Source organism: Scomber japonicus, chromosome 18, assembly GCF_027409825.1.
Source record: "Scomber japonicus isolate fScoJap1 chromosome 18, fScoJap1.pri, whole genome shotgun sequence".
Classification (NCBI taxonomy): Eukaryota; Metazoa; Chordata; class Actinopteri; order Scombriformes; family Scombridae; genus Scomber; species Scomber japonicus.
Window position 1 is genome coordinate 2,599,230 of NC_070595.1, and position 72,089 is coordinate 2,671,318.

At 42.3% G+C, this 72,089-nt stretch overlaps 2 protein-coding genes across 3 annotated transcripts in view; both read right to left on the reverse strand.

Moving 5' to 3' along the window:
* Nucleotides 1–25,919: 25,919 nt before the first annotated feature.
* On the reverse strand, nucleotides 25,920–52,712 carry LOC128379611 (ras-related C3 botulinum toxin substrate 3-like). The gene is made up of 6 exons (XM_053339304.1): nucleotides 52,678–52,712; nucleotides 47,873–47,944; nucleotides 44,402–44,519; nucleotides 42,395–42,457; nucleotides 41,497–41,656; nucleotides 25,920–26,196 (listed from the first exon to the last, which is right to left on the reverse strand). The coding sequence occupies exons 1-6, from the start codon at nucleotides 52,710–52,712 to the stop codon at nucleotides 26,066–26,068; spliced, it is 579 nt and encodes a 192-aa protein (XP_053195279.1). The 3' UTR covers nucleotides 25,920–26,065.
* Nucleotides 52,713–67,835: 15,123 nt separating this feature from the next.
* LOC128378466 (cAMP-dependent protein kinase type I-alpha regulatory subunit-like) overlaps nucleotides 67,836–72,089 on the reverse strand; it is a 6,559-nt gene continuing 2,305 nt past the window's right edge. For both annotated transcript variants that reach the window (XM_053337994.1, XM_053337995.1), the window contains exons 4-11: nucleotides 71,615–71,706; nucleotides 71,467–71,528; nucleotides 71,280–71,326; nucleotides 70,985–71,143; nucleotides 70,815–70,875; nucleotides 70,572–70,693; nucleotides 69,331–69,412; nucleotides 67,836–69,186 (exon numbers count right to left, since the gene is read on the reverse strand). In XM_053337994.1, coding sequence (XP_053193969.1) covers nucleotides 69,014–69,186; nucleotides 69,331–69,412; nucleotides 70,572–70,693; nucleotides 70,815–70,875; nucleotides 70,985–71,143; nucleotides 71,280–71,326; nucleotides 71,467–71,528; nucleotides 71,615–71,706 — 798 coding nt within the window. In that variant the 3' untranslated portion in view covers nucleotides 67,836–69,013. The remainder of the gene's footprint in view (nucleotides 69,187–69,330; nucleotides 69,413–70,571; nucleotides 70,694–70,814; nucleotides 70,876–70,984; nucleotides 71,144–71,279; nucleotides 71,327–71,466; nucleotides 71,529–71,614; nucleotides 71,707–72,089) is intronic.

The window sequence follows — 72,089 nt, forward strand, 5'->3', positions numbered from 1 at the left end:
AAGTTCTTAAATAACAAATAGCTGTTAGTATCAAAGAGGTTTGTGACCTCTGATCTAAAAGTTGCTGAGCACCTATATGTGTCATTTTAAAGTTTCCCTCTAAGTGATCCGGACAGGCTGGACAAGTGGGTTGTCAGCATGAGGAGACAGAACTGGACCCTGCTCTCCAGCCCCAATCCTGCCCTGTGCTTTCAATAAAATCTGTATTGAGAGTGAACTCAGCGTCTGCCTGCCACCTGTAGTCACAGATACTCAGAAATGTTCTTTTTTCTGACTTTCTTAAAACTAGATGTATAACATGTATCTTGACCTTATTAAAATCAGTTAATCATGTGGAGAGATTTCTCATGCAAGTAGATAATTATCTACATATTAGAGTTCTACCGTTAGTAAAGGTAAGACAGACATATGATTTAGCACATTTGAAAAAAAAATGTACTGGTAAAGACTTTCTAAGGTTCCATGGGCACCCTGGAAAGGTCAGAAAACAGAAACACTGTTGTGAGAATTTTTACATTTTTAGTAAAACTTGAGTTTTAATGTTTAATTTGTGTTTAAGTTGATATTCCTTTAACTGACTAGGACATTTAACATTTTCAATAAGTGTAGAAGACAAAAGGAGTGCAATTATGAAAATAATTTGAACATGAGGTTCTCTTTAAATGAACAGACAATGAACAAAACAAATCAGTATAAATAATCTTAAAATAAAATAAAAAATAGGGGCAGTGTTTGGCTCGGTTGGTGGAGCGCCCGCCCCATGTGATACTGTAGTCCTTGCTGCAGGCGGCCCAGGCGTGGAAGCTGGCTGGGGCCTGGTCTGGGCAACTGGCAGAGGCTGGCCGGGGCCTGGTCTGGGCGACAGGCAGAGGCCTGGGTGGGGCAGCTTTCTTTTCCATTTTCTAAATATAAAGAAAGACAAACATCTTGTAACCAGTGGTGTACAAAGTATTGAAATGCCTTACTTCAGTAAAAGTAGCCTACTAATACCACACTGTGAAAATACTCTGCTACAAAGACCTGCATTCAAAACCTCACTTTTGTGAAAGTGTTAACATTAAGTTTTATCTGCAAAATGCAATTAAGTATAAAAGTAACAAGTAAAAACCTGTTTTACTATTATAGAATGTTTGGATTGATCAATGCATATGATGCATTTCATTGCTGAGGCTGTTTAAGTTTAGCACAATTTAACAATTAAATATACTATCGAGTCAAATATTTTTTTTAAAGTAAGATACATGGTTCTCACATGACAGGGATATAGATAAATTAAGTGTATAGAATGCTTAACAAACTTTATTTACATTATTCTACATAGTAATTTCATAGAGTAGTAACGTTTAACCCTCAGATCCTGTTGCCACATTTTATGAACCATCAGATTTTTCATTTGGCTGTCATTTTGGCTGTGATCATGCTATAATGTTCATAGGTTGCTGTAACGGGTATGGAGTGAACCCAATAGAACCAGGAACTTGTATGAAACAGTCTTTATTCAGCAGAATAAGCACAGCAGGTCAGAGGATGGCAGCAGAGAACCAGGTCCAAGTGAGCATGGCAGGTAAGGGGGGAAACTCACTGCTAATGGAAGTCCCGCTGGAGAAGTGAAGCTGATCAGGTGGGTTTCTTGATGAGCAGAAACCGGCCAAGTGCCAACCAGCCACAGGCAGACGAGGAGCAGAAAACAGACAGGCAATACTCGAGGTCAGGGACAGAAAGCTGGTGGGTTTACCGAGACTGAGACGAGAGGCGGTGGTCGGTGGCAAGTCGGGTCGATAACAGGTAAGCAATCCGGGAGTAAGTGCTGGAAAGTCAGGCATGGAAGCAAAGACAATCTGGCAAAGAGTGAGTGGAGTGAGGCTGCTCATATACTGGCTTGATTGGAGATGGTGAGCAGGTGAGAGCAGCAGGTGAAGGCTGTTAGACTGATGAGGGGTGTGGCTGAGCAGCAGAGCAGGGGAGGAGCAGAGCAGACTGTGACAGTTGCAGAGAGGTGGCTTTTGCAAGGTACATCATGCTCCTAAAAGATCTGTCTGCATCATGGTCTGCACCTTATAATTCTCTGTTTATCGCGGCTCCTGGGGTATCTAAAGCGACTCGCGCTGCCCCCAGGGGACTCAACGCCCCCGGAGCCGCAACTGGGGCGCTGGGGGGATCGAGCTGAGGGATTTCATCGGGCTGATGATACTGGAAGTGATTTTGTCTCTGATTTTCACCAGATTTAACATTTTATCAAAATTTGCCGTAAAAAAAAACAAACTGTAAAACGAGAACCAGTCCCAGAAGCTCCAGCTCTGGAGAACCAGATAGCGGACACTCCCAGAGCGCTCCCCGAGAATGGTGCGTTGCCACCCGGGTAAAATACGTGAGGGAGACGGCTGCGAGATTTGGCGCTTTTTTCAAAACTCCGATCTAAAATATCAGATTATACCACATCGACTTTTGGTCGATTGAGGTCTAGTAAAAATTATGATGGTCTTTTAACTCTTCTCTAGCCATATGTGTATTATGATGTCATGTTTTTGACACAGAAAGTCATATGATCATGCCTCTTTGCCGACATGTCACAAAAAGCTACGGTACATGGCCATATAAAAAATTTAAAAAATGCTCCAGCGAACTATAAACAAACAAATCAATGTTGGCCCTGTTCAAAGGCAGACATATGAGTGTTCTCATAATAGTTGGAGGAAACAATTTTTTTTTTAATTGCTATTTTTCAACATTTTTATGACGGATATTAGCGGTCCCTCACTGAAACAGGCCATGAAAGGGTTAAATTATAAAAAATATTGCTAAAATTACACATCATTCATTAGAAGACACCTAACCCTAAGCAACAAAAATATATATATTGTAATACCCTATTGTTTGAAAACAACAGGAGGACGTTAGTCATTTCTAACAGGATCTGAGGGTTAAGATGAGTTTTGGTCCCCAGCGGATTTATTTAACTTTATTTCTTATGTAGTATAATCTCATTAAAACATTAATCATTATTTCAAGTGCTGCAGCGTTATATTTGTTTTTTGTAAGGAACTTAACGTTACCTGCGGTCGAGTCGGTTGCTGTCAGGTCGCTGTGCTGGAGGCTGGACTGCCGTGTAGCTGCTGCCAGTAGCTGCTTGTTAGCCTAGCCTAGCTGATTAGCCTTAGGCTAGCTCAGTTCGGTGCGGTTAATTCGAGTTCAGTGGGTGGGATCTCGGCCGGCTGACCCCGGCTGACCCGTGGAGTTATCGCCTCTCCTCCAAATATGGAAAGTACACGCCCACTAAAATCCAAGTTGGCGCAGTCCTAATGCCCATAGTAGACACTCCCCCAAACCAATGGGTGACGTCACGGGTGCTACGTCCATTCTTTTTACAGTCTATGGTTTCACTCGAAACATTTAAATGTAACATTTAGATTTAGATTTAATATTTAAATGTAACATTTAGATTCAGATTTAACATTGAGATTTATATTTAGATTTAGATTTAACATTTAGATTTAGATTTACATTTAACATTTAGATTTAGCATTTAAATTTAACATTTAACACTTGGATTTAAATATTTAAAATATCTCTAAGTTGACAAATATTGTTGTAAATGTGCAAAAAAGTGACTCTCAAAAATTCACACCAGTTTTTTAAACATTGTTTGAAGCTAAATGTGACAAAATGTTGCTGTTATTTTCAGCGTGAGCCGCTTTAAAAACGGCACCCCATACAGACCTGCTTCCTAAACACCAATAACAGTCAACAAAATAATTAATCAAGCAAAAGACAACTATTTAAGACATTGAACAAACCAAATGACCAACCAAAGTAGAATGAATTCCTGTGACCCTAAAAAGAGAATATGAATTAGTAGAGTACCTCATCTCTGTCAGAGATATGAAGCAGAGGCAAATCCTGGCCAAGTACAGGCTCAGTGGGACAAACTAGCTGTGGAAACAGGCAGACACAGGAAAACCTGGCTGCCCACAGAACAAACAATATGTGCTCACTGTGAGACAGAGAAGGTTGAGACAGAGGAGCACACAAGAACAAATACATTCTGACAATGACTGATTTGTTGAGCAAGTTTGTTGTTGCTGAACCGCTACAGTCAAAGTCAGCTGTGGAGATTTCAGCTGCAATAACTGCAAAGTTTTACATGTTTGGCATGATCAGCAAAGTTATAACTGACCAGAGGGGGGAGTTTGTGAATGAGGTATGATAAATACAATATTAGATAAACTGTGATCATCTTCATAACTTCAGATCATTCATGTATTGTTGTTTTTCTATTCAGTCGATGCTTATACAGACTTTATACAGCTCTTGTATACATAGTAACAACTCAACAAAGAGATCTTCACACTGCTAAACATAAAACATGCAGTATCAAGTGCCTACCATCCACAAACCAATGGGCAAGTAAATGTGGATACATGTTTTTTAATGGATGTTACGTAGACATTACATAATGTGCGTAATATGTACATAAATCTGCAATTCACATTGTCAATGTACAGGATGAGAGGACAAACCAAAATATAAAACGTGTACTCAGGCGCTACTGAGCACCACAAGGACTGGGACATTCACCTGCACCTTGATGATTGTCACGTTGTTATTTACTGTGAACTTTTATGAGTAGAGTTCCATGAAGAACACCACCTCCTTCCTGAGGTTCTCAACGCCTGTCTAATGGGAGACCAGAGGATGGCCTGGAAGCGAGGATGAGGACAATAACAGACCTCAATGAAAAGGTCGATAGGTTCTTGGCAACATAGAAAAAGCCCAGGAGAAGCAAAAGAACTGTTATGCAGCATGCAAAGGGAAACGCTGCAAAGCGGCAGAAATTAACACAGGTGATGAAATTCTCTTGTATACATATACGTATACATCAAGGCCCCTACAAAGTCCTTAACATGTCAGAGAAAGGAGTGGCCATCATACAAAAGCACAGTGGGCCCTTGCAGAAGGTGAACATCAATGGCCTGAGGCTGTTGAATACGAAGAATGACTGTATTTTTGGCATTCATAATATCTGTAATGATCCATATTTATGTTGTCAGATACACCAACTGAGAGGAGGAGTTGTGAGCACAGCGAGCATCCATACGCTCTTTCTGGTCCCCAGTGGGAGCATCCATATGCAGTTTCGGGTCCAAAGTGGGCCCTCTTCAGGATGAGCTTGTAAGTATTGTAATTTAACTCATGATAATGTTGATGTCAAACCATCAGGGAAAAGATGTTCACATTGTGGACCTCTATGTTGTTCCCACGTGGAAAAATACAGACACAGACACACTGTCTTTGCCAGTGAGTTGTCTGCCCATTGTCTGTGTACGTGTACAAAATGCGTAGCTGGCATCATGTCTTACTAAACCAATATTTTACAATACTACTATGACAACTTGGACAGTAAAGATGTCATCCTATTCCTTGCTTGGAGTAGGCAGCAAGTTGCAGCAGACCACTATCTACTCTGTGTTGAGTGTCATTTACCACAGATTCCAAAGAAGCCAGTTTCCTTGGCTACCAGTTCCACAATTAGCCTTGTTGTCAGGCTAAAGTAGTGATCATTAAATTTAGATATGTAATGTTAGTACTCTGTGTTTTTCCCTTGAATTGCCAGGCAAATCGCCAACCGCATTGATGTGAGTCCATGGACAGAGAGGACAGGAGTAGACCTTGAGGTAAGTCAGTACACAGTTGTATTAAAAGTATTTTACATTTTGATTTCAACAGAATTTCCCAATGCAAACCACTGGGAATTCCTGTGGTATTTTCATGCTGTTGATAAGCCATGTTATATTACCCAACGAGGAATTCAATATTCTTCAGGGTTCCAAAATCCTCTGGCAAACCACAGCCCGATACGTATGCTGTGATTGACAGGGAAACCACAGAATTTGTCACAGACACAATAATATCTGAAGTTAAATACAATTTATTTTTTGTCATTTCAGTTACATCAAGACTTCCCTGAGGTGCACAAGGTGGGTAACTACAAGATCATTGTGAAAAAGAAACAGTGGCTGTAAAAATAATATTAATTAATATTGAATAATTCCAAATTGTTTGTATTTAATTTTTCCATTACTCAGGGACTACTGGATGACATAATGGCTGCAGCTACCTGGCTATGTGTCAATATACAAGGTTGTTGAGCCAAGTATCCTATCAGAGGATAACTAGTTGGCTTGTGCAAACATGAGCAGCTGAAAACATGTTTAGTTCCCAGTGTGCTCATATGAGCTGTCTGGTTGCACAAACACGTGTGGTCATCTGTGAGGTTGGTTTCTTATTTTAAACGTGATCTGAAGAAAATAGTCATGCATCAGGATTTGATTTTCTTATATTTGTATTAAATACAATAGACTAAAAAGTTTCTAAATATAAGATATTACTTTATGATACATTAATCATTTAAGATTTAAGTTCTGTGATTTTATAGTTGTTTAGCTGCAGTTGTTATATCATGCATTGTACCATTTTACATGAGCCGTTTTAGGTTGAATGGATGTGACTTACCTTATACTGTACACCATGTTTGTGTGCAAACACAAAAATAATTAAAGCTGCAAGCAGTGATGAACGGGCCCTCGCGCCCCCATGCACCGCCCCGTATGTGCATGTTGGTGCATGCTGCAGTCACATGGCAGACACAGCGGGCACGTAGACTACTTGGCACCTGGGCTTTTAATGAGCATTTTGTGATGGGGCTAAGTCACATTGCGTGTGTCCACTAGGTGGCGCTAGAGATCACCCACCAATTATATGTTATGTTGCAGTGTATGATGTGGAGAACACATCGTGTAAATTTCATATAAATCGGATAATGTTTGTCATATGAGGCTGACTTCCTGTGTCCAGTAGTTGGCGCTGTGTATTTGACACAGTATTGATGCATAGATGTGTTCAGGGCGGGACCCTCTACATGTATGATGAATTTGGTGTAGACAGGACAATGTGTAAGGACTTCATGCCTCATGGCGAAGAATCGAAATTGTCCGCACAGCCACGCCCAACAGGAAGAAGTCATAAAAAAGATTTTGATAACTGTTGTTATGTCTTAGCTGAGTCAATTTCAGGTGTAAATACTTAAGATGACGGGAGTACTTATTGAAAGAATGAAGCAAGTGACTTCCTGTTGCCAGTAGGTGGCGCTATGACTGTCACTAAATATGAGACTGTACATGTGTTCAGACCAGGACGCTGAACAAGCATATTAAATTTGGAAAAGCTCAGACCATGTCGAGTCAAGTTATGAGGGTTTGAAATTTCATGGCGAGACATCGAAATTCGCCATGTCACCATGGCAACCAGGAATGACGGGCGTAAAAGCTTTTGATAACTTGTCATCTCCAATGTCACAAGATGATTCTCTCTGAATTTGAAGAGGATGGGATGAAATCCCTAGGAGTAGTTAGTTCAAATATGAGACCTGGAAATGATCAAAAAATGCACCAAAATTGAGCATTTTTCCCAAGATGGCCGACTTCCTGTTGGACTTAGGGTATGGGTCCAAATGGCGTTTTTGTGCGTCTGGAGATGATACATAAACCTACCGAATTTCATTCTTCTGTGTCAATCGGGAAGGCTGAGGTTCAATTTTGAAATATTCAAGGGGGCGCTATTGAGCCATTTAGTCACGCCCATCCCATTGAAGTATATAGGATGTTAAATGACCCCACTCCAGACGTGTGTGTTGAGTTTCGATACCGTGGAGGCATCCTTTGCACCTGAAAACTGTAATCGTATTTTCATGGCGTTGAATGGGTTGTCATGACAACGGGATTTGATGATGAGTCATGAGTTGCAGAATGTAGCATCACCAAGGTCTTATGTCTCAGCTGTGTCAATTTCAGGTGTAAACACTTAAGATTATGGGAGTAATTAATGAAAATATTACGCAAGTGACTTCCTGTTGCCAGTAGGTGGCGCTATGACTGTCAGTAAATATGAGACTGTACATGTGTTCAGACCAGGATGCTGAACAAGCATCTGAAATTTGGAAAGGCTCAGACCATGTGGAGTCAAGTTATGAGGGTTTGAAATTTCATGGCGAAGCATCGAAATTCGCCGCGTCACCACGGCAACCAGGAATGACGGGGGAAAAAGCTTTTGATAACTTTTCATCTCCAATGTCTCAAGATGACTGTGTGAATTTGAAGTGGATGGGATGAAATCTCTAGGACTAGTTTGCTCAAATATGATGCCAGATTCAGCATTAAAATCAATATTTTGATTCAAAATGGCCGACTTCCTGTTGGTGTTAGGGTATGTGTCCAAGAGACTTTTTGGTGCGTCTTGACATGTTGAACATGTGTACCAAGTTTCGTTTCTCTATGTCAATCTGTCACGAGGGGCTCGCTTTTATTGATTTTGTAGGGGGCGCTAGAGAGCCATTTTTCCACGCCCATTTCTGCAAACCATAAAATATCAAAATTTTCGCCGGGTCTGGCTTGCGTGCAAACTTTGGTGAGTTTTAAGGCACGTTCAGGGGGGCAAAAAGGCTGTCGTTGTGCAAGAAGAAAAAGATGAAGAAGAATAATAATCCGGACAGATACAGTAGGGCTTCGCGCTGCTGGTCAGCGCTCGGGCCCTAATTAAAACTGCAAGCAGTGATGAACGGGCACTCGCGCCCCCACGCATGTCGGGCTGTGTCTCAGTCGGAGAATGTAGCATCACCAAGGTCTTATGTCTCAGCTTTGTCAATTTCAGGTGTAAATACTTACACCGCGTTCCAAATTATTATGCAAATTATATTTTTCTCAGATTTTCCTAAATAGTCAATGAGAATGAGAGTCAGTCTAATTTTCAAGTCATCAACCGTTAGAGTATAATTCAAATTTTATTGAACAAATGTCCCAATGATAACAGTATTTTTTTCAAAAATAAAAAACTCAAAATGCACTGTTCCAAATTATTATGCACAACACAGTTTCAAAACATTTTATAGGTTGTAAAGAACTGAAAATGGTCATTTGTTGAATTTGCAGCATTAGGAGGTCATAATTACTGAAATCAAAATCTATTTCAATAAAAAAAGCATCTTAACAGGCCAAGTTACATGTTAACATAGGACCCCTTCTGTGATATCACCTTCACAATTCTTGCATCCATTGAACTTGTGAGTTTCTGGACAGTTTGTCGCACATATTGTTCAAAATGGCCGACTTCCTGTTGGAGTGACATCATGGGTCCAAGAGACTTTTTTGTGCGTCTTTACAAGATACATATGTGTACCAAATTTCGTTTGTCTATGTCAATCTGACTTGAGGGGCTCAATTTTTTTTCAATTTTCAAGGGGGCGCTATTGTATCCAGTAGGTGGCGCTATGGAGCTGACACAGTATTGATGCATATACGTGTTCAGGGCGGGACCCTCTACATGCGTGATTAATTTGGTGTAGATCGGACGATGTCTGTAGGAGTTATAAGGACTTCCTGTTTAATGGCTAAAGGATCGAATGGTGAAGGAAATTGTCGGCGCCGCCACGGCCAAACCGGATCCCTAATTAGAAAGTTTTTAGGAACTTTTCATCTCCAATGTCTCAAGATGTTTCTGAGTGAATTTGAAGTCGGTCGGATTAAATCCCTAGGACAAGTTTGTTAAAGTACGAGGTATGGAAAACGCCAAAATTGCACATATTTTTCAAAATGGCCGACTTCCTGTTGGAGTGACGTCATGGGTCCCACTGACTTTTTTGTGCGTCTGGACATGATACATATATATACCAAATTTCGTTCATGTATGTCAATCTCTCACATTTTTATATTCAATAGGGGGCGCTATTGAGCCATTTTGGCGGACCTTAAAATATCAAATTTTTCGCCGGGTCTGATGTACGTGCAAATTTTGGTGACTTTTGGGGCACGTTTAGGCTTTCAAAAAGGCGTTTGTTTTGTATAATAATAATTTCTACAGATACAATAGGGCCTTCGCACTTTATAGTGCTTGGGCCCTAATAATAATCTTGACAGATACAATAGGGCTTCGCGCTGGTCAGCGCTCGGGCCCTAATAATCATGGCAAAAACAATAGGGCTTTTAGGGCCCTAATAATAATAAAATATTTTTAATAATCCAGCATGTAAGTAGTGAACTGGAGGTCATTTTATATGTTCATACCTTGATAGTCAAAGAATATTAGATTCAAATATAAAATATGTTATGTCATTATTGAAATATATTACAAAACAACCAAAATATTTTTGGTTTTGAAAGATGAATGATGAAAAAGCATACTGGGGGGAAAGGCCCCAGTATTGTGAGGTATTCTTCAAAGTAGAAAAAAATCAAAGAGAATATCCACATATGTATATATTTTTTTTTATTTTGTATTATTGGTTAGGGTTATGGTTAGATTATTATATTAATTTGTTAATTGTTTTAACTATTATATATTATATATTACATTATTATATTACGTATTAAAATATACTATCTTTACATTATATTACACATTATACACAGGGGACCCCACACTATTCACATTTGTCTGGAGAGCTGCTAAACAAATGTGCTGTTCGGGTTAGGGTTTCAGATGGGTGGGAGATGAGGGAGAGTAGAAGACACTCTCGAAACCCTCTGGAATATTCTGGAATTGCTTGGCTTGGCAGTTCTTGGAGGGATTGGTGGGAGGGGGGCTGATCCCAGGCTGACATCTTCTATTTCCCTGTAACTCAGCTGTAATTTGTTCCTTTCCTGGCATAGCTTCACAAGTTTAGTTTGCGCAGTACTCAGTTTGGGTAAAGCCTCACCGTTGCAGGCTGTAATACAGTTAGGTACCTCTCTGCGTGCTGTCTTCACTGGTGGAAGGATGGATGTGCTCTTCAGCTTGAGCATTTCTCTTTCAGTGTATTCCTGATGACGTTTCTCCGTCTCAGCAATCAATTCACTGTTACGTACTGCAGCTTCATATTCGTCCTGTTTCAGCCGATGCAGTCGGACTTGTTTTTCAGCTGCAAACTGGACATTGACTTTGTCCACTTTAACTCTTGCCTCTCTGGCCTTCTGTTTTTTAAATTTTTCTTCTATTATCTGCAGCCTGTCAGCCTCTTTGTTAATCTGAAGCCAGGCCTGACTGCTTTTCACCTCTGCACACTTCTGCTGTTCTCTCTCCATTATTATCTGCTCACGGTGAGCAGAAATAAACTTTAGTGCAGCAACTTTCTTTTCCTCTTCAGCTTTCTGCCGATTTACTCTTTTTTCTTCCTGAGCAGCCACACCTGATCTCAGGAATTGTTCCTCCCTAATAAAAAGAGATTGTTCCTGTTTTTTCTTCATTTCTGCCAGATTGTCCCCAACTACATCTTTAGGGATCTGGAGCTTCCTTAATTTCACTGACTGCTCTGATTTTATTTGCTGCAACCTAGTATGAATTTCTATTTTTTGCCTTTCAGCATTACGTTCTGCCTTCTCCTCTTGCATCTTTGCTCTCCTACTGAGCAACCTTTTCTCATTAATCTGTTTTTGCTGTTCATGTGCAAACAACAGATTTCTTTCTCGTCGTAGCAGGACTTTGTCCTGCTCCTTACGCTGGGCCTCTTCAGTTTTAGCCCTTGTGTCTTTGAAATATTGTTTTTCAATCTCTTTAATTTGTTTCTGTTTTCGTTGTTTTAAATCTATAAGAGACTCATTATCCCAAACCATATGTTTCCTGAGGACAGCATTGTCTGGCTGCTGCCTCACCTGCCTCTTTAGTGCCGCCTCATCTGCAGCAAGTGTATTGAGATAAATCTCTTTTGCTTGCTGCATTTCTTTTTCAGCTGACATCTCATAAAAGTTTTGTTGCTTGCTCAGAGCTTTAATTACAGCTAGAGTCCTCATTTTAACAATCTAAAAAACTGGTTTATGGAGCTTCCTAAAACTCTCTCACTGATTTTCACTGCTGTAGCCTATAGCTTTTGGTAGCCTGCCTCTCCGTATAGGCCCCTATATCAAGAATTGGCTAGTTTTCTACCAGTGTTGTGCTTTGTAGTTCAAACATCAAAGCAACACTAAAGCAACATCAAAGCCGTGATGACATCACATTATGACATCATCACATTCTATTATCACATTCTGACATCATTGCATTCCAATTACACATTCTGCAATCATTCCATTCTGACATCATCAACACAGATTTACAATGTGACATCATAGCTTGGAAAAAGAGTTCAAGATTCAAGGTGCCTGCACAGCAAAGTGCATGTGCAGTTCACTCATTTAGTACATTTATAATACATTTATTTGGCTTAAATGAAAAAAAAACAAGGTTGAAACTTAAAAAGGACGTGCAAGGGCTGTGAAATATAATGTAGAGTCACCTGCTGCTTTATATAAGTAAGATTTATAAAGTTAGGGTGCATTATATTGACTGGTGTTCCTAATATTAGTATTCCACACCCAGCCAGCATGTCCAGCCAGCATGTGGGCCCCACATGGGTTAAATGCGGGCTACATGGGTACTCAGCGGGCATGGGCACAAACAGGGCAACTTGTATGGGCCCAATATTGTTTCAGAAACATGGTCCCCACATGTGTAACTTACGCAGTTGGGCCCCACCTGAAACCCAGTCAGAACCTACTTGAAGCCCATTTGGGCAAACACTTTGTTGATGAAACGACTGTGATTACTCTCCCAGTCAGCATGTCCATGTGGGCCCCATAAGGGTGAAATTTAGGCTGCAAATATTTGTCCCAAGTGGGTTTGTCAGTTTCCATGGTGAGGCCCAACTGGGTGAGTTACATGAGACCCATGTAAGCCCCATATGTTTGCCCATATGGGGTCTAAGTGGGTTCAGAATTGACATTAAATGGGGCCCATTTAGCCAACCCACATGGGTTTCACATGTGCGGCCCAAGTTTCTGAAACAATATGGCGCCCATACAATTTGCCCTGTTTATACCCATGCCCGCTTAGCCCACTTACACCCCTTATGGGGCTCATACAGTCAGCCCATATGGTCTTCACATATTGGACCCATGTTACTGAAACCATGTTTTCATTACACAGACGCTTACAGTGTTTAAGTAAAAAACTATCAAAAAATGCAGAGGTAAAATCATACATTTGTGACATTCAAGTTGTAATTTTGTGGGAAAAGTTGCAATATTAAGATGCGTGGCAGTTTTGCAACCTAAATATTTCACAATAATAATTCAAATAATATATGGTCTCTTTAACTTGTGCCAGACTTTTTAAATGTTCAGCTTCATTCTATTGTATTATTCACATCATTTCATTCATATAAAATTAAGACTTCATTTAATCTCAAATTATTCTCAAAAAAGCATGATGTTCTTTTTCCTTGAAATTACACCTGCACTTTCTTAACATCTCCACTTTTTTCTCAACTTAGTATGACATCATTACATTGTACTGCAGATACTCAAATTAATGTTATGTATCAGGTTACCACAAGCACACGACACAACAGGAAGTGTCTTTTTTTTTTAAAACATGTCTTTATTAGAGTTTTGCATTAAGACACATCATTATAACAACCATGTAGACATATAACAACATCCACTCAACAAAACATATGAACTTCCCCATACAAACAGGCAGCATAACTCATTGGACATTTACTTTTATCCCCATATTGTATCAAACTAACACATCACTCCACCTCACATATACACTCTCATTTACAAAGCATCATCAATATCTCCATGTTTGACAAAATTCAAAAATATTTCCCAAATGACATTAAATCCAGATGTCTTCCTCTTGATAATATAGGTGAGTCTTTCCAGAGCCAGACTTGATGTTAGATTTCTCAGCCAAAGGCAGAGGGTAGGACCTTTAACATTCTTCCAGCACATAGCAATTGAACGTATGGCCTGAAGAAGACACAAATCTACCATCTTAAACTCCCTGCTAGTCAAAATGCAATTAACAGAATATACACCCAAAACACACAATTTGGGGTTCAGAGGGATCAAAGTAGAGGTAATCTGTGAGATATAATGTATCACCCGTCTCCAAAATATCTGAATTTCGTCACATTCCCATAAACAATGGAACAATGTACCTTGATATTCACTGCACTTGAAACAAAGATCTGGAATCTGAGGGTTAAATCTGTTCAATTTTACAGGGGTAGTGTATAGTCTCAGTATCCATTTGTATTGGATCAGGTGCAATCGGGTATTGATGGTCTGTGATTGGGCCTCGGAGCATATAGTGCCCCATTCTTCCTGTGATATTTCTTCGTTTAAATCTTGTTACCAGTCCTGTCTCCTTCTCTCTGAATTATCTTTATTGTTATTTACCAAAATTTTATATATTTGGGCAACCCGCCCCTTACCGAAACAGTTCTGCATAGAAAATGATTCTAGTGTGGAAAATTGAGGTTGTTGCACTGAGTGATTTAGGCGAGACAAAATAAAACTCCTAAGCTGCAAGTACTTAAAGAAGTGTTTGTTTGGGAAATTGAACTTTGCCTTTAGATCGTCAAATGATGACAAAGTATTGTCTTTATAAAGGTCCAAAAGCTTAGTTACACCCTTATTTAGCCAACTTTTAAATCCCAAATCATTTTTGGCATGGCTAAAAAGGTCATTGCCCCAGATCGGAGAAAAACAAGATAACACTGGCAAGTCATCTAGATATTTGTGTACCTCATGTGTTTTTCACAAAGGGATTGACTGTTTTTTTTAACAGGGTCTTTAAGGGGGCAGAGTATAAAAAGCTGAGGCCAAAAGTTCAATATGTAGCCAGGGCAAATCTATTTCCTCTGAAAACCAGAACATGGTGGCCCTCAGTTGGGCCGCCCAGTAATACCATTGGAAATTAGGCAATTGTAATCCACCCCTGTCATACGGCAAATATAAATAATAATAATAATAATAAGATAATCTAAGTCTCTGCTTCCTGTTACTCCAAATAAAAATTGACATCAGCTTCCTGATTTTAGAAAAGAATGAGGGTGGCGGAGCTAAAGGGATTGATTGGAACAAATATAAAAACTTAGGCAACATTTTTATCACATTAATCCTACCCGGTAGAAAGAGAGGTAAGGTCATCCATCTTGTAAAGCTTTCTGAAACTGAGGCTAACATGGGTTCATAATTTGTTGAACTAATGTTAACTATCTTTGGGGTTATTTTGATACCCAAATAATTAAAATAGTCTACTGCATTAATGAAAGGGTGAGGTATCAAAGGATTCTTTCTCTCTTTTTCATTTAAGAACATAATTGAAGATTTATCTTTGTTGACCTTAAACCCAGAGAAGACACCAAATTCACTCAACAGCTCCAAAAGGGATGGTATTGATTTTCTCAAATCCGAAAGAAATACTATAGTGTCATCTGCAAACAATGCAATTCGATGTTCCAGGCCTCCAGTGTTGATACCACATATCATGGGATGAGTTCGGATTGCTATCGCCAATGGCTCCAACGCTATCACAAAAAGCAGTGGTGAAAGCGGAGAGCCCTGTCTTGTGCCACGAGACAATCCGAATGGATGTGAGGTTATGTAATTAGTGCAAACTTCTGCAGTAGAATCAGAAAACAGAATGTCCACCCATTTACAAAAATAGTCACCAAATCCAAAACGTCTAAGTACTTCTAGCAGATATGGCCACTCGACTCTGTCGAATGCCTTTTCAGCGTCGAGTGAAAGAATGGCCATATCTGCGGACCCTTCATGAGCATGAATTATATTAAGCACTCTCCTCACATTATGAAAACCCTGACGGTTCTTCACAAAACCATTTTGGTCAGCATGTGTAATGAAAGGTAGGACTCTCTCAAGTCTCATAGACAGAGCCTTTGCTACAATTTTCGCATCAGAGTTCATCAAAGAAATTGGTCGATGAGATCCACATTCAGTCGGCGGATTGCCTGGTTTAAAAATTAGAGTAATCAGTGCATTTTGTAGTGACTGAGGGTGACCACCTTCAAAGGCTTCTGTATACATTTCTAACAAAGGGGCTATTAGTTTGTCTTTAAATATTTTGTATATGTCGATTGGCAGTCCGTCCGGCCCTGCAGCTTTTCCACCTTTCATATTACAAATGGCAGCATTAATATCTGTAGCATCCAATTTTTTGTCTAATTCCAGTTTTGTCTCTTCCGAAATAGAAGGAATTTCTAGGTTATCCAGAAAGATATTTTGGTTTATAGAATTTGCTGGATATTCCGATATAATTTGTTGTAAAACGAAACAAAAGTTTGATTTATTTCCCGTGGAATATTTGTAATGTCACCTTTCTCATTTGTAATTGCATTTATAGTTTTCTCTGTATCAAGTTTTTTTATTTGCCATGCAAGCAGCCTACTGGGTTTTTCCCCTTGTTCATAAAAGGTTTGTTTAAGTCTTAATAGACTACCTTCTGCTTTTTGTGTGGAGAGTACTTCATATTCAGCCTTAAGGGCTAGTAATTTCTGTTTAGTTGCCGCTGAATTGTCTAGATCCACCTCCCTCTCCAATTTCCTAATTTCTGAGTCCAATTCTGCCATTTTTTGTTTAAACTTATTAAATTTTGAGCAGGTGAAACTAATCATCTGACCTCGGATATATGTTTTAAAGGCCTCCCATCTGATGATCGCTGAAGTCTGATTTGTATTAACAGTAAAATATACATCTATGTGTTCACCCCATAGACTGTAAAAAGAATGGACGTAGCACCCGGTTTGGGGGAGTGTGTTTTGTGCCTCTACTATGGACATTAGGACTGTGCCATCTTGGATTTTAGTGGGCGTGTACTTTCCATATTTGGAGGAGAGGCGATAACTCTACGGGTCAGCCGGCCGAGATCCCGCCCACTGAACTCAGATTAACCGCACCGAACTGAGCTAGCATAAGGCTAATCAGCTAGGCTAGGCTAACAAGCAGCTACTGGCAGCAACTACACGGCAGTCCAGCCTCCAGCACAGCGAAAAAATATATAACGCTGCATCTCTTGAAATAATGATTAATGTTTTATTGAGGTTATACTGCATAAGAAATAAAGTTAAATAAGTCCGCTGGGGACCAAAACATCATAATACATATATGCCTAGAGGAGAGTTAAAATACCATCATACTTTTTACTGGACCTCAATCGACCAAGGGAAAGTGGTATAATCTGATATTTTAGATCAGAGTTTTGAAAAAAGCGCCAAATCTCGCAGCCGTCTCCCTCACGTATTTTACCCGGGTAGCGACGCACCATTCTCGGGGAGCGCTCTGGGAGTGCTCTGGGAGTGTCCGCTATCTGTTTCTCCAGAGCTGGAGCTTCTGGCTTATCGTTTTACAGTTTTTTTAACGGCAAATTTTGATACAATTTTAAATCTGGTGAAAATCAGAGACAACATCACTTCCAGTATCATCAGTTGCGGCTCCGGGGGCGTTGAGTCCCCTGGGGGCAGCGCGAGTAGCTTTAGCTACCCCGGGAGCCTCGACAAACAGAGAATTATAAGGTGCAGACCATGGTGCAGACAGGAGATCTTTTAGGAGCATGATCAGTGGTGATTCTAGACCAAAATTACCAGGGGGGCCAGAGAGGGGCCAACATGTTTTGAGGGGGGGCCCATGTACCTTATATTCTTCGACCTACTTTTGCCAAATATCGGCCTTTTTCTAAACCCAGTGTTGCCTAAAATACCTGCAAAAACACCTGCTTCAGCATCTGAAGCACATACAAAGCATGTAATAAAAGCTGAAAACCTCATCTTGCATTAGAACATATTCATTAAGCTCATTCATTGGCTGCTCGGCACAGGGGCCATGGGGGGGGCCAGGACCAATTCTACAGGGGCCCTGGCCCACCCTGGCCCCTGTCTAAAATCGCCCATGAGCATGATGTACCTTCAGTGGTGCACTATATGCAGCGCATAGGGGCGCTACAATTGAGGGGGCGCCAAAGCGATGGGGGTAAAATTATTTCGAGTCCGCATTTTCTGTATTGTTTGTGCATGTGTAGTAAATTATATGATCAATAACAGAGGCACGTCACTGATTAGGCGCCCCTCCGCCTCCCTCCCCTGCCCCTCCGATAATCGCCTCCCCTCCGGGGAGAGAGGTGAAAGTACCGGAGCACCTCTCCACACTATAGGCGCGCCGGTGCGCGCCCCCTCGAGCACGCGCTAGAGCAGGAGTGTTTTCATTTGAATCGTGTTGTCATTTGATGACAGGGACCTCATGACATGGAGAGACAGAAAATAAAGCTCTCGGGGGCACAAAACAGAAAACGGAAGAGGGAGAAAGAGAAAGATTTTGCAGGGATGAAAAAAAGCTTTTCAAAGTGGTTGAAAGACAGTAGGTAAGTTATGTCAGTGTATCAAGAGGAGGCTTGTAAACATTCAGGTTAGCTAAAGCTACTAGTAAAACAACAGGTTACTGTTGTCTGATCAGTATTTACAATATAACAGATCATGACAAGAAAAATAAAGGAACTGGTTTGTGGTTATTTTGTTGTTCAGACAGTTATATATTTTTTTTAACTAGATGGTGAATCATAAAACAGATAAATTATAGAACTTGGGATACACTTGGGTTTAATGTCTTCACTCTGATATAACACTACAGTGCTGTTGTGATGTATCTGATAAGTCAGATCAGATGCAGCGTCCAATCAGTAACTGATATCCAATAAGGATATCAGTTACAATTAAAATTTCATGTTTTTTATATGTGGTTTGACTGCTTGCTGTATTTTTGAAACCTCCTTAACACAAAGTTCATGTCATTCAGGTGTGAGGATGGAGAGAAAGAATCAGGACACACATCTGAGCTTGCGACGCTCACTAGGGGCACTATTGTAAATCTCATGACTGTCTTAAAACTGTCATAATGTGATGTCGTCTTAACCCTTAAAGGGGCATTTCACTCAAATCATACAAATAATACAAACACAAATAATACTAATACAATAACATAAAGTGACTGAAATTACAGCTGGGTTACATAACCATTAAAAAAAATTCAGGCGGGGGTGCCGGGTGCGGGGGGAGCCTACAATGTATCTGCATACCCCTCAGAAAGTAGGTAGTTGCGCCCCTGTGTACCTTGCAAAAGCCACCTCTCTGCAGCCTAGGAAAATTATAGCATGATCACAGCCAAATGAAAAATCTGATGGTCCATAAAATGTGGCAACAGGATCTGAGGGTTAAACGTTCCTACTCTGTGAAATTACTATGTAGAATAATGTAAAGACAGTTTGTTAAGCATTTTATACACTTAAATATTTTTTTAAAAGAAGTGAGATACAGGGTTCTCACATGACAGGGATAGATAGATAAATCGACTCAATAGTATATTTAATTGTTAAATTGTGCTAAACTTAAACAGCCTCAGCAATAAAATGCTTCATATGCATTGATTCATTAGTGATATCAATCCACAAACATTCTATAACAGTAAAACAGAGAGGGACCATTTACTGCACAAAGACTGTTTTTACTTTTATACCTAATTGCATTTTGCATATAAAACTTAATGTTAACACTTTCACAAAAGTGAGGTTTTGAATGCAGGTCTTTGTAGTGTATAGTAGTAGTGTAGTGTCTTTGTAGTGGAGTATTTTCACAGTGTGGTATTAGTAGGCTACTTTTACTGAAGTAAGGCATTTCAATACTTTGTACACCACTGGTTACAAGATGTTTGTCTTTCTTTGTATTTAGAAAATGGAAAAGAAAGCTGCCCAGGCCCCAGCTGGCCGGCCAGGCACCCAGGCCCCGTCCAGCCTCTGCTGGTTGCCCAGACCAGGCCCTGGCCAGCTTCCACGCCCGGACCACCCCCCGCAGCAAGGACTACAGCCTCACATGGGGCGGGCGCTCCACCAACCGAGCCAAACACTGCCCCTATTTTTTATTTTATTTTAAAAGTTTATTTATTATTTGTTATATATACTGATTGTTTTGTTTGTTCATTTAAAGAGTACCTCATGTTCAAATAAATTATTTTCATAATTGCACTCCTTTTGTCTTCTACACTTATTGAAAATGTTAAAAATGTCGTAGTCAGTTAAAAGGAATATCAACTTAAACACAAATATTAAGCATTAAAGCTCAAGTTTTTACTGACCAATTGCAAAGTTTTACTAAAACTTGGGAAAATTCTCACAACAGTGTTTCTGTTTTCTGATCTTTCCAGGGTGCCCATGGAACATTAGAAAGTCTTTACCAGTAACTGTTTTTTTCAAATGTGCTAAATCATATGTCTATGTCTTACCTTTACTAACAGTAGAACTCTAATATGTAGATAATTACTACTTACATGAGAAATCTCTCCACATGATTAACTGATTTTAATAAGGTTCAAGATGCATGTTATACATCTAGTTTTAAGAAACTCAGAAAAAAGAACATTTCTGAGTATCTGTGACAACAGGTGGCAGGCAGACGCTGAGTTGATGCTCAATACAGATTTTATTGAAAGCACAGGGGAGGATTGGGGCTGGAGAGCAGGGTCCAGTTCTGTCTCCTCATGCTGACGACCCACTTGTCCAGCCTGTCCGGATCACCTAGAGGGAAACTTTAAAATGACACATAGCAACTTCAGCAACTTATAGATCAGAGGGCACAAACCTTTTTGATACTAAGAGCTATTTGAGAATATGGAGTAATAAAAAGGGCTTTGCTTAATAAAAATTTCTTAAATAACAAAGTTACACAGTTCACCTTTAATAATAATACCAACAATGAATATGATAAGAAATATATATTGTATTTATTTATGGGTGCTCTGATCTTGTTTTTGAACATTTCTGAAATCAGTATCACCAATACAATACATATCACACATTCTCTGAATTAGAAGCTTGCTTTTTGTATTGTGGCATTAATAAGGCTATTAATTTATTCATTTAAGTTACTCTTGACACTGTATATAAGTATAATTAAACGAAAGATAATAATAATATTAAATGAAAGATAATACAGAACAGCATGTATATTCTATATTATATCCCGCATTAAACGGACTGAAAGCACAAAACACACCACAACAGCAGCTAACATTAGCTGCTCTGGTCATCTGTCATAAAGTCATTATACGGTGCCAAAATCCAGGTAAAATATATTTTATACAGTCTGAGTAAAATAGTACTACGGTTTACTCACCGAAAAAACTGCAACACAGAATCCTTTGTCGGTCGGTTAGTACAATCAACAGCACAACACGCCATATTGCCAGCTAAAAACTACCTGAAAATAGGCAAACAAACACGGACACCGCAGCGCCTGTCTGCTGGATGTAGCCGCGGACCTCTGGGTGTAGCCTAGCCTAGCCTGGCTAGCCTGGCCCAGCCGATGCTTTAGCATAGAGCTAACTGCTGGCAACTGTCTGTGAACCTGTGACTCAACGTAACCACGCCCTAATTTATGCCAGAATTTTAAGCCTAAATGACACTTAAACGGTTGTGGTACAAAAAAATTCACCCCCCCCCCCCCAGAGTGTTCACTGAGATGGAAACTATCGGTAAAGGCCAAAAAAATAATATGTACCAGGCTTTAAATATGTTTTTTTAAGCTGTAAAGTCGGCTATTTTAACATGGGGCTCAATGGGAAAGGGTTAGGGTTAGGGTTAGCCCCCAGAGGCCGCGGGGGGGACTGCAGCTTTTTGAACACGGAAGTGGTCCTCACTCGGAGAACCCACAACTCCCCCTTTAGTTCACCCACATATTGAATAAACTCTGAGTTCTGTAACCACCTAGGGTGCAAGCGCCACCTGGTGGCCCTTCTGGGTAGCTGGGCACCACTGTAAAATAATGACGTGGGAGAATGGTCTGACAGAGCAGCGCTATCATACTGACAACCTGAAATATTGGGTAGTAGGGATCTGGAAACTAAAAAATAATCTATACGAGATTGGGTTTTAAATGATGATGAAAAACATGAAAATTCCCTTTTTGTTGGGTTTAGCACTCTCCAAGGGTCACAGAGATTCAGTTTGTTTATAAAATATTGTAGTTTCTTCCTACTGTGAGGGTGTGAAGTATCCACCCCAGAGGAGCGATCGAGTTTTGGGTCTATTGTGCAATTAAAATCCCCTGCTATCAACGATGTACCTGAGAGGGTGGCAGTTAACAGAAATAAATTTTCAAAAAATGAGGGATTGTCGTCGTTGGGGCCATGGACATTAATTAAGTTAATATTATCACCCAACAGCTTGCCCTGTACCACCAAATATCTACCTGCATTGTCTGAAATTGTATTGTCAACTTGGAATGGCACCGATTTGTGGATCAACACCAGAACCCCCCTAGAGTGTGATGAAAAACATGAAGAGAATACCTGGCCTGGCCATCTCCTACGTACTTTAAGAATTTCGTAATCGAGCAAATGGGTCTCTTGAACAAAGGCAATTGAGGAATCTAATTGTTTAAGCCTAGTGATAACTTGTTTCAGCTTGATTAGTTTAGCCATCCCCCTTACATTCCAAGATGTGCATTATAAATCCTTAACTGAGGTCATCCTGTATATATTTTAGATTGATGTATACAACTCAACATCGATCCTCTGATAAATGAAGACATCTGGTGCCTTATGGTTACATATACCATGCATGGAGGGTGTGATAAAACATGTGTCATGGGGGATACAAGAGGATACAAAAAGAACAGACAAAATAATAACATGCTGCCAAGAACAAGACCCTTTCACTGTTGTCCCGAACACTACAGCTACTTGAACCCCCCCACCCCCCTCCCGCTCAAATATGAATACGGCCATACGCTGGAACGGATCCAGTGCAACGCAAGGGAACAGGAAGTGTCTTTTAGTACATTCAAACATGTTTAATGCATTTTTATTATTTTATTATTGTGTTTTTTGGCAACATTATAACAGGTACTCAAAACAAATCATCCCCTTTAGGTGTTTAATGCATATCAGTTGGCATTGGTTAAAAATATTTTTCATTCCTAAATCAAGTACACAATAACAACAACAAAAAGAATATGGAAAAAGTAAAAATAAACAATAAAATACAAAATCCTACTCTCTTCACTGCCTTCTTTGTCATTCCCAACAGATTCACATGACATTATACACAATAAGTCACTAATACAATCATTGACTTTACAACTATATGTATGCCCTATAGAAAACCTTTAAAGGGGGGGGGCTGTTTCACATTTGGCATGATTGTTCCACTGTAAAAAATACTACTGGCACATTTTTAACATTCATCACTCAAAAAGCCGCGAGTAGATTCTACATTTGAAGAATGAGCATGTTTTCTATGGGTGTTATGTACAAATTGCTATGCTAGATTTTTAAAAGGAAGATCCTAAGAATCAAGCTTTTAAAAAATAAACAAAGATTTTGACCAGGATGGAGTGCTCTGTGTACTGTGTTTGTGTGTGTAATACACTGATTGTTTTTAGATTAATCTTTTCCTTTCATACCAAATGTTGGAGATCTTTGTTTATAATTTCAGTCAACATACAGAAATGAAAGTTTTAACTACTTGTCTACCAGAGAATTTTTTAATTATGCGTCCTTCTTTATCTAACTGTGTCAATGAAGACTCCATTGGTAAGACTGAATCTTATGTTAAATTGAGCAGTGAATGTTAGCATTTCAGCATACATCAATGACAATGATGATTATGGCCATGTACAAGGTGGCAGCATTCTAAAAAGCAGTGATTCAGGGACATTTGAATAGTAGTTGTCGTTTTTTGGTAACAGTTCAACAGACCAAGAAAAACAGAAATATTAAGGTAAAGGCTGGTGATGTTTTATATTTTTGTGATTGTCAACACATTCCATGAAAAACCAAAACCAACAAGACACTCAGTAAAGCACCAAATGTGGATTAAGCCACTGCTGAAAAAAGTCCCCATTTTTAGGACTTGAACTATGTAATTGTGAGGCGTTTGAAGTAGAAACCAGTGGGCTAGGATTTGAGAGTCACAAACATATTTGGCAAGTCAGAAAGTACTGAGAGACATTGTTAGTGTTCTTAAGAGATGTGTTAAAAATAAGACAAATATAAAATAACATCAGCCTTCTTATATCAATAAAGCTTACGTAAAGAACATATTTTGACAAAACTGTGCTCAGTTGTTAGTGGTGTCTGTCAGGCTGTTGAGAGCAGTCACATCAAGGCAAATCATTGCATTCACTAGACATTAGAGCAACTCATTGTCTTGAGTGTATCTGGCTTTATAACACAATGTTTAACACCACCTGTAGGTCCAGTGTTGCAGTTTACACATGGATGGCTGCATGATTACAAGTTCTTTGTATGTTTGATGGGATTAGAAAGATTTTTACTTCTAAAAGTTATGTGCTTTATTCTAAAGCGGGGGTCTCGAACTCCTGTTAGTACAAGTAACTGGCCTTGTGAGGCAACTGGATTTGCAAGATCACAACATCAAGAGATAACATGAGAATTCAACTGATAAGGCTTCAAGTTATGTGCTTGTGTCCGAAACAACGTTGGTTCAGACTAGAACCTGACCGATATATAACTTTTTTTGAAGTTATATAAAGGCAGCATTCAATGTATATTTGATCCTTTTTCTTAATTGAAGTTTAATATACATATACATGTTTTGTTTTATAGTTTCTGTTATTTAGTTTACTTATAGTAATTTATAATTATTAAATTCACAGTGTACTTTGTTTCAGTGCATTGATGTCCTTTTATACTATACAGTTTATTGCCAAACTGTAAAATATCATGCTTTCATGACATATCTTGTCAGAAGTGTTGATAACTACATTAAAGTGATCATAACAAAAAATGTATGTTAATTCTTTATATATGAAATGACTAGCTGAAAACATTTTTTTTTACTCCTTAATATCGGCATTGGCCCCAAAAATCCAGTATCAGACCAAACAGCGATTCTTGCATGATCTCACAATCTCGCAAATTTAGCTGCCTCGCAAGGAGAGACAGAGAGACGGTTCATCCAATTATCTGATAAGTATTTATGAAAGGCTCTGCCCTTTTCCAAGGACTACTTGTCACATGGTTCTATGTAACAAAATATCTGGCTTGTCAATTTAACACTAAATTTTGTAACAAAGCTGAGCAACTGGCATAATATTAAATATTAAATGTTTCTCTATATTTGTATGATATGATAGATGTGAAATTAAATTCAAAGGCAATCTTTGCTCAGTACTGTAAGAAAATCAAATGATGACTCTAAGGCTGCGTTCAGACTGCAGGCAAATCTGATTGAAATCTGATTCCTTCTCAAATCAGATTTTTAGGCGCAGGTCTGGTGTCGCATAGAGAGACGTAGAGAGACGTCAAGGACAGTCAAATCTGATTTGAGTGTTTGGAGCTGTTCAGACTCAGACACATCTGTCCAAATGCGATTTGAAACTACCTCCCAAAGGTGGTTTCAATCTGGTTTGCAAAAATCGGATCTCATATGATTTATGACTTCATAAGAGCCATCTGGTTCCAATCTAGATTGGCTAAAAATCGGATTTTGGCTTGCAGTGTGAACGCAGCCTAAAGAACTAAACTTAGGGGCAAAAAAAAGATTTGAAAGCCAGGTTTGAGAGGAAATTCTAAACATTTAGGAGGCCTTATAAAATGTATCTTTCAGTCTGGATCGTTATCATCTGGAGACAGTAACCTTGTTCTATAGTGCTGAACAAACAAGGGGTAACTAATCACATGTTCCCACTTATTTAAACTGTGCTTGTTTTTAAAGAAATACTGCAAAATAAAGTAATTTTTCAAAAAACATATCAAAAGAAGCTTGCATAAAAACATTAATATACGGTATGCAAAAGGAGAATATGCATTTGGTCTGTTTCCTTGTTTCTCACAACTTGTGTGATTTAATTACAGGTTGTCAAGGTTAAACAGGAGAGTGCAAAATATTTTTGCATATCCTGAAAATGAGTAAACCTTTCTCATACTAGTCCTAATACCTAAGTGTCAGACTCGTAAGAATTGTTTTAAGGCATACTGTACATCACACAGAATTCATCTTTGTACCCAAACATTAGGCTTTAACACACCGGCTGAAATCCTCAGCCAGCTTCTGACCAATTAAGATAAACTCCTTCTGTACAGATGGTAGATTGCCGTTGTGTTTGAGAGCAGTTCCCGCTTGGCAGTACCCTAATGTTGGATTGTAAAATAATGACATCCTGGTGGCTTCGTGTTCCAGCTCCTCCTCCTCAGAACACTGGGCACTTCTTGCCTCTCTTTTTGATGGGTGGGGGGCAAAGGACAGCGCGGATGGCCTCATCAAAGACTGTCTTCAGCCCCCGCTGAGTCAGAGCTGAGCACTCCAGGTACTTGACTGAACCTGACAAAAAGAGACAGCCAGAGTGTATGGATGAGTTCAAAGTTCTCCTATACTCCAATCCACTTTATAATCCTTATTTTTTCTCTCTTACCTTATTTGATTTTACAACACATCCACAATGCATGTAAGTATCATACATTTAACTTAAATTAAATCCAGTATTCAAACACGGTCTGGTTCCAGTCCTCTCAATTATAGCCTACATCTGATTTGATATAAGTGGGCTGTTAATTAAAGGACAGATTCACATTTTTTTTCTTTCTTTCTTTCTTTCTTTCTTAAAACAGTCATGTGCTCATATGAATACTGAAACCTGTCTTTCTTCCTGTTCGTACTAACCATTAGAAGTTCTCTATGAGCTCCAGTGGATATTTCAGTCTGTTTCCACTCTACTTTGTGGTGTTTTTTTTAATACAACAACTTTTCCATCTTATTTCAATTAGTTAGCACAAATCATAATAATCTCCCTCCCAATAACTAATAAAATAGCCAGAATGAATGAAGTGAAACAAAAACATCCAAGTGTCTAACTGTGAACTGTTGACTTGCAGTTCTCATGAATTGAGGTACAGCAGCCCCCTCAGGTGGCCGCCATGTATGTGAGCAAGGCAGGACCCAGTCAAATCCTTTGGGTGGTTAATTAATACTGATTAATATTAATATTAATTATAACATTAATTGATTATTAATATGAATATTGGCTTGTTTACTTTGTCTGCTAGTTTACCTCAGAGAGCTCAATGAATGTGTTTGTGATAAAAGTGTCTTTCTGGCTCTTTAAGGGGTCATGTGTGTAAATGTAAGAATGTGTTATATATTTTGTGCGTTCATTGTGATTAGTGAGAGTTCAGTTGTTTCTTTTCTAGTGTGAAAATCTGCATATATTTGTGGAATTTATTAGTTAATTCTTTCCTACAACCAAATATAATATTTCTGAGCTATATGTTGGCAGTCCATTAAATTCTCTTGGAAACTAATATATCAGTATATTGCATTGATATTGTGCACACAGTTGAGGAGGACTTTCAGTGTAATTAACTGATTGTGCTATTTCTGTTCCGTAGCTAAAGGGGAGGGACACAAATGGCGGCCGATGACGTAATAACAGTGAACGTTGTCGCATTATACAAATGTATAATGCGACATTATTGCCCATTTATGCTCAGATTTTTCTCAATGTTTTTATGCATATAATCATGTTAATTGAGTCCCATATGAACATGTTCTAAAGTTATTTCCTCGATTTTGTGCTCTCTGTTCAAGAAAATCTCATTTGAATGTTCAGCAACTATAGTTGCCGGTGGGCACATACCTTGTATCTACCCCTCTAATGGTGAAAAGTGATTAGAGCACAAAAAATAACATGAAATCCAGCTGTCTTTATTAGAAAGACTTTTATTATTTAAAACAAGTGTGAGAACAATTCAATTCATTTTTTAAAAATCAAAAAACATAAAATATTTCACCATGGTTTTTTTTTTAGGATTTCACCTAAGTTGATAGGGCAGACAGTGGAATGAGACGTCGCCGCCACAAGGGCCAGCGATCGGCTTGAGGTTATCTAAAGTCACCAAAGCGGCTGGGGCACCCCGAGAGGCACCCCACATGGGTTTTGGGTCTGATAAATGCACGCATCCCTGGAGGTCAGCGCTCGTTTGCATGTATTAGCTCTAGAATTGCCACAGTTATCCAAGTAACGGTGAGAGCGATCAAAGGAACCATAACTGATTTAATGAGCCATTCGCAGTTTCACTGTACTGGCCGTGTATACTTAGACTTGCATGGCTTAATCTTTGAGACAAGCATATGCTACTGGCAGGATCAACCAGGTAGCCCTCAGTCACTGGCCAGCGCAGGAAACACCCGCCCGGCCTGCGCCTGCGATGTTTGCGGAGCGGACCCCCGCATGCTGCCGCCACCTGCACGGGCTTGCTAACCCGGCCGGCGTTTGGAGCTGCGGAGACTGAAGCTTTTTGACACAGCCTGCAGGTCAATGACCTGCAGGCCTCGGATGCAGGGTTTGAGCAACCTCGTGTGCGCCGGAAGCCGCGCTGCGTGCGTCGGACCGGGGTGCCAGGGGCACCCGCGAACGCCGCGACTCACGGGAAGGCTCAGAACCCCCCGTGGATGTCCTGGGCCATATAAGCGAACCCACAGGCCGGAGGAACCGTCCACCCAAACACCGGCACAAGGCCTGCCAACGGTCACCCCCCTTCGTGGCCCAACTGTTGTAAAACGCGCACTAAAGTGCCCTCTTGGGAGCCAGAACGCGTGCTAAGGTTTCCTCTTGGAAGCCAAAACGCGTGCTAAGGTGCCCTCTTCGAAGCCAAAACGTGTGCTAAGGTGCCCTCTTGGAAGCCAGAACGCGTGCTAAGGTGCCCTCTTGGGAGCCAAAACGCGTGCTAAGGTGCCCTCTTGAGAGCCAAAACGCGTGCTAAGGTACCCTCCTGGTTGGCAAAACACGCGAAAGTGCCCTATTCAGTGGCGAGAACGTGCTGTATGTGCCCTTTCTTTTCTTTTCGCCCCGCCCTTCAAAAAGTCTGTGCACGTCACTGCCCCCAAACTATATTATAGTCTACCACACAGCGCTAATAGCTAGCTAGTTAGTTAGTGCTAGCTACCAAACACTAGCAATATTGGTTACCTAATGTTAAAGCTAACACTATCAAAAACTGTATTGTTACCAAATATTAGCCCTTTATAATGTTGGTAATGTTAGCTAACATGTGTGAACACATTATTAGCTACTGACAAGGTATGTGCCCACCGGCAACAATAGTTGCCACTTTGGGTGATTCTAGAGACTTTCATGATTAAGTAGATATATATATGTCAACAAAAAAAATATTATTATTGTGTCAAAATTACCTTTTCTTGTGGGGGTTTGTCGTCACCATGCCCTCAGTAAGATGGGTCAGGAACTCAACAACGCCATGTGACAGGAAGTATATGGAAACTTTTATTTTTTTCTTAATATGATTTTCTAAGGTGTCTACTCACATATCATTGATATATAAAACATGTATAGTATTTAGAAATGTATTTATAAGTGGAAAATGACAAGCATACACTTCGGCAACTATTGTTGCCGGTAGGCTTAAATGGGTATGTGTTTTAGCACTAAGTACTATTGTCACATATCAGACATCAGTTCGTTTCTTTGTTAATTTACCTGCCTTTGGTGCTAGCTAACGGTAGCATGCTAATGCTAGCTTACAACGCTAGCTTGCTAACACTAGCTTAATATCGCTAGCTTACAAACGCTAGCTTGCTAACTCTAGCTAATAGTCATATCACATAACTGTGTGACAACTGTCTTTTAATTGATTTGATCTGTATTTTATATGTAATTTTATTTCTCATGTGAGCTGTTATTTGTTTTATTTATGATGTCTTTTATTTATTCTTCTGTACTTTGGTCCACTGTGGTTGTTTTGACGTGCTTAACAAATAAAGTTGGATTTGATTGGATTAAAAACATACATTTGCTGTTTTCACAGACTAAAATTTCCTACATATTTTATATCAAAAACCGACCTGTAAGGTGAAGGGTTGCTATGTTATGCATAAATATTAATCCATTATACACACAGAACTCTTATATAATCTTTGAATAAGCATTGAAGAAATGTATATTAAAATGTCAGTGGAGAAGAAGTCTCAGCTTTGTAGACAGGGTGCAGAGCTGTGTCGCCATAGATAACAATAGAGGGAAGTGTGGAAAAGTTGCCAAGGTGGGGAGAGACCAAAGGAGGGGGGCGACACAGCTGTTAGATATATTAAATATGTGTAAAACAGGATGTGCAGATCTTAAAATAAGCAGCAGAATAATGTAATATTTTTAAGGAGTAAAGCAACCGAAATAGGTAAAAGTTTAAACAGCAAAATATCTCCTAATAAGGGAAAGGGAAGTGTAGAAATTAGGATGATACAAAAGGAGAAGCAAAAGGGAAAGAGAGCAGATCTCTCTGGGTGAAGTGCTTGAATACTTTTATTCAATGTAAGAGTGATCTCCGCTTTTTGCAAACAGCGTTAAATAAAAGAGGTGATTTGAACCAACTCTTGTCTTCAGAGGTGCTCTCTTCTGCATCAACCAACTCGGGAAAAGCAAAACCTTCAGCTTTAACAATTTGGGGGCTCGTGTCCGGGATGCAGAAAGAGCGGTAAAAGAATTTGACCAAACCTCATCGGGACAGGGACGGGACACCAGCCGGCTAACATAAGGTAAGCAGAAACCTATTATAATAAAATTCTGTATATTGGACATTACCAAAACAGGTGTCTCTGATCTGAACCGCTGAGGAAATTCCAAATTGAAGACATTAGAGTGGTATATTTAAAATAAAGGGTGTGTTTTTTTTTTTTAGAGAAAAAAAAAAGAGAAATTAAGAACAGACCGATAAGCTTAAAACAGGCTGTCCTTGGTCCATGGCAGGGCCCTACCAGCCCCTGACGAGGGGGTGGATCGGTTGCTGGGGGAGCACCCCGGGGAAATATTGAGGACCCCCAAATGCTAAAAAGTGAAATAATTCAGAAATTATTTTGAATAAAGGGAATAGTAATAGCCTGGGGTTAGAGTCCCCTAGCCTGTTTTTGGGGGTTAGAGTCCCCTAGAAAAAAAAGCAATACGGAGTCTGTTCTAAGGAATAAGGTTAATATTTTCCGGTGTGATATAATAACCTTATGCATTGTTTTTTGTGTTTAATAAGGTTAATATTTTCCGGTGTGATATAATAACCTTATGCATTGTTTTTTGTGTTTAATAAGGTTAATATTTTCTGGTGTGATATAATAACCTTATGCATTATTTTTTGTGTTTAATAAGGTTAATATTTTCTGGATAAAATTTTCAGGTATGATATAATAACCACATTATTTTTGTGCTTAATAATATCTTTTCTTTTTCTTTTTGTGTGTATACAAATAACGAGGGACACTGGGAGTGGGAAGAATAAAACTCTGAGGTGTCTTCAGTGAAAGATCATTTAAAGCAGTGTCATGACAAACCCGACAAACGGACAGAGGAAACCTTTGCGGTGTTAACGTAATCTGTCCGAGCCTTGGAAACCTAGCGGTGTTAACGAAAATGGCCTGGTTTGTCATTAGGGTCAGTTGCTCGGATTAAACTCCAAAAAACTGACTGGCTGCTGATCTTAAGATACTGAATTGGGCTTGTTGCTCGGTTGAACTACATACAAACCGGCTGGCTTCAGAGTTCAGGATAACTAGAAAAAGAAAAAAGATGGACGGAGAGTTTGACAGGGAGATAGATGATGACGGATGGGGTCCCGTAAAAGGGACGTGGAAGCCCCTTGAGACACAGCTGAATAATGTAATGATGGCAGCTGCCACGGTGGTTGAAGGAAAGGAAAAGGAGACGAAAATGACAGCGATAAAAGAAAAGATAGAGAAATTGATTAAACATAAAGGAAAAAAGCTGTCAGATGCCGGCCCGTTAGGGGCCTGGCTGTGGGAAAAGGTAAAAGAATATGCAGCCAGGAAAAAAGAAACAGCAGAAAAGGAGAAGGAGGCAGGGATGTTGCAGAAAGGAAAGTGGAAAAAGGAAGGGAAAGCTCTAGAAGAAGAGCAACGAAGCTGGTCCGAACTGGCGGTCTGGTGGCAGAGCATGAGACACCTGCACGACGGTAGACGAGAACAAAATGACAAGTCCGAGGTAAGACCACCCCACAACACACAACCACCACCGTATGCACCTCCAAGCGCGCCAAGCGGCCTGTACCCCACCTTACTTGTATCAGGAGGAACGGTACAGCTAGGATGTGAAGGGTCAGAGGAAGGATCCGAAGTAGGGGCCACAGCGGGGAGTGTGTCAACAGTGGGCGGCGGGAACAATCCCGTTATCGATGACAAAGTAAGGTCACAGGGAATGTCCCCGCACCCACAACCATTTGAAGTCAGAACACAGAGAGAGAGAGAGAAGGAAATAAAATATTGGGAAGAAAAACGAGAGGCTGAGGACAGAGAAGCAGCGGAGAAAGAAAAAGAACAGGAAAGACAGTTCAGAGAAAGATTGAGGGAATATGAGGAAAACAGGGCAAATCTGAAAGCGGGTGGGAGTTCTCCCACTCCCGTAGAACAGGGAGAAAAACCAAAAGGAAAGGTTAAAATGAAATTAAAGGGAAAGCTGATAGACGGTCCAGGAAAAGGAAAAGGTCACCGAGCAGCTCTAAAAGCAGCGCTTGAGGGAGAGTGGACCAGTGCAGATGAGGAAGATTGGGAAGAAGAAGAAAAAATAGATGACTGGTATAAAAGGATGGAAGATGAACAAGAGCAATTGATAGAGGAAATAGAGGAGTCATTGGGGGAAATGAGAAACATAGAAAAAACTCTTAGGGCTGGAGAGAGGAACTCAGGGAGAGGGAGACGCATCCACCCGATGCAGACTAGGCATGGACCGCAGGTACCGCCACAAAGTAGCATGCCAGTAGTGACTACCGGAGGGGGCCCAAGATATAAACCATTTGGTATCGGAGATATACAGGCAATAGTGGATAAACTACCGCCAGTAGCCGAGGGAGGGAACCTATGGTTGAGTAAATTAGATCTAACAGCGGGCCAAAAGTTGGCATTAGGGGACTTTAGGGCAGTGATAGCTAGGTGCCTGACGGGAAGCGACATCCGAGACATAGAAACTCAGGCAGGGATACTAAAAGTAGCAGATGACGTCGAATGGTGGAGACTTAGTGACTTAATAGGAGGAGTAATGAGAGAAAAGTACCCCCTGCCAAATGCGTCAGTTATGCCAAAAATGAAGTGGGATCCTAAACAAAACCCTAGAGAATACCTAGACCAGGGAAAAGAAATGTGGCTGAAATACACAGGGTATCATCCAGGGAAGGAGGGATCTCAGAGGGAGTGGTTTAGACAGGCTATATTGGAAGGGATGCCAGAAGAGGTGAGCACGGCCATGAAAAATAACCCAGATATGTTAGGTTGTGAATCACATAGGTGGGAGAAACACCTCATACATCATCTGTCCCGGGCACAAGATACGTGCCAGAAGGAGCAGGAAAGTCTCAAAAATATGCAAACACAGCTCCTGAAGTTACAATTGACGGAAGCTAGACAAAAAACTGAGGCAAAAAAGAAGACGGGTAAAGTAATGATGGCGGCAGAACAGGCAGCTACCCCTGACCTGTTTCCCGTCCCGCCCTGGGGACCGCAATCACAGCACCAACGACAAGGGGGATATGGGGGCGGGCCCATGAGGGGTAGAGGGGGGCTGAGAGGTAGAGGCGGAAGGGGCGGAGTCCCAAAGGGACCGCAGTGGGGAGGTCGTTGCTTTTGCTGCAATGAGGTAGGACACTAGGCGCGAGAATGCCCTCAACAAGGAAGGGGGGGAGGAGGAAACAACATCAGAGGAAGGGGAAGACCTTCTCCGCCACCTACTGGTCAAGGACAAAGACAACACCCCGTACCCTCAATGCCTCATCAGATGGCACAGTGGGATGAGGATGAGGAGTGGGGCACCTACCAACAACAATGACACGCCCCACAGAGAGACTCAGACAGCATTCAAACGGCGGAACCAATGCTGTCAGTACGAGTCGAAAAGAAGACTCTGCCATTTTTGGTTGACACCGGGGCAACATGCTCAACAATGAGGAGCGTTCCCCCGGATACACTGTCAACTAAATCTATCACACTAATGGGATTCTCTGGGGAAAAACAGACTCTGCCAATTACTAAACCATTGTTGACCCAATTGGGAAATCAGAAGGTGAAGCACCCTTTTGTGCACTCACCTACAGTCCCTATGAATTTGCTGGGACGAGATCTCCTAGTAAAGCTAGGAGCATCTATACTGTGTAGCGCCGACGGGCTGGTAGTAACCCTACCCGATGGCACACAGTTACCTTGTACCGGTCTAGCCACCTCCGGACAATATTTGTTACAGCCTGTGAACGAGCAATATGCTGATATATATTGGGGTCTGTTACAACCAGAGACGACGGAGCAACGTGGCGTACTCTCTTCCTACCTTGGGTGGAAACCCTGGATAGCCCTCCTCGAACCTTACATCTCCCCTCCGGACCCTCCTCATGTCACTTTGTTTTATGACAGATTACAAACAGACTGGTATCAGGAAATGTTCCAAGATCAATTAGAAGGGCATAAGTGGACAATTGACACACAGAATATTTATGTCGCACCCGAAGGAGTGGCGGCTGCTGTTAATCTAACCTCTGACCAAGCCTTATGGTATATGATGTCAGAAGAAGCAGCCCCACATGTTTCATTGGCCCTACATCCTCAACATCAGGCAAAGGAATTGGGGGCAATAGTAAAACGGGCGCTGGCACAAACAGATTGGATAAATACCACCATTTCTCAAATTCAATATTCTGCGGCAGCTAAGACGTATCGAATTAACGTCAAAGCCACCGACATAGCCCTAATGGAACATGCACAAATTACCCGCCAACATGGCAGGGAAAAAACTGATCATCCTCAGGCGACAGACATGATAGAATCTCTCCCCCAACATTTATGGGCACAGAACCCCACAGACGTTGGCAAAGTGAATTGCCCCCCAGTTACATTTAAAGTGCAATCTGGCGAACCATTATGGGTTAGGCAGTATCCACATAAACCTCAAGCCGAAGCAGGCATAAATGATACTATCGAAGGACTTCTGGCCCGAGGAGTGTTAGAACCCTCGTCCTCACCCTGGAACACCCCTATATTGCCCGTAGAAAAGAAAGGAACAGGCAAATATCGTATGGCACATGATTTAAGAGCCATAAATGGCATACTAACCACTCCCACGGTCCCTGTACCTAATCCATATGTGGCACTGGCAAATTTAGATCCATCACACAGTTGGTTTACGTGCATAGACTTAGCGAATGCATTTTTCTGTCTACCCTTAGCTGAAGAATGTAGGGACATTTTCTCATTTTCGTACCATGGTCATCAGCTTCGGTACACACGTCTGCCACAGGGATTCGCTTTATCCCCAGGCATCTTTAACCAGACCTTGAAACAATTTCTCACCAGATGTCCATTACCAGATAATGTCACCCTGGTGCAGTATGTAGACGACTTGCTATTAGCAGCACCGACTGCCACCTCCTGTCTGGAAGCCACACGCATGGTACTCCAGCATCTGGCTGACACAGGATTTAAAGTGAGTAAAACTAAATTACAGGTGGCACGCAAACAAGTCTCATTTTTGGGACGAATGATTTCACAAAAGGGGGCAAGTATGTCTCCCCAACATAGAGCGGCCATTTTACATCACCCTCGGCCGATTAAAGTCAAAGACATGTTATCCTTTCTGGGTTTGACCGTGTATAGCAGAAATTACATCGCTAACTATACTGGTCTGGCTAAACCATTACGGGACTTAGTTAACAGCAAAGGCATGCGTAATTTGAATGCCAGCCTGGAATGGACACAGGTTGCTGAAGGAGTTTTCATTGCACTTAAACAAGCTTTAGCAACAGCAGCTGAATTAGCGATCCCTGATTACAGCTTACCTTTCTATTTGGATGTCTCTGGAACAGAACACTGCGTTAACGGCATTCTGTTCCAGAGAAAAGGGGGAGAGAGAGTAGTGCTAATGTACATCAGTGTGATGCTAGATAATTTGGAAAAAAGACACCCACAGTGCACACAACACGCAGCGGGAGTAGCAAAGCTAATACAGAAAACGGCACATATAGTTATGGGACATCAATTACAGGTGCTGACAACACATAGCGTGGTGGCATATGTGAACTCACAAACGTTCACACTCACACCACTGAGACAAAGAAGATTGAGCAAGATCCTAGAAGCACCAAACATTTCCTTCACACATGAGGGAATAAACATGGCAGACCAAGTGGGCATGGGAGAGCCACATGAATGCGTTGAACAAGTACATAAGGATGTAAAAATCTGACCTGACCTGAAAGCGGAACCCATACACGGAGCAAGGAAGCTATACACGGACGGGTGCTGCTTTCGACATAATCAAGAGGGACTTAAGGCAGCATATGCAGTAGTGGAAGACGTACAGGGAGACATGATAACCAGGAAGGCAGAAAGACTGGAGGGGCAGCAGTCAGCACAAAGAGCAGAAGTAATAGCTGTGGTTGAGGCTCTTAAATTAGGACAAGGACAGGAGGTGAACATTTTTACGGATTCTGCATACGCAGCAGGAGCAGTTCATGTGGAGTTAGGACAGTGGATGAGAACAGGATTTTTGACAGCTACAAACAAACCTATAAAACACGAGACAGAGATGAGAGAATTAGCCGAAGCACTCTTGCTCCCCACAAGAGTAGCAGTCATAAAGTGCAAGGGACATGACACCAGTAGCGCACCAACAGCTAAAGGGAATAGTGCCGCAGACAAAGCAGCAAAACAGGCAGCGGGATATGAGGAAAAATCAGTAATGATGTGTTCAGAGTCTGAATTTGAACCCGACTCTAAATCCGATATAACTGGACTAATACAGTTACAGGCACAGGCGTCCCCACAGGAGAAAACCCTGTGGAAAGCCAGAGGAGCTGTAGAAAAAGAGGGACTTTGGAGAGCCCAAGATGGTCGCCTCATCTTACCGCCAGGGTTGAGATTAGATGCGCTGGAGGAAGCACATGGTGTGGGACATGTGGGGGTGGCACAAATGATGCGAAACCTGGAAAACTGGTGGCATCCATATTTGAAAGACATGGCACAGCATTTAGTAAAGACATGCACAATTTGCACTAAATTCAACACCAGACCAACCATCAGGCCAACACCGGGAAAATACCCCCTAGAAGCAAAGACAGGGAGAGAAATCATCATTGACTATACAGATATGATAAATCCAGTAAGAGGGTATCGGTATGTATTGATGTGTGTGGATGCTTACACAGGGTGGCCAGAAGCCTGGCCTACCAAAAGAGAGGACAGTAAATCAGTGGTGAAGTTTCTGATTAACCAATACATCCCTAGACATGGGTTCCCTGCTAGAGTCCGATCAGATAATGGGACACATTTTAAAAATCAGGATCTACAGGAAGTAGAGAGAATGTTGGGGTTGAAACATAAGTTTGGTACAGTATATCACCCACAGTCTCAGGGAAAAGTGGAAAGGATGAACCAAACGGTAAAAAACAAATTGGCAAAAATCTGTGCACAGACCAAAATGAATTGGCTAGACGCATTACCACTAGCGCTCCTGTCGATTCGGCGCTCAGTGAATCAGAGTACGGGATTCACACCACATGAGTTGCAGACAGGCAGGGCTTTTCCAGGGCCCCAATCTAAGCTATCGGGAACACTAAATGATGACCAACAGCTAACCACTAAAGCATATTTCCATGAACTACAGGGTCTCGTTTCAGCTTTTTCCAAACAGGTAGCCAGCAGGAGCGAAGGAGAAGCCACCACCACGTCACCAGAGACAGGGTGGGTCCTGCTGAGAGTCATCAAACGCAAGTGGTCTGAACCTAGGTGGACAGGTCCATACAAGGTGGTCGAGAGAACGACTCACGCAGTACGGCTGAAGGGAAAAGGTGACACCTGGTTCCATTGGAGCCAGTGCGCAGCAGCAGAAGAGCCACAACGGTCCCTAACAGAGATCCTCGGGTCTCTACAAGCTGAGAGCACTGGGCTGGCTAGCCCAGAAGAAAAGCCCACTAACCAAGGGGCAGAATAATCCCCTAGTGGCAATTTGGGAATAGGGTAGTCTACCCCTGTTCCTGAAGAAAGAAGACGTCAGAAGGGAGGAGGTGAAATAAGCGCTCCTCTCCTGCATGTAGCGTGCCAAGCTACCAACCACAGAAGGGAGGAGGTGAAATAAGCGCTCCTCTCCTGCATGTAGCGTGCCAAGCTACCAACCACGGAAGGGAGGAGGTGAAATAAGCGCTCCTCTCCTGCATGTAGCGTGCCAAGCTACCAACTAAAGGAGAAGAATAGAACATAAGTTTTTTGTTTTGTTTTGTTTTGTTTTTTGTTTTGTTTTTCTTTTGGTGACATGAGTCCAACCCAATTAAGTGTGTTTATTGTAGGTTGGGTAATTGTGATGATTGTGTTCGGGTGGGCGTTAAGCAGATTGATTATCACAGGACACACAAGATTGTAAATTAATAACACCATATATAAGGGAAGAAAATCTTAATAACTATATAAGGGAAGAAAATCTTAATAACTTGTCGCTAATTGCCACAGAGTTGGGTGAACAGACTACGATAGGAAGGTGAAAAGCCCCTCTAAGGGTAACCCCACTTAGAGTAACAAGAAGAATAGGATCTGTACACCAAGAAGGTCTAGCTTGCTAACATAATAAAAAACATTAAAAGGCAACAAAAATGCCACTATACGGAAATCATAGGCTTCTAGTAGGGCTAGGTGCATTAGCCCTTTTGATAGGGACCATTGTTTTTTTGGGTATGTGAATCCATTGACCAACCAGCACCGACCATGGTCCCCCGTGCCCGCCGAGCCGAACCTCAGAAAGATAAGTGTCTCCAGCAATATGGAGGATTCGAATTAAACTACACCAAAGGATCTACCACGTCGTTTAAATTTGACCTGTGCGATGTTATTCCGTGCGGAAGGAGTAAGTCCTCCTGGAGAGGATATGACGTGTACCTGTGTGGATTGGGATGGCCAGGAAATCAGAGATGGTGTCCCTCATGGGGACACGTCTGGCAAGCAACAAATAGAGATTTTAACCCCGTGACTAGAACGGCGGATGGAAAGTTGAAAACGGCAGGACACTTTGCCATACAAAGAGATTACAGTACCATTTCAAACCCGGTAACTCTCTCCATGATTGAGCTACAACAAAATCCGTATAGTGCTAGACCCTCAGGGGGATGTTGGGACCCTAAAGAAAAATCCTTTTACGTCCTGCTGGGAGTCGATGTGTCTGGAAAAGATCCCATGGCATTATTAAAAGTAAATCTAATTGAAATCCCTGCACCTCCTTCAGGAAATAGCACTGAAGGAAACAAAACTGAATCCACAGACCAGACCCCACCTATGTCGCCCGAAGTAACCACCTTAGACTATTCCCAATTACAACCGTCAGAAGTAATTCAGATGGCCACGGGATACGCTGACGACAATCTTTGGCTGAACTGGGTAGCCCGATCAGCCAAAGAACAAAAAATGGGAGATTGTGTAGCTTGTGCGTCAGCTAGACCTCACTTAGTCACCGTGCCAGCCCCATTGTTTCCCGACGAGGACCCCACGGGGTACAATTGCATGGTGAGACTAACCAAAGGCCGATCCCAGAATTGCACCACCCTCGCTAGTTTGTTTCCACCCATTAGGAATGATACCATTACAGGACCATTCACCCCAGATAAAGCCAATGGAAGTTATGTATGTTTTAACTTCACCACGGCCCGTTGTGGTTCCAACCACAATCCAGCCACTCGCAATATTTCGATTGGAAATCTTGACCCCTCATGGTGTAACATCACCAAACCCGGAGAAGACTTAGGAACATGGGCCAGAGCAGGGCTATATTATTATTGCGGACGACGCAGGTTACTCATGAGAATTAAACCCCATATGTATGGTACTTGCGCCATGGTCCGCCTCAGGACTCCCCTTATGTTGATAGGAAATAGACTGACCACCGCTCAAGATTCTAGAGAAAGTAATGCGGCCCTTACCCGTCACCGCCGCCGTCATGTCTTAGCCAAACGTTCCGCGTCAGGATTTGACCTGTCTGTTAATTCACCCACCTACCTGGATGCAATAGGTGTCCCGAGAGGAGTACCAAACGAATTTAAATTAGCTGATCAAGTGGCCTCCGGATTTGAGAATATACCCATAGTCTCCGCTCTGTTTCCCGTTACTCCTAACAAGAACGTTGACCGTATCAATTATGTACATTACAATGTATTGCGTCTGGCCAACCTTACAAGAGATGCGATCGAGGGTCTTGCGGACCAATTAGCGCCCACATCTCTCATGGCGGTTCAGAACAGGATGGCCCTAGACATGCTCCTAGCGGAAAAAGGGGGTGTTTGTGCGATGTTTGGCGATATGTGCTGTACATTTATACCCAACAACACGGCTCCGGACGGCTTGGTTACTAAGGCACTAGAAGGCCTAAGGACCCTCTCCAAAACGATGCATGATCATTCTGGGATTAACAACCCATTGGAGGATTGGATGGCGGGCATGTTTGGTCAATGGAAGGGTGTCATTATGTCATCATTAATTTCAATTACCATTTTTATCGCAATTTTGGTAACATGTGAATGTTGTTGTATTCCTTGCCTCCGGTCACTGTCTTTGCGACTGATTACTACCGCAATTGAAGGTAGAGAAGCACAAATGATGCCGTTGTTGGAGTCGCATCGGCAGGGGGCGGAGGATGAGGACCCAGAGTGGACTCAAATGATGTCAATTGATCTCTAAAGAGAGATCAAAAGGGGGAATTGAAGGGTTGCTATGTTATGCATAAATATTAATCCATTATACACACAGAACTCTTATATAATCTTTGAATAAGCATTGAAGAAATGTATTTTAAAATGTCAGTGGAGAAGAAGTCTCAGCTTTGTAGACAGGGTGCAGAGCTGTGTCGCCATAGATAACAATAGAGGGAAGTGTGGAAAAGTTGCCAAGGTGGGGAGAGACCAAAGGAGGGGGGCGACACAGCTGTTAGATATATTAAATATGTGTAAAACAGGATGTGCAGATCTTAAAATAAGCAGCAGAATAATGTAATATTTTTAAGGAGTAAAGCAACCGAAATAGGTAAAAGTTTAAACAGCAAAATATCTCCTAATAAGGGAAAGGGAAGTGTAGAAATTAGGATGATACAAAAGGAGAAGCAAAAGGGAAAGAGAGCAGATCTCTCTGGGTGAAGTGCTTGAATACTTTTATTCAATGTAAGAGTGATCTCCGCTTTTTGCAAACAGCGTTAAATAAAAGAGGTGATTTGAACCAACTCTTGTCTTCAGAGGTGCTCTCTTCTGCATCAACCAACTCGGGAAAAGCAAAACCTTCAGCTTTAACAAAGGTCAGGCTACAAGATGGTTTTTTTTGTGAAAAGAGGTGTAAAAAGGTGACCTCTCTGACTGACTCTGCACCTCAAGTGTTTAAAAGCTTATTTTGAAAACTGACATGACCTGGCATGACAAGTTTTGTACTGGTTTGCTTATCTCTTATTGATTATCCTCCATTCTGCAAGTTAAAAATGACAATATATTTAGTTGATCGTTTACGCATCACGCATGTATAATAACCTAGAGCATGGGCATATTCGTTGCATTACATTTAAATGTGCCCACACACACACACACACACACATACATACACAGTGTCTGTACCTACCTATCTCTCTGGCCATGGCCAGGCCCTGTGGGTAGGTGATGGGAGACAGTTTTTTGTCTCTCAGCCTTTCAATAGCGTCCTTGTCGTCTCGCAGGTCCAGCTTGGTGCCCACTAGGATGATGGGTGTATTTGGGCAGTGGTGACGAACCTCTGGATACCACTGCAAAGAACGGCATAGAGGTCTCAGGTCAATGATGAGCAAATATGTGCAGCAAGTGCTTTGGTCTTCTTTAAGGCAGTAAATACATCCATAGTGAAACAAACTGTAGTATTAAGGCCAATTCAAGGTTTCTGCATTTTGCGTCTGAGGCCAGGTGTGGGCTTTCATACATACAGTTCCATACATACTACAATCAGGGGTCCACAGACAAAGACATGCACTAATTGCAGAACAAGAAAAAGTTGAAAAAAAGAAAAGCAATGGTTTAATGAGAATAGGAATACAGTATACAGTAGATGAGTGCTTTTCTAGCACATGAATGGGTGGCACATTTGCAATGCAGACAGTCCAGTACCCCTCTGCAGATGTCCATGTGTGGCTCAAACTTTTAGACTGCATGCGGACCTGTGAGGATTTGGGTAGATGACGAAATTCATGTCATGGGGACCCAGAAAAGAATTAATTGGCCTTTACAGTCATTACATCTGATGCTGTTGAAGATACACTATGTGATTTTGTTACATGATTTCTTTCATCCACACTATTAATCAGTTAATCTAAATTAATCTAAATCTAAAGTCAATGTCTAAAGACATTGTGGAGATTTAGGTGAGCTGTTTTGTGTGTTTTTTTTTTTTTTAAACAAAGCTTTTTTCAATTAAATACTTCTTGTTCAACACAGCACTTCAGACCAGTTTCTTTTATCATTTCATGGTGATAATGAGCTGGGATCAGCACCTTGGCTCGGACGTTCTCAAAGGAGGCAGGGCTCACCAGGGAGAAGCATATCAGGAACACATCCTGAGCAGAGAGAGGACAAAGAATGACACAGTAAACATTTTACTCTCATAATAGAAGTTAAGTTGCATTGTGACACTCTATCTGATTTCATAATGAAACTTTATTCCAGAAGCTGTGAACCAAACACAGAGACATCCTGCACACTGGTGTTCCTCAAGAATCTGTACACTGTAAGAGATGACAACCATCATCTCTTACTTCCACTACTATGATGCAGTGCCAGCATGCACAGTAAACCCTCTGCAACTGGACCATAATACAGTGGCAATCTGGTCTTGAACCAGCTAAAAGTTATTTAGTGTCCATCAGCATCAATATAAGTTCAAACTCTTCTCCTCTGTGCTCCCTTGGTGGTAGAACAATTACCTAACTTGACTCCTTACTTGTCTCTAAAATGTGTTTTAAGACCTACATACCTCTGAGATTCATGGCTGAGATTAGCTCATCCACCTCACTCTCTCTAGATATCTCAATCACAATATAAAAACTTTACTTTTTCTTTTATCAGGTGGAATTTGAAGCTGAGAATTGTGGCACTGCTTTGCAAAGGCTTCTCCTCAATCCACTGTAGCGTAGAGTCTAATTCATTTGTGTGACACTTTGTACCAAAGGAATGAATGTAAATGTCTCGTCCTAGCTGTGTTCAATGTGCTGACAGGTGTCCAGTGTAAATACATGAGCCAAGAGCAGATGATGTCTTGATTTAAGATGAACTGAAAGTATACCTGCATCACAAAATGTAATACCATAACTTGAAGTAACACGTAAATCAAACTAATTCCATACTCATTTGATTGATTTTCTTTTAACAAAAAAAACAATGTTGTTTTCTTGATAATTAATCCAATATCTCAAAACACAAGACAATAAACTCATGAGCTCAGTGTGTGAAGACTAATTGCAACCACATCTCCTCTCAGATTCTGCACATTAAAAAAAAAACCTTACAATGTGTTTCTATTGCTTCCAGAGCCGCTTCAACACTCTAGGAAAGGAGCCTTATTGACATGCAGAGCAGGTACACACAATCAGTGGCAGACAACATACTAGGACTGAGTTTCCATTCAGAACTGTGTTTACAATATGACACACAGAGCAAAGCCTAATGAACAAGTCAGCAAAGAACTACAAGTAACTCCTGAAAGTACTGGATGATCCAATTTTTGGGGGTCAAATCCTCTTCTGGGGAACGACAGAAGTCTTGGATGTAATGTCAAAATCTCTCAGCTGTTGAAGACCAGCACTACATGGACTGAAAATCACCACATCATCTGCATACAAGAAGTGGTTAATGAGATAATTACCAACCATACACTCTGTTCCACATCCATTACACTTCACTGACTGAAATGTTAAAAAGAAAAGGAGACAAAATTCTACTCCATTATTTACATGGGAAAGATTTGATACAGAATTTACCCATTTAATTCACATCATCAGATGAACATACCAAAAAAACAGGATTCTAACTACAAATCTAGGAACTCCTCTATGGTAAAATATGTTAAATAATTGTTAATGGTTAAGGGGCTCTAGATGCATGGATAAAACTAATAAAAATAGTGGAATTTGTGTGTTGTATTTATCCAAGATCTCCTTTAAAGCAAAAATACACCTATCAGTGTCATGTTTACATTTAAAACCACATTGCTTGTCAGAAGTCAGGGTGAACTGTTCCAGTCTACATAGGCTGCGTTCACACTGCAAGCCAAAATCTGATTTTTAGTCATAAATCACATGAAATCCGATTTTTGCAAACCAGATTGAAACCACCTTTGGGAGGTAGTTTCAAATCTCATTTGGACAGATGTGTCTGAGTCTGAACAGCTCCAAACACTCAAATCAGATTTGACTGTCCGTGACGTCTTTCTACGTCTACGCTACGTCACTCTATGCTTATTGTTTGAGAAGATAAGATTGGTCGTGTGTGTGTGTGTGTGTTACCGTCTGAGGGTAGGACAGGGGGCGAAGCCTGTCATAGTCCTCCTGTCCAGCTGTATCCCAGAGGCCCAGGTTTACTGGTTTACCATCCACCATCACATTTGCTGAGTAGTTGTCAAAGCTGAGAAAGACACACAGCAAATCCAGTTTACATGTGAACAGGTGTGTGTGTGTCAGTTGTAGCTTAAGTTGAAATCATAGACTGTAAAAAGAATGGATGTAGCACCCGTGACGTCACCCATTGGTTTGGGGGAGTGTGTTTTGTGCCTCTACTATGGGCATTAGGACTGCGCCATATTGGATTTTAGTGGACGTGTACTTTCCATATTTGGAGGAGAGGCGATAACTCTACGGGTCAGCCGGCCTAGATAACCGCGCCGAACTGAGCTAGCCTAAGGCTAATCAGCTAGGCTAGGCTAACAAGCAGCTACTGGCAGCAGCTACCCGGTAGTCCAGCCTCCAGCACAGCGACCTGACAGCAACTGACTCGACCGCAGGTAACGTTAAGTTCCTTATAAAAAATATATAACGCTGCAGCTCTTGAAATAATGATTAATGTTTTATTGAGATTATACTACATAAGAAATAAAGTTAAATAAATAAGTCCGCTGGGGACCAAAACTCATCTTAACCCTCAGATCCTGTTAGAAATGACTAACGTCCTCCTGTTTTCAAACACACACCATGATAAAGTTAAAATAGGTATTACAATATATATATTTTTGTTGCTTATGGTTAGGTGTCTTCTAATGAATGAATTTTTACCCGGGTGGCGACGCACCATTCTCGGGGAGCGCTCTGGGAGTGTCCGCTATCTGTTTCTCCAGAGCTGGAGCTTCTAGGACTGGTTCTCGTTTTACAGTTTGTTTGTTTTTTACGGCAAATTTTGATAAAATGTTAAATCTGGTGAAAATCAGAGACAAAATCACTTCCAGTGTCATCAGCCCGATGAAATCCCTCAGCTCGACCCCCCCCAGCGCGCCCCAGTTGCGGCTCCGGGGGTGTTGAGTCCCCTGGGGGCAGCGCGAGTAGCTTTAGCTACCCCGGGAGCCGCAATAAACAGAGAATTATAAGGTGCAGACCATGGCGCAGACAGGAGATCTTTTAGGAGCACGATGTACCTTGCAAAAGCCACCTCTCTGCAACCTAGGAAAATTATAGCATGATCACAGCCAAATGAAAAATCTGATGGTCCATAAAATGTGGCAACAGGATCTGAGGGTTAAACGTTACTACTCTGTGAATTTACTATGCAGAATAATGTAAAGAAAGTTTGTTAAGCATTTTATATACTTAAATTTTTTTTAAAAGAAGTGAGATACAGGGTTCTGACATGACAGGGATAGATATAGATAAATCGACTCAATAGTATATTTAATTGTTAAATTGTGCTAAATTTAAACAGCCTCAGCAATAAAATGCATCATATGCAGTGATTCATCAGTGATATCAATCCACAAACATTCTATAACAGTAAAACAGAGAGGGACTGTTTACTGCATAAAGACTGTTTTTACTTTTATACTTAATTGCATTTTGCAGATAAAACTTAATGTTAACACTTTCACAAAAGTGAGGTTTTGAATGCAGGTCTTTGTAGTGGAGTATTTTCACAGTGTGGTATTAGTAGGCTACTTTTACTGAAGTAAGGCATTTCAATACCTTGTACACCACTGGTTAAAAGATTGTTTTGTTTGGTCATTGTCTGTTCATTTAAAGAGTACCTCATGTTCAAATAAATTATTTTCATAATTGCACTCCTTTTGTCTTCTACACTTATTGAACATGTTAAAAATGTCAGTTAAAAGGAATATCAACTTAAACACAAATATTAAGCATTAAAGCTCAAGTTTTACTAAAAATTGTAAAAATTCTCACAACAGTGTTTCTGTTTTCTGACCTTTCCAGGGTGCCCATGGAACCTTTAGTCTTTACCAGTACTTTTTTTTTTTCAAATGTGCTAAATCATATGTCTATGTCTTACCTTTACTAACGGTAGAACTCTAATATGTAGATAATTATCTACTTGCATGAGAAATCTCTCCACATGATTAACTGATTTTAATAAGGTTTAAGATGCATGTTATACATCTAGTTTTAAGAAAGTCAGAAAAAAGAACATTTCTGAGTATCTGTGACAACAGGTGGCAGGCAGACGCTGAGTTCACGCTCAATACAGATTTTATTGAAAGCACAGGGCAGGATTGGGGGGGCTGGAGAGCAGGGTCCAGTTCTGTCTCCTCATGCTGACGACCAACTTGTCCAACCTGTCTGGATCACCTAGAGGGAAACTTTAAAATGACACATATAGGTGCTCAGCAACTTATAGATCAGAGGTCACAAACCTTTTTCATACTAACAGCTATTTGAGGATATGGAGTAATAAAAAGGGCTTTGCTTGATAAAAAGTTCCTTCATAACAAAGTTACACAGTTCACCTTTAATAATAATACCAACAATGAATATAATAAGAAATATGTATTGTATTTGTTTATGGGTGGCCTGATCTTGTTTTTGAACATGATTAACGATTTCTGAAATCAGTATCGCCAATACAATACAGATCACACATTCTTTGGATTAGAAGCTTGCTTTTTGCAGTGTGGCATTAATTAGGCTATTAATTTATTCATTTAAGTTACTCTTGACACTGTATATAAGTATTATTAAATGAAAGATAACAATAATAATAATAATAATAAATGAAAGACAATACAGAACATTATGTATATTCTATATTATATCCCGCATTAAACGGACTGTGAGCACAAAACACACCGCAACAGCAGCTAACATTAGCTGCTCTGGTCATCTGTCTGTATCAGCAGAGACCATGAGTCGGCAATAAAGTCATTATACAGTGCCAAAATCCAGGTAAAATAATTTATACAGTCTATGGGTAAAATAGTACTACGTACTTCAGTACTTCACTAGTACTTCACCGAAAAAACTGCAACACAGAATCCTTTGTCGGTCGGTTAGTACAATCAACAGCACAACACGCCATATTGCCAGCAAAAAACTACCCGAAAATAGGCAAACAAACACGGACACCGCAGTGCCTGTCAACTGTTGGATGTCGCCGCGGACCTCTGGGTGTAGCCTAGCCTAGCCCAGCCGATGCTTTAGCATAGAGCTAACTGCTGGCAACTGTCTGTGAACCTGTCACTCAACGTAACCACGCCCTAATTTATGCCAGAATTTTAAGCCTAAATGACACTTAAACGGTTAGTGTCCACTGAGGTGGAAACTATCGGTAAATACCAAAAAAATAAAAGGCACCAGGCTTTAAATATGTTTTTTTTTAAGCTGTAAAGTCGGCTATTTTAACATGGGGCTCAATGGGAAATTGCTCCCTTCTGGCACCAGCCCCCAGAGGCTGCGGGGGGGACTGCAGCTTTTTGAACGCGGAAGTGGTCTTCACTCGGAGAACCCACAACTCCCCCCCTTGGTTGAAATGTGGGCTGTACTCACACTGTGGGGATGTACTCTCCAGGGAAGGCATTGGTGGTGTAGCTGATGAGTAGACATGTCTTACCCACCGCCCTGGAGACACACAGAGAATATAGGATATACTGTTAACATGGTGAGAACAGAGTCTTTAAACTTGGATATAAAACTGGTACTGTATGAATACAAATGAGTGAGAAACCTACATATACAACATCTGTAATTTGAGTATATTTATGTTTCATTGGACAACAACTTAACAGCTATAAAAAATGTGTAATAAGCTTCACATCTACTTTAAATGACACACTGTGGATTTTGTCCTCCATCACTTCTGTTGAAAGCACTTTTTTTTTTTAAATATATTTTTTGGGGCTTTTTTGCCTTTATTGTACAGGTAAGTGGAGAGAGACAGGAAACTGGAGGCAGAGAGGGGGATGACATCCAGGATGGGGCTGCTCGATGCGGGATTTGAATCGGGGTCGCCTGCAGCGAGGACACATGGGGTGGGTGCTCTAGCCACTGAGCTATGCTCAACCCCTGTTGAAAGCACATTTGAAGGAGATATTTTAATATTCAGTATGAACAGGAGGAATGATTACAGAGAGGAAAACCTCTTCACTGTTCATATGGACACCTGACTGCTGGTTTAAGACCCACTTGAAAAAAATTGTGAACATGTTCTTTAATGTAAAAGGAAGTCTGCATAAGTGTTGGTGGTATCTTAAAGATGCACTACAAATACACTACACATACATATATAAGGGTTGGCCAGATGAGCAATTCAAAAATATATTTAAAAATGGTTTTAAAAGCGGCATCAGGTTTTTTAAAATGTACTTTTTTTGTTTTGGTTTTATATAATTTGAAATGACATTTGCACCATGTTTTACCAAAAGTAAAACTGAATGCTCAAAATGTCAAATGGTGTAACCACAAAATAAATATAAATATTCAATATTTTATCACCTACAGTGTATTTAAGTGGACTTATACTAATAATTACTTTATTTAAAACAATGTCTGACATGACATGATTCCCCAGATTAAATGTAATATTTAGAACAATAGTATTACCTTTATTTAATATAAAAGTTATAATGTAAGATCATGCCAAACTAGTTGATATGGTGTTTTATTGAAAATTTAGTGTTTATAAGCAAGTTGAATTATATTCTATTCTATATTATATTCTCTCAAAATGGATTAAAAGCAGAAATTTGATGCTGGGTCCACAAAAAAAATAAAGTGTTTATTGTGTTTATTTTCTCATTTTAACCCCTTTCAATTTGACTAAACCACATGGACACCATAACAACCTCATTGGCCACTAACCACTCAGTAACATAGTCAAATGACATTCTCATAATACTCTGTGAAAACTCTGACCAATCATATCATTCGGTCCGAATGATATGATTGGCCGAGCGACCTGCCTGTTTTCCCCTTCCGCATTACGTAATCGCGCACGCACCCCCACCCGGAAGATAGTCTGTTGTGGATCCACAGCATTATAATACATCCATGATCCACGGAGATAGCCGTAAACCGACAGTAACAACTGACATTGACCGACAAAAGCGGGCCACGGCTTCCACCTCCAGCCGCTCCTATATCAGAATATTTTATTGTAGTGTGCGTTCGCGGAGGGGGAGTGCGAGGGTGAGACATAGGAGGGAGGAGGAGTTGTTCAAGATTTTTCAAAGTGCTGTGTGAAATGCAAGGAAGGTGAGAGTCGCTTTAACTAAACACAAGTCAAACACCAAGCTGCTGACTGAGCGAGTAGGAAAAATCAGATTCCTGGGGATTAGAAGGTTAAAACATTCAAAAATTAACTAAAATGATCAACATAATATGAAGAAATAAGAGTTTTGACACTGTAGTGTAGTTAGTATGCTAACCAGTTAGCCCTGGCCTGTCCTGTGTCTTAAAACCACTTGGCCGATAATGATAGTGATATGCTAGCTAGTTTGTTTGGTGCAGGTGGTCAAATTTTACGTACTAAAAATGAATTAATTTTAAATTATTATTATTTAAACCTAATTTGAATTATCTTCATTCCCCCTCTGATGACATGGGTTGGTGAGTGGGAAGCCAGTGAGGGATCATACTTCTCTCTATTTATCATTCATACTGGTTGACTGGCACAGACTAACCAGACTTGGTTCTTATCCAGCCAGGACTCATCTTAAAGTCTGTGTTAAGTCAATTCATTGATTTACTTCTAAACATATTATACATGTTGGAAAATGGTTACAGAAAACATGTGAAAAGGCTGATAACTATTCAGTACTGAATTGTGGAGATAGAGCCTTAAACTGTTTCTCAGCCTCTCATTTTTCCTGTCTTACTATATAAGACCGAGAGTCCGCTCTCCTCAGTGGTTAACCTGCCTAGTGGCCAGTTATTCTTACTACATCTATCACTACTACTACTACTACTACAGTTAGACAGTTAGCTGAGTTAGCGGTCGAGTTAGCCACCGAGCTAGCAGCTGAGTTAGCAGCAGAAAGCTCTCAGACGTAGCGTCCATGTTTCTGGTAGAGGTGGTGACTTTGATTGACAGGTGACACTTGGTAGGGGGCGGGGTTTCAGCGAACTCGGCAGGTACGCCCACAGCGTTTGGGAGCAGAGACAGAGGCTGATTTTTACACAACAATTTCATATATTTGGCAATTTTTTTAATCATTCAAATTTGGCAGGGTAGTAACGACACACTTTTCTGTGGTATGTCAAACTCAGAACACATATTTATTCTTACTTTACACAGACTTTAAGCTTCAAGGCACGAGGTCACTGAGGCGGGTGTAGATGGATGTAGTAGTGGAGTATGACTGCCACACCGGATCCATCTTGTTGACTTATTTATCATATAGTAAGCACTGCATGCCCAGCTTAACACACAGGGGCACGAGAGATAAGAAAAAGAGGGATGTCAAAGAAGGAGAAGGGGAAGAGTGCACACTGCTGATAATGACGGGAAGATTTGGGATAAGCAGTTTATCTGGGTGGAAAATACATAAGGCTTCAAATATCATTAAGATTACATTTAAAAAGACGCTGAAAAAGGCAATGGATGATTTTTCAGGAAAATAATTCTATTGTCCTGTCTGTCATCACTCTATCAGTGATGAACAGCAGAACTGCTGTGTCATAACAATATCTGTATGATCATGTTTAAATATATTGTCATGCTTGGGATAAAACAGTGGTACAACAGAGCACAGTAGATGATACATATTTGTACAGTATATACTAAGGATACGGCCCTCTGATAAGGAGTTTATAGGTTGTTTCTTTATGAATGTTAATTAATCATCATAAATGATTTACTAACCTGCTGTTTTATCAGTCAGCTCTTTAGTTCTTTATGTTGTAAAAACCTTTTCCTGTTGACTTATTTATGTTTAGATGACTCATACTCATTTTCTCAGTTTGCTTATTAGAAGTGTTCATTATAACTGAAGGCTGTGGTTTAAACAGATAACTAATCATAATATCAGCTGTGATAATATAAAATGTTATAATTGTGGATGAATGCTGTACATTAATTACCAAGAGTTATTTTATGGACACTGAGTCTCTCTCTCTCTCTCTCTCTCTCTCTCTCTCTCTCTCTCTCTCTCTCCCCCAGACGTTGCTCTTATTAATGAATAATAGGTGATCTATAAATCATACATGATTTAACCATTTATTATGGAAGCGTATTGCATTCACTTGAAAAAAAATGACTACTTGTGATGAATTAAGATAATTTTCCTGTTTTTCTGAGTAATTGTTTCAGTTTTTCTGAGTAATTTTTGAGATAGATATTTAATGAGATAGATTAATTCAAAATTCTGCGAAAAGCTCCCAATCTACAGAAACATATTTCTGTCATGCCAGAAAATGGAAAAACGGAAAAACAGGAAAATTATCTTTTTTATCTTCAGATCTTGATGAAGGGTACTTTTTTAGAAAGTGGTACCAAAATGGACCAAATTGTACTTTAATTTAAAAATGTTTTTAAACTTCTGATCTTGTCTGTTTACTTGTATTCATTCATTGTTTTATTTTCTTCTTGTATCTACCTAATATTAAAATAGGTAATATTATTAAAAAGTAAAATTTTAAAAATTTAAAATATACATGTTTTTTAATTGTCAGAGGGAAATATGAACTTTTCATGCCACTACATTTGTGACAACTGTAAAAAAAAAATCAGTTTATAAAATATGAAACATTACATGAAACTACACTACAGTTTAGTACTTAAAATAATTGTAAGACTTGTATACTAATATTCTATTAGAGGTGTATTGTTAGTTTCACTTGATCTGAGTGTTTCTTCCACTAGAGGATGAGTATGGAAAAGCTACATATTGTATTGTAGCATTCCCTGTAGCTAGGAGTGTGTGTGTGTGTGTGTGCGTGTGTGTAGAAAGCATCGCAGTGTAGGTGTAAAACATTACATCATTAGAGAAGACAAACCCAGCAATAGCCACAAGGTGCACTTTTACATACACACACACACACACACACACACACACACACACACACACACACACACACAGCTGTAGAGTTAAAGCAAAATTAAAAAAAAATCTAATCAGCAGTAAAAATAAAAACCTGGAGCTCATCACTGTGTGCAGCCATCGCTCACCTTCCATCAGTCTACCAGGTTTCATCACTTCATTTCATGTCCGATGTTCATCTCACACCCACCAGCGCTGCAACCCCCCCCCCCCCCCCCCCCCCTCAATTCCAGCCCAGCCCCTCCTGCAACAATTTCCCTCTCAGATGCGAATCGACTCATAAATAAAACAACATTTCAGTGAATTAATTCTCACCCATCGCCCACCACAACACATTTGATGGCCTGCATTAGCGGAGAGAAGAGCGCTGCTATCCGGGTGTAGAGTCCACAGCGTGCCGTGCACACACCTGCTTTCAGGTTGCTCAACTGGAGTGGAGGTGAGCAACTGCTGCTGCTGCTAGGCTGTAGACCGTAGACTAGCTGTACACCGTGACCGGCTACAGACGAAGGCTTCCGGAGATTAACGAACGCATTTAAAGGGCCAGTGAGCTTTACCAGCTGCTGAAAACCACCAGCCAGAGTAACTAATAAGTACACAACGTTTACTCAAGTACTGTACTTCAATACAATTACTGTTAAATGTTACTGTTACTTTAAAACACAGCACCTTTTAATGTCTTTTGAAAGGGTCACATTTGTTAGGGTCACACAGTAGGGCTCAACCAATAACAGATTGTTGGGGAATAAAACAATTCACCGATATAATTAGCTCATATATAATATATATGTACTGTTCTCCCTGTGTGTTGTTTGCTTTTGAATACGTTGACACAGTTCAACAGTCAGTTAAACTCAGGTACTCTCCGAACCAGGATCGGAGCGTCTTGCTCCCTTTATTTCCTTAGCTAGAACACCACGAGTGAAACTGCAAAAATAAAAAACAATACAAAACCTCAGCGACACGCTGCAAAGAAAACCAACAAACACCAATAAACAATAATAACACTTAAAGAAAACGACACGGCGCAAAAGAGTCGTTTACCCTAACAGATACATTGTTGCTAAGCAACGCTCACTTTACACTTTCTTTCTATGACTTTATATCAGTTCACAAATTACTTTTGACTTAAGTTATATAATAAACATTACACATTAGAATACTAAACTCACCAACCTGTCATCACATATTATACATCACTTCAAATCAACAAACTTACAGCCATTGCCTTCGTGAGCATAACGAGGATGACTCAAATTGACCAGCCGTCCTTCTTAACTGCTGGTTGCTACGTTACTGTAGCCTTCAAAATAAAACTCCAGAGTGTGCGTCTTAAGAAGAATTTCTTACCGTTAAATCATATTTAATACATTCATTCTGAGAGCATAACACTCCCCGTCTGGCATATAATGCCACTAACTTCAAACCATTCTATTTGAAACCCTTTAAAAAATATATATATTATACATACATACATATACATATACATACATACATACATACATACATATATATATATACACACACACACACACATATATATATATATATATATATATATATATATACATACATACACCATTATCTTTTCCTCTTTTTTTTTTTTTGTCTTTTCCAAGGAGGAGGACTACATCAGAGATGGGCCGCAGGTAAGTCTTTGAAGTGCCTTGGGATGATGTTTTCACCTCAACTTTACGGACCTTTCTGTCACTGCTCGGAGAGGTTGATGTGACCAGAGCCATTGGCCACTCATTTCTTGGTGCTTGAGTTTGCTTTAACAGCACAATGTCCCCAGGTTGAAGGTTGCGATGTGTCCTGTGCCACTTACGTCTTGAGTGGAGAGTGCTCAGGTACTCATTTCTCCAACGGCTCCAGAATTCATTAGCCACCACTTGCACCTGTCTCCATTGGCCTTTCAGGAGGTCTTTTCCAGTGAAGTTGCCCGGGGAAGCGAGCAGGCCTGGCTTTTGTGTCAGGAGCATTTTTGCCAGCGACAATCCATAGTCCAGCCGCTCTGATGGCTCCCTCTGTGACCTGTCACCCCTGGTGCTTCACTTGCATCATGTGATAGTGTTCCACAAGCAGTTTTGTAACATGGCTATTCTTTGAGAGGATAATAGGGTGTTTTACCTCTGATTCCAGGGAGGCATGTCTGAGATGCCCACCGACCCTCAGTAGGCTGTCACTGATGTAGGGGTCAAAGGTCAGGAGCGGACTTGAATTAAGGATTTCTCTCTTTGCTCGAAGAACAGTATGTTCGCCTGGAAATGGGTCTTTTTGAACAGTCTCTATTATGAGTCTCCTTGCTGCTGCAGGTTCTTCAGGAGTGTGAGGCTTACTACACTGATGCCATCCTTTACACGTGTGCTGTGAAGTGTCTGAGATGGAGCTTGACTTGAGAGAATGCACCTGATGCATCAGAGTGCGTCGTAGAGAGCTGAGACGGGACAGTGCTTGACAGTGCCTAAGTCTAAACGCTGAGCAAAGGGTGCGTTATGAGGACCATTGACTTGGTCTCTCACCTTGTGCACGCGTATCATGTCTCTCCCTAACAGGATCATCATCTCAGCATCAGGATCCAGCTTGGGAATGTGAGGAGCAATGTGTTTCAGGTGATTGTGTGCGAGGGCTACCTCTGGAGTTGGAATCTCAGATTTATTGGTCATTATTTCGTTGCACTCGATGAGTGGTGGAAGGTCCAAGCACACGCCTCCATTCACTGCTTCGATCTGAAAGCCTGCTGCCTTTCTTCCTGTCATCTCTGTGGTGCCAGCGCAAGTCTTCATCAGATAAGGAGAGAGGCCGCCCTCAACTTTGAACAGCTGGAAAAATTCAGAGCGGGCCAGAGAGCGGTTACTCTGATCATCGAGTATGGCGTACATCTTGATGGAGCGCTCTGGCTGACCTTGGGGGAAGACGCGCACCAGGCACACCTTTGAGCAGGAGCGTGGGAGGCTGCCCTTGCTGCAGACTTTAGTGCATCGTGACGTCACCTCGAGTGCGGAACTGCTTTGTGCTGGTGTGTCTGTTTGTGGAGAGGGCGATGGAGGGGAAGGCAGGAAAGTGTCTGGGTGCATTGCAGAGCAGTGTCTTTCGCTGTCACACTCACTGCATTTCAGTGTTGCCTGGCAATCCTTAGCCAGGTGGTTTGGGGAGCAGCACTTGAAACAGCGTTTATGTTCTTTTAAGATGGTTTTCCGTTCTTGCAGTGTTTTCATTCTGAATGACCTGCACTTTTCCAAGGGATGAGCTGTTCTGTGTACAGGGCAGTATCGAGCTGAATCATTGTCTGTAGCAGCTGTGTAGTCTGTGTCAACAGTGGCAGACACTTCTGTCTTATGCACAGCTATAGCACTTCTCTCACCTTTGCTGTACGGCTGGCTGTTGATTGACAGGATGAAGTTCGGGTCATTTCGGGCCTTAGCTTGACCATAGACAAAGTCCACAAAAAATGAAAAAGGAGGAAAAGTTGTCCTATGCTGTTCCTTGTACTTTGAACCAGTGTTGAGCCATTTTTCCTGCAGGCCTGTAGGCAACTTCTCCACTATGGGCTTTATCCCACGAGGAGTGTCGAGGTAGGCCAGGCCAGGGAGATATCCATCATTTTTGGCTGCTAGCAGCTCCATGAGGAGATCACTGACCTCTCTTAGCTTTGTGTTGTCTCTAGCAGACAGACGGGGGAAGCTATCGAGCCTTTTGAACAGGGCGTTCTCCACTATTTCAGGTGTGCCATAGCATTCCTGAAGTCTGTCCCAGGACAGATGTAGGGCAGCTTTGGGGTTTGTGACGTAAACAGCACGGATCCTCTTCACATGTTCAGATGACTCTTTACCCAGCCACTTCACTAGAAGGTCCAATTCTTCACTATATGATAACCCTAAGCCCTGCGTTGCATTAAAGAATGACGACTGCCATGCCCTAAAGTCCTATGGTGTGTCATCGAATTTTGTGAGGCCAGTAGTCACCAATTCTCTGCGTGCAAGAAACTTGGCAAAGTCTATCATAGGTGGAGTGTTGGCGTGAAGAGGAGAGTACTGAACCTGTTGTATACTATGTGGATTGTTCAGTGGCTTTGGTGCAGGTGTGCATCCTGCTGCAGGTGGAGGCTGTGCTGGGTAGCTGAAGTAATCCGGAGGAGGTCTGAAGTCATCTGGAAGTGGCCTGGTTACAGCTGCAGATGCTGACTGCCTTGTTGGGCTGTACTCACGCTGTCTGACCACATTGTGAGGTGAGGAGTTGTAATACTGCGTGCTGATCTCCTCTTGGTACTGCTTCCATTCCTCACGCTCATTCACTGGTGATCTAACGGTGTTCAGCGGGGACTTGTCGTCAGCTGCTGCAGACGGTGGCCACTGTATGGCGTTATTCTCGCGCCAGACTCCACTGTAGTGCGAAAGGGACTGTGAGCTGGGCTGTGATTGGCATTGCACATAATCTTCAGTGCGCTTTTGAGTCACAGGTGGCAGGACATCACTTCTCACACTTAGCACATCTTCATTTTCTACAGCTGCAGCTGCTTCTAAAACGTCTGCTTTCACCCGTGCAGCTTCTGCTTCTTTCTCAATTTCTAATTCTTCAAATTCTATCTCCAGCGCAGCTCTTCGCCTTTTAATTTCCAACTGTTTCTTGGCATAGGCTACCTTGGTTGCTGCTGCTTCGGCTGAGGCTCTGGCGGCAGCCTCCAGGACAGACATATATGAGGAGGATGAACGGTTGGAGCTAGCGCTAGCTCTCGATGTGGCATACACCGATGCCTTGGGGGAAGGGGGTCGTTGTGGTTTCTCTTTGAAGTTTACCGCTTCACTTCCGACGACGCTGGACACATTGTTGCTGGCCATGCTTGAGTCTTTTGTCGTTTCTTCACTCACTGTAGTTTGGCTTTTCACTGTACTGTTCTCCCTGTGTGTTGTTTGCTTTTGAATACGTTGACACAGTTCAACAGTCAGTTAAACTCAGGTACTCTCCGAACCAGGATCGGAGCGTCTTGCTCCCTTTATTTCCTTAGCTAGAACACCACGAGTGAAACTGCAAAAATAAAAAACAATACAAAACCTCAGCGACACGCTGCAAAGAAAACCAACAAACACCAATAAACAATAATAACACTTAAAGAATAGCTAAAAAACGACACGGCGCAAAAGAGTCGTTTACCCTAACAGATACATTGTTGCTAAGCAACGCTCACTTTACACTTTCTTTCTATGGCTTTATATCAGTTCACAAATTACTTTTGACTTAAGTTATATAATAAACATTTCACATTAGAATACTAAACTCACCAACCTGTCATCACATATTATACATCACTTCAAATCAACAAACTTACAGCCAATTCGTGAGCATGACGAGGATGACTCAAATTGACCAGCCGTCCTAATTAACTGCTGGTTGCTACGCTACTGTAGCCTTCAAAATAAAACTCCAGAGTGTGCGTCTTAAGAAGAATTTCTTACCGTTAAATCATATTTAATACATTCATTCTGAGAGCAGAACAATATACATGAATACACATGTGGTTATCACAAGTGATTACATGTGATAACCACACGTGATTTTTAATTAAGATATATTTTAAAGTTTATGAATAAATCTTAAAGTATTAAGCAACATCAGTAAACAATAAGATTTAACTTAAAGGTTGAATATGTAGAATATTCATTAAAAGCTATATTTTTTTAAAAATAATACAGCCACGGGGCGTTTTGAGGGGTACAGAATGAAAGTATTGCTTTTCCATAAAAAAAAAATTTAGTCTGAATTAATCATTTTATATTTTTTTGACGGGTTCGACAATGACGTTCTGTGTACATTGTACCAGCCATTTAGCGGCCAGAATTGCGGGTTGCCAGGGTTGTCTGTTGTTCCGGAGCAGCTAAGGCTGGCACTGGGTGAAATGGCGTTGTAAACAAGCAGAGCCGTGTTGGACTTACTAAAACCAGCGTTTTTTGCTCTCAAGTACAACTTTTCATCACAAAACTTCGAAGGTAAGACAGAATATCTGTTAGTCGCTGTAAATAAGTGGTTGTTTACCTTTGTATTCTTTGGCTGCTGGTTCACTGAGTTTTTAATAATGGTACTGTTGAACTCGCCAGGGTCTTAGCTTTCATATGAGATGCTATTTGTTTGTGTACCATGAAGTATCAAAACGGTAGCAATGGAAATGTGGAGAGTGGGTTGACTTTCTGACGCTATTCGGATTTTGATATTTGATCATTAATATGCTTGGTGTTTGAGTTGTGTTTGGTGTGTGTAAAAATGACGTGCTTGTAGCGGAGTTTCTCCTGTTTAATTTGATGTGCAGTATTGCTACATAATTAGGGGATCGTCCCTATGTTCCCCGCTTTGTATGTGACCGGGGAACATAGGGATGATCCCGTCTACAGTTAACCAGTTAGCTGAGTTATTCGCCGAGTTAGCAGATCAGTTAGCCGCCGAGCTAGCAGCTGAATTAGCAGCCGAGTTAGCCGCGATCGGGGAACATAGGACCCGGGGAACATAGGTACGCCCCCCAGGTTTAACTGCTACCATAGACCCACTGGCGTTACAATGGAATGTACCTCAGTGGTTTCAAGTCAGTTACAGCGAGGGTATGTTCGCTTCCTGTTTTCAAAATAAAAGCACCAAATCTATCGTTATGGTTTTCTTAATAATAAAAGGCAATGGGTGTTTTATTTTGTGAAAATGACCGGAAGTGCGTTACTCGCTACAGCTAACTTGAGTGGCTCCGAATTCGCACGAACAAAACTTTAAGCAGATGTTATTTGGACAAATTAGCGTCACATTGTGGATCTAAAGGGCTACTTTCTCGCCTAAAAAGGTTAGACATGTGGATAAAGTGGTATATTTACAAAGTTAGAGCTAAAATAAAATCCGGCACCGGACCTGGCAACCCGACTGCTGGAATTACTTTTTGGTTGTTGCGACTACGATCTCGAGACATTAGATGGCGTTGTTCTGCTCATCATTCTACATATTCTACCTTTAAGTGAGAATTTTAATAATAACCAGTGGCGTAAATATCGAGGGTGCAACCGGTGCAGCTGCACCGGAGTCCAGACGCCGTCAGGGACCCATGAAGGAAGAAAAAAAAGCAGCTGTCCAGCTGTGAATGAAATAGCTCGGGGCGGGTCAGTAAGGTAGGCTAACACTGAGTACCTGGTATGGGAGTCAATGCCGCTTCATTTCTCCGTAAATGAAGCGGCATTGACCCTACCGCCGCGTCCCGCTTCTCCGGACTCAGTGGACTGGCTATACTCTCTATTGAGGATAGCAGAGCGAGGACTTTGGACCTGAGCAGTCGTAAATGACTTTGCTGAGCGCGAGGCCCATAAAATGAGCTTCTAATAGTAATGAGTGAGTACAACTTCTCTTTGTTATGAAGTGGAATTAGTGGGATTTAAAACTATGTACTTGTAACCTCATATGTTGGAAAAAATATTGTGTGATAGCCTATAGGTGCCACATCCATTGATTAATGCTGTGTTTTTGTAAGGCATATAATGAGCTGTGTTTTTCTTGATGGTTATGCTTATGGACACACTGCAAGATATTGTAACGACCTGTTACTGTTGTTAGTTGGGGTGATGTTAACGTGTTGATTACATGTGAGAAGTGTATGAGCAGGAGGGGGCGGAGTGCGAGCATGAGAGGAGGGTGTGTGTGTGCGCGTGCATGTGAGAGCTTGGGTGTGTCGGAGAGTGACTGAGAGTGGGAGCTGAAGGGTATACAGAGTTCGGTTTGTACTGTGTTGTTGGCGTGGTCACGGCCTACAGTGACCAGTTCTGTTCATTAATAAACCAGCTTGAGCAATAAAGCCGTCTGTTGCTTATACGTCCTGCCGGGATGTTACACTGGTGTCAGAAGTAAATCTCCGGACTTTTCCCCTGCTAACCTCCGGTAGCCGCGACTAGCTAAGTCGGCTAACAGTGCTTCGAGGAGTCTGCGGACGGAATGGCAAAGCAGCGGGACCTGACCGGCGCTCGTCCGAAAGTCAAAGAGGAGGTGACGGACAGTTTTTATGCTGGTACATTTGACCGTGAGGGAGAGTTTGGCCGTCCTTCAGAACATTTGGCTCACTTAAGGCAAACAGCCAGGGAGCTAGCTGCTGCTGCCGGCTTTGATTCACCGCGTTCAGAGGCGCACACCGGGCATAAACAAAGGCCGCGGCGGCCATTGTGATCAGCTCCAGGTGAAAACGCCAAAGTACTCCGGTAAGGCAGACTGGGAAGCCTTCCACGCCCAATTTGAACTGTTAGCACGGGCTGCAGGCTGGTCTGAGGACAGGAAGGCGCTCCAGCTGGCCCTGTGCCTTACTGATGAGGCATTGGCATGCTTACTGCTGGTCAGCCCAGCTGAAAGAGCTGACTATGGGGCTTTGGTTGGGGCCCTACAGCGGAGATTTGGACAATGCAGCCAGCCCGGCGTCCTGCGTTCAGAGCTGTCAAGCAGGCAGAGACATCCCGGTGAGCCGCTCCGTGTACTGGCTAATGACATTGAAACCCTGGCGAGGAGAGCGTACGCTCATATGCCCCCCGGAGTGCAGAGCGAGCTGGCCAGGGACCAGTTCATCCGGGCCATAACCCCAAGGGAGCTGCGCATCCAGACACAACTAGCGCACCCCCACACTCTGCAGGAGGCGCTAGAGCTGGCCTTGGAGAGAGAGATCGTAGGAGGAGCAAGAGAGAGCGACCATGCTGGGGGCGGCCCTGTTGTGAGAACCGTAGCACAGGAGGGCTCAGGCCAAGAGAAGCCAGCTTGGGCAGCTGAGTTGACTGAACTGATTCGTGCTGTGTCACTGCAATCACCGCACAGCAGCACTCGTCCTCGGTGAGGCCCCTTTGTGTGCTGGGTGTGTGGTCAGGCCGGCCACATCAGTGTGCGGTGCCCCAAGCGTGCTGATGTGCAGGGAAACGCCCCAGGGTCTGTGTAAGTGGGACGACGCAGACCCCCACCCCCATGTCCCACCCTGCATTGTCACTGGATGGAGCCCAGCCGCACGGACGGGGGAGCGGGGCTCCACTCCCCCCAGAAGCAGATGACACCGCTGAGTCCGTGAGGGTGGTGGGTTGGACCCACGCAGGAGACTTTTGCCACGTCCCTGTCACCCTGGCAGGGGCTCCATGCACAGCCCTCGTTGATACAGGCTCCACCGCCACTCTGTTGAGGCCAGACGTGATCCCGGCGGGGACACGAGTGGAACCTACTGCGGTGAAGCTGCGAACCGTTACTGGTGAGCTGGCCCCTATGCTTGGACGAGGGGTGGTGGTGATACGGGTTGGGGGGTTGGCAGTGAACTTCCGGGTGTGGGTTGCAGCGGTGCAGGACCCCTGCATCATAGGACTGGACTTCCTGAGGGCTGCCCGCTGTGTGTTAGACCTAGGAAAGAACACGCTGGCCTTCCCAGGGGGTCCCACTGTTGAAATGGTGCACCCCACACAAGCCGCAAAATCACATCTGCCAACCTTGAGAGCAGCAGAGGCACATCATGAGCCCCATCCCCCACCCCAGGCCCCTCCCCCTGCACCCATGGCACATCATGAGCCCCATCCCCCACACCAGGCCCCTCCCCCTGCACCCACGGCACATCATGGGCCCCGTCCCCCACCCCAGGTCCCTCCCCCTCCACCAGTGGCGCCCCTCCCCCATGCATCAGCTGATGTGCAGCCCCCAGCCCTGGACCAGCAGCCAGCAGCAGATAGACTGGCAGCAGTGAGAGAGGTATGGCAACGCAGCTGCTATAACCTTGAACCCAAGCAGCAGGAGGAGCTGTGGCAGGTGTTAGTGGAATTTAAAGACATTTTTGCGCTGTCGGAGGAGGAGGTGGGTCTAACACACCTGGTGCAGCACGAGATCGACACAGGGGAGGCGCGTCCCATCAAAACACGCCCCCGCCGCCTTCCCCTGGCACATCAGGCAGCTGCGGACAGCGCCATTGACGAGATGCTGAAGGCTGGCATCATCGAGCCCTCTGACAGCCCCTGGGCCTCGGGGGTTGTGATGGTCAATAAGAAAAAGAGCCCGAAGATGAGATTCTGTGTCAATTACAGGCACCTGAACAGCGTGACCAAGAAAGACTCATATCCACTGCCCCGCATCGATGAGTCTCTGGACTTGGTGTCTGGCTCGTCCTGGTTCTCCTCCTTAGACCTACGCAGTGGATATTGGCAGGTGCCCCTCTCCCCCTCGGCAAGACCAAAGACAGCATTCTGTACTGGCAGAGGGTTGTGGCAGTTCCGGGTCCTCTGCTTCGGCCTGTGCAACGCGCCAGCCACGTTCGAACGGCTAATGGAAAAGGTGCTGGCCGACATTCCCAGACAGGAATGTCTAGTTTATCTAGATGACATCCTGGTCCACGGGAGCTCCTTCCAGGCGGCCTTGGGGGCCCTGCGGCGGGTTCTACAGAGGATAGCAGCGGCGGGTCTGAAGCTCCACCCCGACAAGTGCTGCTTCCTGAGAAAAGAGCTGGAGTTTCTGGGACACAGAGTTGGGGGAGAGGGCATCAGCACATTGGAGGAGAAAGTGCGGGCAGTGGAGGAATGGCCAACCCCCACCAACGTGCGTGAGCTGAAGAGCTTCATTGGACTGGCGTCCTATTACAGACGGTTTGTGCGTGGCTTCTCTTGTATAGCCTCACCTCTGTTCCGCCAGCAACAGAAAGACTGTGATTTCTCCTGGACCCCTGAGTGTGAGCGGGCCTTCAGCTCTTTGAAAAAGGCCTTGACGGTGTCACCCATCCTAACCCCCCCGGACCCCAACCTGCCATTCGTCTTGGATACAGACGCCAGTGACGTCGGGATGGGGGCGGTGCTGAGCCAGGTGGGGCCAGACGGAGAGAAGGTGGTGGCGTATTTCAGCAAAACCTTTAACAAGGCCGAAAGACGTTACTGTGTGACCCGCCGGGAGCTTCTTGCTATTGTGAGGGCGATAAGCCACTTCAAGTATTACCTCTGTGGCCTGCCCTTCACAGTTCGCACAGACCATGCAGCCCTCCAGTGGCTGATGTCTTTCAAGGAGCCAGAGGGACAGATTGCACGCTGGCTGGAAGAACTGGCACCGTACGTCTTCAAGGTGGAGTACAGGGCGGGGGCTCGCCACACCAATGCTGACGCCATGTCTCGGCGCCCCTGTGCTTCTGGCGGCTGCCGATACTGTGAAAAGAGAGAGGCCCGGGAGAAAGAGCTCCGTGTGGGGGAGGAGCAGGACCCCGTGCACAGTGGAGGAGAGCTGGTCTGCAAAGGGGCTCAGGTTGTCGACTCACCCGAATGGAGAGTGCAGCAGGAACAGGATGCTGATCTACAACCAGTGCTGCAGTGGGTGGAGTCAGGACAAAAGCCGCCCTGGAATGTGATTGCAGGGTTCTCAACCGCCACCAAAGGACTGTTTGCAAAGTTTGAGGCTCTCCGGGTGAAGGATGGAGTGCTCCAGAGAGCCTGGAAGGAGCCAGCTACAGGGGAGGAGAGATGGCAGGTGGTGGTTCCCAGAGCACTGAGAGAGTCGGTGCTGAAGGCCTCTCATGGCACTACTGGAGCTGGACATTTTGGGGTTTCAAAAACCCTTCGTCGACTCCGGCAAAGTTTCTACTGGGGCCAGCTGAGGAGAGACGTCGAAGACTTCTGCCGGCGTTGTGACCTCTGTACGGCACATAAGGGTCCCCCGGATCAGTCCCGCGCCCAGCTTCAACAGCTGGCAGTGGGGGCCCCCATGGAGAGAGTGGCTGTGGATATAATGGGCCCGTTCCCCTGCACGGACAAGGGCAACAGGTACGTGCTGGCTGCCATGGACTATTTTACAAAATGGCCGGAGGCGTATGCCATACCGGACCAGGAAGCAGAGACTGTGGCAGATGTTCTGGTGGAGGGCATGTTCACCAGGTTCGGGGCGGCCGAGGTCCTCCACAGCGACCAGGGAAGGAACTTCGAGTCCCGTGTGTTCTCTGCCATGTGTGACCGACTGGGCATGCAAAAGACTCGAACTACACCGTTGCATCCGCAGAGTGATGGACTAGTTGAGCGGTTCAACAGAACTCTGGCGAAACAACTCGCCATCATTACTGCAGAACACCAGCGTGATTGGGACATGCACCTCCCTCTCATCCTTATGGCCTACAGGTCAGCAGTGCAGGAGTCCACCTCATGCACGCCTGCCCTGCTTATGTTGGGGCGAGAGCTGCGGGACACCAGCAGAAATGGCTCTTGGCAGACCCCCAGACGCACCAGCAGTTCCACAAGGACCGGAATATGCTAGGAGGCTTCAGGACCGGATGGAGTCCGCTCACGCCTTTGCCCGCGACCAGCTGCAAAAAGCGGGCGTGAGGCAGAAAAGAAATTATGACTTTAAGGCCGGAGACCTGGTGTGGGTGTATAGTCCAAAGAGGAAGAAGGGCCGGTGCCCTAAGTTGGACTGTCACTGGGTGGGGCCCTGTGAGGTATTAGAAAAGCTGGGCGAGGTGGTGTATAGGGTCCAGCTGCCACCTAGGGGGAGAAGGGTGGCCCTCCACAGAGATCGGTTGGCACCCTACAGAGGCGATGCCCAACCACATCAGCGCCCTGGGGCCCCCTACACATCCCCGGAGAAACCAGACACCCACATCCCCAGATTCACAAACTGTTTCCCCTACTGGCCCCCCACACACCCCCCACCCCTAAACTCAATCCCTGTTCCCCAGCTGGTTGTTCCGAGACAGCTGGTGCAAGCACAGGCGTTCACTCCGAGGCGGCCGCAGAGGCGGAGAAGGCCCCCGGCCCACCTCAGAGACTTTTCATGTGACCCCTCGGGGCGAGGAACTTTGTAAGGGAGGGGCAGTGTAACGACCTGTTACTGTTGTTAGTTGGGGTGATGTTAATGTGTTGATTACATGTGAGAAGTGTATGAGCAGGAGGGGGCGGAGTGCGAGCATGAGAGGAGGGTGTGTATGTGCGCGTGCATGTGAGAGCTTGGGTGTGTCGGAGAGTGACTGAGAGCGGGAGCTGAAGGGTATACAGAGTTCGGTTTGTACTGTGTTGTTGGCGTGGTCACGGCCTACAGTGACCAGTTCTGTTCATTAATAAACCAGCTTGAGCAATAAAGCCGTCTGTTGCTTATACGTCCTGCCGGGACGTTACAATATCTTTGTGTAGCTTTGTTCGTGTTGGCTATATTTGAATGTTTGATAGTTTGGAGACATCATCAGGATGTGGTAGTTTGAGCCCAGGGCAGGGCAGGCTGTTAGATAAGTGTTGATATTGAGCTTCGGCTGTTGTCCGTGGCTGGTTTGCAGGATGAGTGTGTAGCCAGCATAGACTGTATAAAAGAAAGCCAGTCACCTGTAACGTTAGCCTACATGGTGACAATAGCAGTTCTCTCGAGAGGCTGTGCGTGCGCTTGTGTTTAGGGCGGGGGTGGGGGCACGAAAAGGGGTGAGAGGCAGCAACATGACGCAAGGCTAGTCAGCTAATGAACGTTAACCCCGCTAGTCTGCTGATAAACGTTAACCTCGCTAGCCGTGTTAGCCCCGCCCCCAGCCCGCTGGCGTAATCGGTTCTTGCTTTAGATCAGCAAAGAGTTGGTGGTCGCTCCGGCTCCGTTCTGAGGCTCGGGCTCTCGCTTGTAGCAATTAAACCAAATGTAAGTGTATTATACGATATTAGCACTATAAAAATGCAGTGTCATATTCAAAGTACATTTGAATACAAGTCTGGTAGTAGCAAGCAAAGACGCAATGAAAACACTGATCTCTTTATTGCTTGACCTGCTGTGAGGACGACCTACAGAAAAAATCCAAAACACACCATTAATATTAAAGCACAATCACTCCAATCAATCTGAAGAAAGGCATTTAGAAAACAACATGCCCCTCCCACGCAAGGACTCGCTGCAGTTTGACAAACACTGACAGTCTGAAAGAGCAGGAGCACAGTGAGTTTGGAGACCTCATGGTGAAAATCCAAAAATATCCAATCGGACATTTGTCGAGTTGGAAATATTGTAACGTCATAAAAACAACTGATTAAATAAGAATACAAGTACACGATGACATCACACACGTGGCAGACACTGGTAAATGAAGACGTACTAGATAAGAGACGTTTAACACTGTTCATCGGAAAAATGTAAAGAAGACGTTATGTCTCCACCAGCTGAACTAATGACACACTTAAGACTGAAAAACAGAGTGAGAAGAATCAGCAATGAGTTTAAGTTCAGGTTTAACTAAAGGCTGTTAGATTGTTCTATGTTTCAAACTTCAATACTTTTGTATGGAACCAATCAAAATGTATTACTTTTACTTATTCTTTGATCTGATACTTTATGAGAAAGCAGCATTTTGGCTTGATATGGACACAGCAGGAAAAGCACTGGTGTAAATAACTCAATGCATGATTAGTAACACCTGTGCTTTTCTTACTATGACTACAGTGAAAAAGGCTTCCTGTATGTAAAGAGGGTTTTGTGGAAGACGTCTTGATATTAAACTCAGGTACTAGTATAAAAATAATCATTCTAACACTGTCCAGCCCTGCTGATGATGTAATGGGCCAGTGCTGGTCCAATCAGTGTTGAATACAGTACCTTTTGACATAACATATACTTTACACATTAAGATTAGTTAAGAGGAGTATTACAGTACACAGCCTGAGATGATAATAACTCTAAACTACAAGTGTTAGGGTTAGAGGAGTGCCACCAAAATCTGATATTTGAATGGCTTAAAGATAATTAGTGCTCAATCACTAATCTGATCATCCTGCAAAGCCAATAAGGATCATCATTGGGCACTTTTAAAATCCTCTTATTTTGCTTTTTAGTTAAACAAAAAAACACATTATTTATGATCTAGGACTAATGCAAACACCTATTATATTTTTAAAGCCACTATTAATAATCTTTCATGTATTTACCGTAGCAAACTAAGTGATAGAGTGATGGATGACACATGGATCAATTACTCAGAGCTCTACTCGACATGGCAGTCTGATCTACTGAGAGGTAGCTGCTTTTGTTAGTTTAGTTATTTTTAAAAAGTCTTGACCTATGCCCCCCTTTGAAATGACAGGCTCAAACATACACACAAAACAGTGAACCTAACAGTATAGAAACATTTCCCTTTGATTATATAGTTTTGTATATCACAAAAGGTGCCAAAAAAAAAAATATATATATATATGTATATATATATATATATATATATATATATAGTACTGTACTGTTGATATGCAGGTGTGTAGCAGAGGTGTGAAGGCCAGCAGGGTTAAAGGGACACCTGCACATGTTAAAGAGCGCTAGGTGTTTGCAGGAACAAACACTGCAAACTATTCATATAGAGGAGAATTTCACCCACAGAGATTGTTCCATTTAGAGAGAAAAAGGAAAATTTAGACTTTTTTTTAAATTTACTATATTATACAAAAATGAAATAATGTTGAAATAATAACCTGCAACCTGCAAAAATAGCAAAAGGGGGGGTGCGAAATGAATACACCTGATGTAACACTGAAAATGGAAAACAACCAAAATGGTGGTGAAGTTTAATTGGTAATGAATTGTGCATTTTCTTTGTTTTTCCTCATTTCTATTTATGGGTAAAACATCCTCCATGCTGAAGGTGTGTGGCTGATACTTCTGTCAAACTCAGTGACAAAAAGCAGGAAAAGTACAGATATGAAGGCGACCCTTTAAGACAGTAAATACATAGTATATTTTTAAAAAAAAGACAAAAGTCTACAACCAGGCCAGCGACTCAGTGAAGCTGTACTCAGCTAAATGATAATATGTTTACAATGACAATGCTAATATGATGATGTTTATCAGGTGTAATGTTTATCATGTTCGTCATGTTAACATTTTAGCCTAAGTACAGTTCAGGCTGATAGGAATGTCATTAGTTTTGCAAGTATTTGGTCATAAACTAAAGTGTTCAAATCTCAATTTGACCTGTTGGATGAGCAGAACATGACAGACGCTCCATCCATCGAGCCCCACCGCCACCACCTCCGCTGCTAGTGTGACTACGAAAACATCTCAACAAATACAAAAGAGCAGCAGCAAACAGTGAAACCTTTTGGCGGTACCAGTTCAAAAGCAACAAAGCATCCTTAAGTCATTGTGAACCAATTATTGACAGCATCTCTGTGAACACCAAGGATCTCCAGCTGTGCACTCACACCGACAACATGACTGATTCAAGTCAGTGACACATTGTAGGTTGGTGATTTACAGACTGTGGAAACCATTAGCTTCCACTGTCTCCATATGCAATCCCATTATTATATACTGTCAGCTGTCACACACATTTTATTGTGACCATCTATACTGTTGCTCATATTAGTTTTTCCACATTTAAGTGATCTACATATTAACTTGTGAACAGCTGTGTAATCAATATGTTTTAAAATGCCCTCTGGACTTTCACAGCTGTTACACCTGATCTCCTGACTAGCCGCTCAGTGTGAATGCACAGCCAAACAAACCTACAGCTACAATTCATTTCATATATATGTTCAGAGTGTATGCAGTATATAGGCATCTGAATATATAAGCAAAAATAAAATACATAAAAAATAAAGAGTAAAAGCTGTGTTTTAAGTGATCAGAGGAGTGAAAGTAGGAAAATAAAGCAGATCTGTGTTGGTGGACCCTGCAGAAGAAGAAAGAAGAGCCAGAGTGCTTGGAGGGCTCAGACGGAGAGGGAAACAAAGCTGTTGTATTGCTCGATGTTTCTCTTCAGGATGTCTGAGCAGGGACCCAGGACTCGCTCGAACCGCGGACGGTCCAGTTTCACACACTTCAGGGGTCCGCACGCAACGACAGTGGCGGCACGCGGCCGGTTCATCAGCAGGGCGATCTCACCTGAGGACACACAGGTTCAGCAGGGAGTGAGACACACTGAAGACACACTGTGCTTTGTTTGGTTGAACTAAATGTGGGATTTTTCTGATGGTTTAAGCCTCAGCCTGTCAAACTGGAGAAATGTGTACACTGCAGATGACTTACCAAAGTAATCTGATGGTCCAAGTCTGCCCACCTCCACAAACTCCTCATCCACTGATCGTCTCTGCAGCACCGCGGCTGTCCCCTGACATAAAACATATTTTGAACTACATATCCCAGATATCAACAGCAGCTTTAAAAAAACCCAGATATAAGATGTGTAAGATGTTCACACTTCCTTTTCTGCATCACTGCTTTGTTGTAGTACAGATCACAGCACTTCCTACATGTTTCACACTAAATGATCTTTAATGTAAAGCTTGATGAAATGTTGATGATGCTACTACAGTAACTACAAATGAATGTTTGACTCATCCCTCTGTTTTGAATAGAGCCTGACCCATACTGGATTTTTGGGGCCGATGCAGATACCGATATTAAAGTCTGTGTAAAGTAAGAATAAATATGTTTTCTGAGTTTGACATACCACAGAAAAGTGTGTTGTTAACCACCCTGCCAAATTTGAATGATTAAAAAAATCGCCAAATATATGAAATTAGGCTTCAAAGTTGTGTAAAACTCAGTCTCTTTCTCTGCTCCCAAACGCTGTGGGAGTGCCCACCAAGTTTGCTGAAACCTCGCCCCCTACCAAGTGTCACCTGTCAATCAAAGTCACCACCTCTACCAGAAACATGGACGCTACGTCTGAGAGCTTTCTGCTGCCAACTCAGCTGCTAGCTTGGCGGCTAACTCAGCTAACTGGCTAACTGGAGACTGTAGTAGTAGTAGTGTGCGCTGAATGTATTTATACCTCTACAGCAGCAGGGGCAGGTTTATGCCAATCACCCACTAAATCCTGAACACAGAAAACTTGAAACACAGTTTGTGAAGCCTAGCTCCACAATTCAAATCTAAATGGTTGAGATGCTTTTTACACCTTTTTTAGAAATACATTTATGACCTATTTAATGTGTTTAGAAGAAAAAGTCTGAATTCACTTTACACAGTCTTTAAGGAACAAAAACTTTCCGACAGCGATATATCACCCAATCATTTTATATGTAAAGAATATATACATAAACATACTTTTTTTTGCCATAATCCCTTAAAAACTCTTGTGACAAAGATGCGTAATGAAGCCAAGATATTTTACCATATGACGATAAACTTTATCATATAAAATGAGTGCACTGAAACTGTAAACTACACTGTGAATGTGAACTAAATAACACAAAAATAACATATAAGCAACAGTAGCAGTATTTTGGAGTGGAACATAAATGCTTGCAGAAGGTGGTGTGTACCTCCAGTATGATGAAGAACTCGTCACCAGGCTCTCCCTGCACCACGATTTTCTGACCGTCCTGGAATTGCACCGTCTCCAAGGCGTCAGCCACTGTCAGCCGCTCCCACTTATCCAGAGACTCTGCTCAGAGACAACACTGTGATCAGCCAGCTGCTCATCTGGACACATCTGGCTTATTACAGCCTTTCTTTAAAAAAAACAACACAATCAGTACAGCAAACAGCTGAACTGGAGCTCTTACCTAGAATAGACACCTTGCTGAGGAACTCCTCATACATCTTACGCTTTCTCAGTGTGCTCCCCTAAAAAAAAAACAATAAAGTGACGGTGATAGTTCATGTAACAACCATAATATCCATCATTTAGTTTCAGAGAGGAGTGAACAGCTGAATGTGGATAAAGCTTTGTTACCATCAGAATTCTCCTGTAGCTGTCTCTGTCGATGCCCCACAGCTTCACGTTGGACTTGGCCCGGACCGTAGCAGCTCGAGGGGTCCCGTAGATCAGAGCCAGCTCTCCAAAGCTGCCCCCCTCGCCGATGCTGGTCACCCACTCGTTGTTCACATAAACCTGCAGAGACAAAGAGCTGACTGTCACTACTGTGTTTCACCTTCATGTTTCTCAAGACTTGATTCAGACATGACAGGACATTTCTAAAAAGACACAGTGCTCTTGTGATATTTGAACATAAGACAGAGAAACTTACATCCATCTCTCCCTGGTCGATAACATAGAAGTTGTCTCCCTCATCACCTGAAACAAAAGCAATAAAGCAATGAAGAGAACAATCCACACACACACACACACACACACACACACACACACACACACACACACACACACACACACACACACAGCAGTTAAACAGCTCAAACAGCTTAAACAGATCTCACCTTGTTGGATGACTGTTTCTCCAGCAATGTAGTTGACAGAAAACATAGCGTCGAAAATGTCACTGCGAGGGCAGAGAGAAGCTGATTAGCTGGGAAATGTTTTGGGAAAGGATTGTTAGCACACTGCTGAACTGAGCGCTGTCGTTACCTCCTCTCATTGTCGTCTAAGTGGGCAAACAGCACGTTCCTCTCCATGGCTTTTGACAGGGCCGCCATGGACTTATAGTCTTTGGGGATGACCTGAGTGAGAAAGGTTTTTTTAGATTCATCTTGTACAATAAAGTACAATACAGCTACTGTGTGTTTACACCAGTTAAATAGCTGAATAAGTGCATTTAGACTTGATTTGACTCATTTGGACGCTGAAGCTTCATATTAGCTTCAGATCAACTTTTAAATACCGTAAATTCCGGACTACAGAACGCACCTGATTAAAAGCCGCATGCTCTAATTTAAGAAAGAAAATCAATTTTGTACTTGTACAAGCCGCACCGGATTTTAAGCCGCAGGTGTGCACGTTGTAATATGAGATATTAGCTAGGGTTGGTCCAGTGATGCCTGACAGCCATTGCAAGCCTCATGTAGATGTAACTCTTTGTATAAAGACACTTAGTGAAGTAAAC

Coding starts and splice junctions, on each gene's coding strand:
- LOC128379611 (XM_053339304.1), bottom strand. CDS start 52,712: ATGCAGGCCATCAAATGTGTTGTGGTGGGCGATGG. Junction 44,520..47,872: donor GGAGAGTACATCCCCACAGT/GTGAGTACAGCC, acceptor TGTCTTTCTCAG/CTTTGACAACTACTCAGCAA. Junction 26,197..41,496: donor GGCCATGGCCAGAGAGATAG/GTAGGTACAGAC, acceptor TCTTTTTGTCAG/GTTCAGTCAAGTACCTGGAG.